Below are 69,380 nucleotides of genomic sequence, written 5' to 3'. Positions count from 1 at the left end.
CATTGTTTCCAAAGGGAACGGTCCGTCCGCTATGAGCTGGATGTGAAACTGTCCCTAAGCTGCCTACTGGGTGGGTGCCCGGGGGCTTCTCTGAGATTTTTCTCCGTCATCCAAACAGAATCAAACTAGGGCCCAGTTAGAGGTGGGTCAGCAAGCACCTTCACACACTTTCCATCCACAAGACCCTGGGCAGAGAGTCAGTGGGGCGAACAGTGGAAGCTTCTATTTTCATTCCTTAACCAACTGGCCATTTGGGACCCTAAAGAGCTGCCCGGGCTGGTGTCCCTGGTGGGAAGCGCGCTAGCGAGCAGGCTTCCAGCTGTGTGCACGTGTCTCGTGAAGACAAACCATGCTGACATGGGAGTGGGTGTCACCACGAGAACCCCGCCCTACCTGTGGGTGCTCACGACCCAAGTGCCCTGTCATCCTCCCACATGCCGTGGTGATGGTGGACGCAACTGGGAGGCCTTCGCTCAAACCAACAGTGGACGGAGCTGACCGTGCCGGTGTGGACAGGGCCACCACTGACACACTGGAGAGGAAAACAAACCCAACCAATATTTGTCACTCTTTTTTGCTCTGAATACCCTAGGCTCAGTGTCCCAGAATGTCCCTCCCCCGTCTCTCCTAGGAAGAGAGACCCTGTGCCTGCTCTGGCTCGAAGTTCGCCCTGGCCCGGGGCTGGGGCGTCCTCTCCCTGCCTTGGCGAGCGCACAGCCTCGCCTGCCCCCGCAGAGCCGCACAGACCCATTGAGTCAGTCCACTTGATTGATGCATCGTGTTTAAGTCAGTTCTCTCTGATGAGAGCCCAGAGTGGAGGTGGAGGCAGCTCTCTGGAAGCAGAGGCTGGCCCACACCGGCCCAGGTATTTTCTGTTAACCCCTCTTGCAAGGGTCCATGACACAAGCTCGGCCACTGGGCAGAGGTGGCTGGGCGGTGAGGCCACGACAGACTGGTGCTGGTCCATCCCGGTCTTGCCGTCCAGCCTGGTCGGGAAGTCTGAAGAGAGGACCTCATGCCCACTGTCCCCTCCACAGCCGGTGTGAGCTGCCCCCTGTGTTTATGAACAGGGCACCAGACGCGGGACCAGACGGGTCATTCGGAGAGTCCTCTCCTCCGCTGAAGTCCAGGCTGCTGGCTTGGCATTCATGTCTCTCCAGATCAACTACTTTGCAGAAGCCCTGCCCAACCCCTCACCCCGCCACCTGTGGTCAGCCCGCCAGGACAGCCACCCTCCCACCCCCACGTTTGCTGCCCCTCTGGGAAGCGATGGGTACCTGCCCAAGACCTCTTATAGGCTCGGCCACTGTGAGCACCACCGGCCTCCGACATTGGCTGCTAAGGGCTCACGGCCATCTCCTTGTCCAGAGGGCTGTGTGAGAGCCACTGTCCCAGGACGTCACACAGCGGCCACCCGGTCTGGGAGGGCCATAGCCGGTGCGGCTGACCCAGGGGTACAAGAGGCCTCCCGTGACTCAAGGTGGGAACAGCTCTGTGGTACAGTGGAGACACCAGAGCTCCCTGTAGGATCAGGCTGAGGCCAGTGCTCGGGTGAGACCCCGGCTTTGCTGAGCGTCCCCTGAGAGCCTGCTCGCGTCCATCACATGAACCAGAACCCTCACCTGGGGCTGGACAGCCCAGGAACCTGACCCTGGACCTTGCCTTTTCTACCTGGGGTGTTGCTGCCTCCGCTTCCTCAGCGCACAGACCTCCTTCTCTCTTGTCGTGGGCTGAACTGTGTTCTCAAATATTCGTGCGCTGACGTCCTAATCCCCGTGCCTCAACGTGACTGTATTTGGAGACATGGTCAATAAAGAGGTTATTAAGATGAAATGAGGCCATGAGGGTGGGCTTTAATCCCATACGACTGGGGTTCTTATTCAAAGGAGAAATTAAGACAGACCAGCACAGAGAAGACCATGTGAGGACCAAGCAGAGACCTCAGGAACCAGCCCCACCAACACCTCGACCCCAAACTTCCTGCCTCCAGGACTGTGGGCTAACATACACCCGCGGCTTAAGCCCGCGGTCTGGGGGACTTTGTGAGGGCAGCTCCAGCAGAGTCACATGACCCTCTTCTCACAGACGCTGAGTGTATCCTTCTGAGTCCAGCTAGACTATCACCTAGACAGAGTAAGTCACTTAGCAGAACATTCTCATGTCTTTCTTTATACTTATATATATACATTATATATATATAATCAGCATCACTTGTCTTATGTGAATCACACACATTCCTGTCCCTCCCAGGGAAGATGCTGTTTTCTGACGTAGCCATCCTGGCATGCCACACGGGACTCCAGCGAAGTCTCCGTCTGTCCAGTTCAGAGCAGGCTTGGGTTGACCCGCTCTGCTCCCCGGGGCAGGCCGCCCTCCTCTCCCCTAGCGGAAGGAATCCCGCAGTGGCCCAGATGCCATCGCAAACGGGCACTGCACAGAACGAGTGCCTCCAACCCGGGCTCCTTCCGGATGGCCCTGGGGACAGAGACTGGGGACTTGATACTTCTTTCCGCCACGCTGAAGGCTTCCTAGGAAGTCGCTGACTGAACACGCCTCACCCCAAAAGATGACGGACAAGACCCAGCCCCAGCGCAGGCGCCTCCTCATAGAGCAGGGTGGGCAGCGCTGGCGTGTCCTGCGCTAGCTAACCTCCCTCACTACCTAACCAGTCAGGCGCCCCATCACACCGGACCGGATCTATCTGCTTGCCCGACAATGTATCCATGTGTCGGAATCGGCAACCATCCTCCGAGATGCTAGTGTTTTTGTGGGGGGTTTTTCCTTCCTCGTTGAAATGGATCTTTGGAAAGTCTGTCGAGAGGAAGGAATGTGTGAGGATGGCATGCGTGCGTTGGGGTGCCGCGGGGAACGAACCCTGGGTTACGGAGAACATGGCGAGCGAACCAGTACGCGCTGGCCGCATGCCCACCCCCACCCCCACCCCCGCCCCCCGCGGTTCCCTGCCCATCTCACGGTCGGTCAGCCGGGGAAACTACCCATTTGTTTTCCCGGGGAAGGGGGCAGAAACCTCCAGAGCGCTGCGCAGTCTGTGCCTACACCGCAGCGTTCTCCATTGTCAAGCGCACTTTTCTTTTTTGTTGTTGTTGAAGCGAGCGAGAAAGTGCCGGCGGCCTCCCCGCCCCCACCCCCTAAGAATACCGGCAGAGCTGCTTTGCATAAGCTGCCTGGTGGGCAGAAGGGGAGTGAATGCAAATATTATATTATAGGATGGATTATGATCCCCCGGCCCTTGCCTGATGGACAATAGACTTCTCGCCAGACCCAACATTAGCCACAGCCAGCCAGGTTGCAGCTCTTTTTAAAGGACTTTTGTGCATTTCCACCCCCACCCCCACTACACACACTCTCTCTCTCTCTCTCTCTCTCTCTCTCTTCAGACTTAGGAGTCTCTGAAAAGACATCAAAAGTGTTTGGTGTGGGACATTCAGAAGAAACGAGACCTTTTTTAAAAATTTTTTCCCAGTGTGGTTGCCTTTGTAATAACAAGTCTTCTTATGTGCTGGATACTTATGTAACCTAAGATGAAAAGACATTTTATAGCCTCCTGGCAGAATGACGGGAAATTAGCAGCGTACCTGGGGGCCTCCCCCACCGCCCTGTGCCTGGGAGGGAAGGGGGCCGGGTGGAGGGGTCCGCTTCAGGCCATGGGAAAGGGGCACTTTTGTACGGCTCTTTGGGACCAAACTCCTGCTTTTGGATATTTTCATATGACAACTTTTCCTAAAGGCATGTAAAAAATACCTTGGTTGACTGTGATGGGAGAAAGTGATAGCACCGTGGTCACACAGACCCATTGAGGGTCTGCCCAAGAATTCGTTAAGTGACTGATTCCCGGGTGCCAGCCGTTGAAACACTCACAGTCCCTCTAGCTGACTTGGAGACATTGTAACAAACCGGGCAAGCTGGAGCTGGAAACAGGAAAGCCCGAAGGAACCAAAGACTCTAAACAAGTCCGCTCATCTTAATGAGCCTCTGATGACCCGGCTAAGAAATGGGTCTAATTATACCCGCTGCATCAGACCGTTTTTGAAGTTTAATTAATGCTTGAAAATGTTTTCAGACCCTCGGGTGACGATCAGAGACCACAAACACAAGAGGGTGATCATGGGGTCCAATCGGATGCCAGCCTTTCTGCCGTCAAACCGCCGTGGCCTCCTCTGAACTTTGCCCCTTCCAGCGATGGGGATTCCCCTGGGGTCCCTCTGCCCGCTACACCTGCTTGCAGACACACCTAACTTCCTTTGATGTCTGTGGGCCACGCACGCCCGGGGTCAGTAGGTCGTTGGGAGGCCGTGGGCTCGCTGTCTTGTATTTATTTACTCTTTCCTCTCACACTCACGTCTTAGGACTGATTCCAGCTCCTCGGAGGTGCTCGAACTTTGGTGTTGACTTTTGATGCGCCATCTTTGAGACCTGTTTTGTTTGGTTTTGGTTTGGTTTGGTTTTGCCTAGATCATGTCCACCAGGCAAGGACAGTGGACAGCGGATCGCGGGTGGTCCCTCGGAAGCTGCCAGGGTCACCGAGGACCGGCAGTTGCTGTGTCATGCCGCTAAGCCATTTTCTCGGGGGTATGATGTGACATTGAATCATTTTTTTTTTTTTTTTTTAATTTCTGAACACTGAGCAGGGCTGGAAGGAAAGTGCGGTTCATTCACCTCCCTCACGTGGTCTCTGGCTATCTCCTCTGCCCAGGACACTGTGGTCCTGGTGGACACTGGGTTCCCTCCTCTGTCTCACGCAGAGCCCCACACAGAAGCCTCCCGCTAACGCCAGCTGCTGCCCCCGCCTCTCCCCACTGTCCCTCTCCACCTCTCACCTGGTTTATCCTGGTCCGTGACAGTTATCTGTCTTCCAGCCCAGAGTGCAGTGCCCGGGGTAGGGGACAGGGCGAGACTGTCTGTTGAACTCGCTGCTGAGTCGCCAGCCTTGTGACACGACCTCGCACTTAGTGAGAATGGGAAATAGTGTTAGAGGCATGGCCTCGGCTCCCCATGGCTCAAGGTCCCCAGACAGAAGCCAACGCTCAAGCACAAGTCCCTCATGGAGGTGGGTGACCCCGCAGCAGGGAGAGAGCAGGACAGAGAAGGAGAGAGAGGCTGCAAGGATGCGGTCTGGGGGGTGCGGTTGCTATGGTCGCCGGGTGCTCCAGGGCGTTTCCAAGGAGCCGTGTGAAAGGCCTTCCAGGACCTTCCCCCGGAGAGGCGGAAGCATCAGTCCTCCCTCTGTCTGTCTGTCTGTCAGCTGCCACCCTCCGTAGGACAGAGCCAGCCCACAAAACGCTGACTGCTCAGCGCTTCCAGGTCGTGGCGCAGCAGTGCCAAGCGCGTGCGCACCGCGGGCCTCCGAGAAGCGGGGCGTCGGTAAGCCAGAGGCCGGTGTAGCGCGCACCTCCCGCAGTGGCGAGGTGCACAGGTGGGCGTGATGACGATAGAGCTGCCACTTTTACTTCCCGCCTTTGCTCTTCAATCCATGCGTCCCAACCCTTAGGGACACAGCACCACGGAACGGCCCTTCCTTGGACGCCTTCACCACACAGAGTGAATGGGAGGAAGACGGGGTCCCCAGTTCCGCCGGGCGTTGCCCCTGAGTTGAGTCTTCAGGAGGACGCGCCCGCATCCTTCAGGCTGGCCGCTCAGGATCGGTGTTTGGTGGTGCGGCTCCCCCCCCCCCCCCCCCCCCCGGGCTGCAAGACGAATTCTGGGTCCAAGGCGTATGGCCATCTCCTGGCAATCACGTCTGTGAGCACGGAGCCCTTTGATCAGCACGGAGCCCTGTCAGCAGAGAAGGCGAACCCATACCTGGGGCAGCGTCCGCTCCAGGAAAAGACAGATTGCTAGCCCCTCCAGACTAGAAGGGGCCCAAGGTGACCGATGTGTCACCCAGTGTTAGCTGGCGCCCCCAAGGAACGGGGCCTCATGAAGGTTCATCATCTCTATCCGCTGCTGAGAGGTTGGACGCCCAGCGTGAGGATTGCAGGGGGGGCCGGAGGAAGACTGGCTGTCATCCCAGGACAAGCTGTCCTACCCACCTGGTCACTGAGAGCCTGCTCTGGGGGGCAGGCCCCCTGGCGGGCATCAAAGACCCACACACATGTAGCCCTCCCCCACTGGCCCATCTGCACACTTTTTCTCCAGACTAACCTGGCCCTGACCTTCTCATTCTGTCCCTTCCAGACTCCCTGAGAAGGTTCTCGGCTTACTGCTTGAGGGGTGTGCTCCCCCAGGTGAACTGAGAAGAGGAGCCAGCCCAGGCTGGGAGCTGGCTGCCTATCGCAGGGTCAAGGCCCCTCCCTGCCCCCAACAGGACTGCCTGCCTCCACCCCGGTCCATCCCATAAGAAATCTGCCTGACCCAAGAATCTTGGGCATCCCTTGAGTGTCTCTGAAATCAATCCCAAGTGCCCTAGGCTGTGCCCAGCCTTGTCTACTCTGACCCCGCCCTCTCCTGGAAGTCCCCTCCCCACCTTCCCCTCCTACCCTCCACGCCCACCCTGCCCTGGCAAACTCTTACCCTCCTGTAGGTTCCAACTGCATTGGAGGGGACATCCCTGCACCCCAATATCTGACCGTCCTCTCCTCTATCTCTTGATCACTTTCCATTGTTTTGTGATGATTTGATAGAAGTCAAGGCCTCGCCTGGCTGGATGCTCCAGGCGGAACGAAGGAGGCTGTTCCCCCACCATCACGGCGCAGAATGCCAGCAGCGGCAGGAAGTAGCCGTCAGGGGAGTGCCTGACCCAGATGGCTGGCAGTTGTGGCCCGGGGCCACAGAGAGATGGGAGAGGCCTGCGGACACCCCTGTCCCCACCCCACCTCGCCCCTCTGAGGTCTCAGGCTCCCATGGAGGGGCTCCCAAGCATGGACCTGCCTCCCTACTTGAAACCTTCAAAGCCATAAGATACGGCAGAAACAAAGCCTGGAATGCCCGTGCTCTCCTCTCCACCACACACCCCCTCCACCGATTACAAACAGAAGGCCGAGTCTGCCCTCCCGGAGGGCAGGGTGAAGGCCTAGGCAGGCCTGGCAGGCGGCGAGTGGAAACTTCGCCAGGGCGGCAATGAATGCTGTGGTCTGCTGACCAAACCCAGCTCGTTCACAAATTGGCATGTGGAATTTGCTCGGTGAAGATAAAAGGCTTGATTTGGGAGTTTGAAACGGTTGTTTAGATGTTTTTATTGAGTGCAAAAACAAGAGGGGGGGGGTGTTTAAATAATGAAGTTAATAAAAATTTTACTGAATTAAGTTAGGAACAATGGGAGTATTTGAAAGTAACCGCTTCCACGGAGGTTTTTACAACAGACGTGACAAGCTGTTTTCCTTTCCGTTTTTTCCTTTTCTGTTTTAAACCTTGCTCAGTGAGGAGCCTTCTAATTGCCGTTAACACATAATTGTTCAATTCCTGAGCCATGATTTTCCCTGCACCGGGGTGAGGGGGGTGTCCTGTTTACAGCCGGGCCAGCCAGCTTCCCGAAGGGGCCCTCTGCAAGGCGGCGTTGGGCTTCATCACTGCGAGTCTGCAGAAGCCGTTCAGGGGTAACCAAACCCCTGAGGGGGGCAGGGGGCCCGGGGTGCTGTTAGTCCTTCCAATTCAGGGGTCCCCAAACTTTTTACACAGGGGCCCAGTTCACTGTCCCTCAGACTGTTGGAGGGCCGGACTATAAAAAAAACTATGAGCAAATCCCTATGCACACTGCACATATCTTATTTTAAAGTAAAAAAAAACAAAACGGGAACAAATAGAATATTTAAAATAAAGAACAAGTAAATGTAAATCAACAAACTGACCAGTATTTCAATGGGAACTATGGGCCTGCTTTTGGCTAATGAGATGGTCAATGTCCGGTTCCATATTTGTCACCGCTAGCCGTAACGAGTGATACGACGCGCTTCTGGAGCCGTGTCACGTGCGTCCTGCGTCACCGGAAGTAGTACTGTCCTCTCACTGACCACCAATGAAAGAGGTGCCCCTTCCGGAAGTGCAGCCGGGATAAATGGCCTCAGGGGGCTGCATGCAGCCCATGGGCCGTAGTTTGGGGCCCTCTGTTCTAATTACTTAGTGACCCGTCTCCTGTCTCTCCGCCACCCTTAACCCAACACTGTGGAGGTGGGCTGAGGAAGATCCCCCGGTGGCAATGGGACGTTTGAGGCTGAAACGCAGTCTATGGACTGAATGTTTGTGTACCCCCCCCCCAAAGTCAAATGTTGAAACCTAGCCCCCAAGGCGATGGTGTTCGCAGGTGGGGCCTTGGGGAAGTGACTAGTTCGTGAGGATGGGGCCCCCTTGAATGGGATCAGACAGACAGAACGGGCAGGTCCTGCGGAGTGGGAGTGTGCAGACACCCTTGGAAGGTTAAGTTGGAAGGACTTGCTGTGCGTGATCCTAGGGCCGGAGAGGACAGCCCCAGGCAAGGGTGACGGCCAGGGGCGGGGCCGAACAACTGGGGAAAGGGGCTTCCACCCACCAGGTGGGAGGGCAGGGGCGGGGCCCGAACAACTGGGGAAAGGGGCTTCCACCCACCAGGTGGGAGGGTGACGGCCAGGGGTGGGGCCCGAACAACTGGGGAAAGGGGCTTCCACCCACCAGGTGGGAGGGTGACGGCCAGGGGCGGGGCCCGAACAACTGGGGAAAGGGGCTCCACCCACCAGGTGGGAGGGTGACGGCCAGGGGTGGGGCCCGAACAACTGGGGAAAGGGGCTTCACCCACCAGGTGGGAGGGCAGGGGTGGGGCCCGAACAACTGGGGAAAGGGGCTTCCACCCACCAGGTGGGAGGGTGACGGCCAGGGGCGGGGCCTGAACAACTGGGGAAAGGGGCTCCACCCACCAGGTGGGAGGGCAGGGGCGGGGCCTGAACAACTGGGGAAAGGGGCTCCACCCACCAGGTGGGAGGGTGACGGCCAGGGGCGGCCGAACAACTGGGGAAAGGGGCTCCACCCACCAGGTGGGAGGGCAGGGGTGTGGCCGGAACAACTGGGGAAAGGGGCTCCACCCACCAGGTGGGAGGGTGACGGCCAGGGGTGGGGCCCGAACAACTGGGGAAAGGGGCTCCACCCACCAGGTGGGAGGGTGACGGCCAGGGGTGGGGCCCGAACTGGGGAAAGGGGCTTCCACCCACCAGGTGGGAGGGCAGGGGCGGAGGGCAGGCACTGAGGGCCCCTTTGAGATGCTTTGGAAATGTTAAATCCAGACCACCTGCTGGTGGCCAGGCGGATGCCAGACAGCAGCCCTGTGAAAGAACGTGGGGACCGGGCAGGTGTCCTGGCTGGACAGGCCCACCTCGGGGCGGTCAGCGTCAAGCCAGCGTTGACAGCCCTGAGGTGGGACGTGCCTCGACAGAAGGAAGACTGGGTTCCTGGACTATCGGGGAAATGCCGGGAACATCACCCGAGTCACACGAGAGAGAGATGTGGGGAGGTTTACACGATTCTGGGGTGGGAGAGAGGCCGCCTGTCTCTGGTCCATCCAAGTCACCAGTGAGCTGCCTTCACCGGTCACTTGGAAGCAGAGGTTCCTCCTGCCACGCCAGGGATAACACAGGGACCCTTTGCCACGAGTCCCACCACAAACTCCCCTCCTCCGTCCCCCACCCTGGCCATCAGATGCCCCCCCATCAGAGGGTGCCGTGAGGGCACAAGGCACAGTCTGTCCTACCCCTCTCAAAGCGCCTTCCATTCAAGCAAAGTCTCCGTTTGCTGAGGAGGTCCAGCCCCTGAAGCAAACCTGACCCTCCCCTGTCCCTGAAGCCATGTCATCACTTTTCTGAAATCAGAGCGAGTTATCCCTCCCCTGGGGGTGGGGGTTGGGGTTGGGGTTGGGGTGGGGAGGGGGTCCTGGAAGCCAGTCCTGTCCCAAGGGCTTGGCTGGATTTGCCCGCCCTCGGAAAGGATAGGCAGGGACTGACATCTCATTCCTTCGGGCTCTTGGAGACCCCTGAGAACACAGACGATCGTCCAGCTAACCTCTCCCCACACAAACACGTGTCCGTCCTCCCAAACCGTGGGTGATCCCGGATCCTTCAAGGAAGGATCAATAATGCTTCCATTTAATAGATGATGATGAAATTTCTAAGTAGGGGGTACACGGGAGACTTTTGAATCAAACTGGAAAGAAGAGTGAAATCACATTGGTTAGCCTCACGGGTAGACCTAGAGAGCCAGAAACCCAAGCACAGGGCAGAAAAGTAGCCAAACCCCACGAAGCCTGTGGTTCAGTCAACCGCCGCGTCCTGTCTGGGTGTCTTACCTTCCTGGCATCGAGGAGCTAGCCGTGGTTATGCAAGATGTTAACGGTGGGTGCGGGGAGTCTTCTGGAGGAGCGTGGGGACTCTCCCCACTGGTCAAAAGTTAGTCCTCAACCAAATGTTTATTTTAAAACTCTAAATATTATATAAGCAGAGACTCTCAACACTTAAAAAAAAATGGGGGACGTGTCTACAGCAACTAAATAGGGTTTATCCCCAAAATAAGTTGTTGGCAATAAGTAGGGAACTGATCTCTCACATGAGCATGAGACATAGTACAAGCTCATTTCATTGTCTCAGTAGGTGTTAAAGGGACATTGGAAACAATTCACTATTTAAACATTCAGAAGGCAGGTTTTCTGCTAAACATAATGAAAATTGGGGCTGTAAACCCCAAAGCTATCATCCTAATTAATCCAATGAAAAAATAAATAACCCCCAAACAAACAAACAATAACCCCCAAAGTGGCCAGTGTTACTTCAGTGATGCGTCATTAGCATTAAACATCAGTTTGCCCTGTGGTGTGCCCTGTCCAGGGAGCACTCCTGTTTCGATACAAAACTAGAAATATGGGTGGACATTATCTAATAAGGAAAAGAAATAGCACGAATGAAGGACGAGAACGCATGAAAAAATCAGTTTCGTTTCGGTCATGAGTCTCAGCCTGGAGAAGCCACCACGACCGTGAGTAAATTCATTCGGGAGGACAGAGGATGGGGGGGAGGGGGGGGGAGGAAGTTTATCAACGGCATCTTACGTAAAGATCACGCACGTAGAAAAACACATGTAAAATAAGTCCTTTTAGTAGCATTTGAAAAATCAAGTAATTGAGTATCCATTTACTTGGGATTGCAAAACACTAATTCTAAAGCCACAATAAGACCCTAATAAGAGAGAGGAAAAAAAGAAGGCAAAAATCAGATCTTTCCTTGACCCTCTCAGGAAGAAGAAACACAATAAAGGTGTCTAACTGGCCCTGGCTGGTGGACAAGAGCAAACGACAGTCAAGTATCTCAAAAACCTGAAACTGGCCACGTGGGAGTGTTCACACCACAGAAAAATCAGCATAAGCTGAGAACTGGGACCTTTCTGTCCTAGAGCAGTGGTCCCCAACCCCCAGGCCGCAGACTGGTACCAGTCCATGGGCCATTTGGTACCGGTCCACAGAGAAAGAAGAAATAACTTTATTTATATTTAAGTCTGAATGATGCTTTATTTTTAAAAAATGACCAGATTCCCTCTGTTACATCCGTCTAAGACTCACTCTTGACGCTTGTCTCGGTCACGTGATACATTTATCCGTCCGTGAAAATATTTTCTGACATTAAACCAGTCCGTGGCCCAAAAAAGGTTGGGGACCATTGTCCTAGAGTGTATCTACACACTGTTACGTTTAGTAAAGGCAAAAGATTTTACTGGTACATTTAGGAATGTGACCAGTTGTGAAATACCAGTGTTCCTATTGGAGGATGTGTGTCAGCTTGTGGACCTGCGTGCGCCTGTGCGCAAACACGCATCCACGTCTGTGAATGCATGGGTGTGCACAACTTAAAAATCAAAGTTAAAAGGCTTTTTAAAAAAATTTGCATAGAAACGTGGAGAAAAGCTTTGAAAACCTCTACAGAAAACAGGACCAGTGCTACTTAGATGGGGCTATTGCAGAATTCCTTTTTCTCTTGTTTTAGATCATTTTTATTTCCATGTAAACTGTATCACGTGCATGAAGAGGAAACACACGTTTTATTTATTTGTTTGTTTATTATTCACTTATTTATTTTAAGCTCATTGGAGACAAAACAGAGGGGGTTTGAGTATGCAGAAAAAAATTACATAATCATATATGTGATCAAGTAAAGAGAGGATGACAGCCTTGGGCCAATGTGTAATAGACATAAATAAAAGTCTAACCTCCCTGTGTATGAAGGATTGCTATAAAGTTTACAAGATCAATGTCCAAGCTACCTACAAAATAATGAGACTAGACCACCAACTTACACCATTCACAAAAATAAACTCAAAATGGATAAAAGATTTAAATGTAAGTCATGAAACCATAAGCATCCTAGAGGAAAACATAGGCAGTAAGCTGTCCGACATCTCTCGTAGTGATATATTTGCTAACTTATCTCCACGTGCAAGTGAAATAAAAGACAGGATAAACAAATGGGACTATATCAAACTAAAAAGCTTTTGCACAGCTAAAGACAATATGAACAAAATATAAAAAGGCAAACCACACAATGGGAGAACATATTCGACAATACGTCTGGTAAGGGGTTAATAACCAAAATTTATAAAAAACTTGTAAAACTTAACATCAGGAAGATAAAGAGTCCAATCAAAAAATGGGCAGAAGAAATGAATTTTATTAACACTTCTCCAAAGAGGACATACAGATGGCTAATAGGCATATGAAAAAATGCACAACATCACTAATCATTAGAGAAATGCAAATTTAAACCACAATGAGATATCACCTCACACCAGTCAGAATGGCGCTCATCAACAAAACAACACAGAATAAGTGCCGGCGAGGATGTGGAGAAAAGGGAACCCTCCTGCATTGCTGGTGGGAATGCAGACTAGCACAGCCACTGTGGAAAACAGTGTGGAGATTCCTCGAAAATTTAAAAATCAAACTGCCTTTTGACCCAGTCATCCTACTTTTGGGAATATATCCCAAGAACAACACCACATCAACGATTCAAAAGGAGAAATGCACCCCCTTGTATATGGCAGCATTGTTTACAATACCCAAGATCTGGAAACAGCCCAAGTGTCCGTCATTGGACGAGTGGATTAAAAAGCTTTGGTACTTATACACAATGGAATACTATGGGGCCATGAAAAAGAAGGAAATATTATTTTTGTGACGACACGGATGGACCTGGAAACTATTATGTTAAGTGAAATAAGCCAGGCAGAGAAAGAAAAATATCATATGACCTCACTCATCTGAGGAATCCGACAAACAATAGGAACTGAGGAGCGGAATAGAGACAGAGGCGAGATCAAAGGATCCAGAAGGAAAGCAGGCAGAGGGAAAGGGGATGATAGGGTGATGGGATGGGAGGAGAGCAGAAAAGCAAATCCTGGAGGGAAGGGGGAGGGCGTTACGGGGAGAGGGACAGGGGGGATGTACTGGGAAACACGGGGGAGGGGAGGATATATTTGGGGGGACACTAGAATCTATGTAAACACAATAAATTTTTTAAAAAAGAAATATAGAAAAATATGGAAGATATATAAAAATAATTAGAATATAATATTAAAAGCAATTAAGAAAATTAAATAAAGTTATGCTGTCTGGATAGGAATTAATATAGTGTGTACAGATATGGTCAACAGACTCTGCCTTTTGCACGGGGTTCAATTAGTGTGTGTGTGAAGTTACATTATAGATAAGAAATGGCTTGATGTCATAACTCTGTGGGTTGACATAGACAGGATGCTCCCCTAGGAACATCTTAAAAGTGGCTTGATGTAAAATTTCATATATATATATATATATATAAATAAAATATAAAAAGGGCTCCCTGCGAGGAACTCCCAAAAAGGTGGTTTGGGATGATAATCCTGTAGATTGACACCTGTTAGAAGGTGTTGGCCAGAAAAGGTACTAAAGCTGAGGGCCCCCCCTGCTGCGGTAGTCACCCAGACTCCAACGTGAACGTGGACTGTGGACTGTCTCCACACCGCTCTGACCAAGGACAGCCGAGAGGAGCACGCCCACGGCCGGCCTGTAAGCTGTGCCCAGGCACGCCGTAGGTTCTATGAGTAATAAACTGCCTGTGTGATTCTTGCAACCAAAAAAAAAAAAAAAAAAAAAGATCAATGTGCAGTTTCACACACACGTAAATCCTGCTGAAAGAAACAATAAGACCCTGTGTGTAGGGGGAAATGAAATAAACAAAACAAAAATTTTTTTTTTAAAGTTACCTTTCCCAAGTGGCTGGAGAAACTGCCACACCTAATAGTCCTTTTACGTCTTCTTGAGGGGAGAAAAGACAAGCTATTTACACTTTCTTCAAAAAACTATCTGATTAAGGAAATATGTGGAGGCAGTGTTTTTCAAGGTAGTCACGTTTCGGGAACCCTGAGCGCAGATGTGGATTAGCTGTGCCCGAGAAAAGCATCCCGCCCACCGGCCTGCGTGGCGTCTCCGCCGCAGGACTCCCCCGCATCTCCACCGCAGGACTCCCCCGCGCCTTTGCAAAGGTGTCCGCTGGATCTCCCCGCGCTGCAGGATGGACCCAATTAATTTGACCTTAAAATACATATATATTTTTTAATGGTGACATTTTTAACATCTCCCAGAGCACCAGGCTGCTGGGTCTCCAGGCTTGTATGAAGTTGTTATTCATAAAAGCGGAAACGGGCATGACCCGCATGTCCCCCACCCCCTGGGAGAACTTATCCAATCAGCTGGATTGAGCGAACATCCTTTCAGGGTCGGCCCGCCCTTTACATACATGGGCAGGCCGCCGGGACTTTCTGACCGAAGTCCCAGTGCAGAACCCCACCTGAGCCCCACTGCCGCGGTGGCCACGGCTCAGGGTCCCCTGTCTAATTGAGAAAACCAACCCGAACTGCTTTATCAGCTCGCCCAGAGATGTTATCTGAAGTCACATGTCCCGCTGAAGTCACACCGGAAAGCGGACTCGGGGGACTCCATGCTGAGTATCTGTCTTAACCTTCAGGACGGGAAGGAACCGGAGCCCGCTTCCCAGCTGATGGTGTCAGCTGGCCCAACGGACCCCCGATTAGATCTTCGCGTGGGTTGGGATCAGAAACGAACGCAGGGTGAGCTCCTCTGGGTCTTCGTCAGCCTCAGACTCGACTCCGCGGACCTTGTTAGCCTCAGGCTTCCTGGGGGAGCGTTCCTGTCTGAGAACCCCCAGCCTTCTCCCGGCCAAAGGAAGAGGGGCAGGGATGCGCCCCAACCTTAGCTGCACGAGGGAGGAAAGTGGGGCCAAAGAAAGGGAAGTAAAACCGGGGCGTTGAAGGCGACACAGAGAAGGTCCTAGGTTCACAAGGGCGGAGGTGGTGAATGCAGGCCCAGGGGACCTGCAGGGGCACAGAGAGAGAGGGAGCACGTGGCTGTGTGTATTGTGTGTATTGGTTCTCCCTCCTCACCCCACCCCCACCCCACCCATCACTCCCACCGCTCCCTCACCCCACCCCCACCCCACCCATCACTCCCACCCCCACCCCACCCATCACTCCCACCGCTCCCTCACCCCATTTAACCTCTGCTATGCCGTCCTCCCAATTTTCCCACCACACACACACACACACACACACACACACACACGGACGTAGCGTTTGTCTTCTCAGTAGCCTGATCCCCGTATTTAGGAAGCAAGAGAAATATGTCAAGCAGACACTAGCCATAAAGAACCTCTGTGTTCCTGGCACCGTTCGCCTGTGTATGACCCTGGCCATCGGGAGGGCCTCTTGGGACAAACGGCCGACCTGGAATGCTCTTCGAGCCAAAAACACGTCTTCCAACCCTGCATGCCGTTTCACGCGTTCGTTCCGTGGCCCAGCACGTCTGTGCAAAGCCCCTACTGTGTGCCAGGCCTGCGGGCGGGGCAGGGGTGCTTCCCAGCCTGCCTCGCGGAGCTCACAGTCTCGGACACCGATGTCTAACAGAGGTGACTCGTTATCCACGTGCGGTTACAACCAGACGGCAGACAAGGACCAAGGGTCTGCGTTTCCGAGTGAACACAGCCAGCCGCGAAAGGGCTCGTCTCCACGGCCCCGGGAAAGACAGCCTCCCTGGCTGGTCCTCCTGCCTCAGGAGTGGGGCGTCTGCAGTGCCCACTTTGGCGGCTGCCTGTGGCGGCCGTCCTCAACGTCTGGTCACAAGCGGAGGTTTGTTTAACTTTATCACATTAACTGTGCTTGATCCCTAAATCCAAATTACAGGCCAAAGCCGCAAAATTGTCTCCCAATCAGAGGCCTCTTACCGACGCCCCCACAAACACCAATTCCCCTTAATCAGGGCCGAGGGGAGGGGCCGGCACACTCCACCCCCGGGGCAGGCTGTGCTCATTTTTCCAATTTTGCAAATTCCCTCAGCAGTGTCTCTCTCGCTTTCCTGTCCGCCTTATTTTCAGAAGGTTCTCTGCACTTGCAAGTCCGAGTTCTACGGCACACAGAACAACAGCAATGACAACAGCCCAAGCCTCCACCTCACAAGGTCCCCGCGAGTCTGGGGCCCCTTCTCAGGAGGAGCTTTAAGGCCAGCATCCTGTGTGTCTCCATGGTTTCCAGAAAGCTGCCTTTGCAGACAAACCCACCCCGCCCCCTACCGCCCTGCACCCCAGCTCTGCATTGGGTCTCAGGGCAAGTTTTCCGAACTCCAAAGACTTTCCAAGAGAAGCTTTCCTTGGGATCTCTCCCATCCGTGAGCTTCTGGGAAGACCAGGATGGTGGTGGGAGCGAACGCCGTGGTCCCGCTCGAGGAAACAACTCACATGTAAAGCAATGTGTGTGGCCCAGGGCGGGTGACAGGCTGGTGCACACAGAGGAGCAGAACAGGCTTGGCCAAGGATTTGGGACTGCATTTGGATCTTGCATGGAAGGCCAAGGTGTGATGCCCTGAAGGGCAGAGGCCATTATTGCAAAAGGGCAGCTGCATGCCAGGGGGGCGGGCAGAAATACGGGGTGAGGGTGTGTGCAAAGAGACGAGAGGGAGTTTTCCAGGGAGGAATGGAGAGAAAGGAAGGGAAGTTGATCTGGACAAAGAAGGTCTTGAAATGCCAGGTTAGTGATTTCAGAATGTCTTTCAGGAAGCCCTGGGGTGTCGCTGAGGGTCCCTGAGCGTGGAGTGGCATCATGAGGTAGATAGACCCTCAGGTGGGGCAGGCCGGGCGGGTGGGAAAGGAGAGAGCTACAAACAGAGCAGTATAATAGTCCTGCTGCTACGGTGGTCATTGGGTGGTGGTTATAATAACAGCTGACAGCGTATTCCCAATGGTGGCTCTACTCTGCAGTGTAGCTTCACAGTAAACCTTGAAGATGGGTAAGGTCCTGCCTCCGACTTTGCTCTTCTCCTCCAATATTTGCATTGGCTGTTCTGGGTCTTTGGCCTCTCCATGTAACTTTAGAATTGGTTTATCAATAGTCACAAAAGAATTTGCTGGGATTTTGATCAGGGCTGCTCTGAACCTCCAGATCAAGTTGGAAAGAACTGAAACCTTCACAGTGTTGAGTCTTCCTGTCCATGAACATGGGATAGCTCTCCATTCATTTAGTTCTCTGATTTTGTTCATCAGGGTTTTTTAGTTTGCATCATATAGGTCTTGTACTTATTTTGTACTTAGACCTATACCTAAGTGTTTTGTATTTGGGGTATGCTAATGTAAATGGTATTGTATTTTTTAATTTCAAATTCCACTTGTTTGTTGCTGGTATAAGGAAAGGGATTGACTTTGGTATATTCACTTTGTATCCAACAACTTTGTTCTGTGGCCCAGCCTTTTAATGCCTCAACCCAGAAGTTTCACTCATCACGTCCACTCATAGCCCATTGGCTAGGACTTAGTCCCACAACCACACCCAGCTGCCAGTGAGGCGGGGAAATGTAGTCTTTACCTGAGTTGGAAGTGCCCAGTTGAACATTCTGTTTCTGTCGGAGAAGGGGACTGGTTATCAGAGACACCGAGCGATAGCTGCTGTGCCATGTCTTCCCCCCATATCTCTCCCCACGTGATTCAGTCTACACAACGCCCCTGCGAGGAGTCCAGGATGGGAGGCTCAGGTCTAGCCTGCTTCGAGGTGTCTGTCTGTGTTTGTCCCGGTGGACAGCATCAGCCAGCTAACTAAGCATGCACAGTTTATCAAGGACTACACAAATTCTCAGAGATAATGTAGTCAAAGTGCATATTAAGGGAAATACAGCTGCCCCTCTCACTGCTGAGGAAGAGAGAGAGAGAGAGAGAGATCAACCTGTTGTTTCAGTTACCCATACATTCATCGGTTGAGTCATACATGTGCCCTGACTAGGGATCGAACCCACAACCTTGAAAAGTCAGGCCGATGTTCTAACGAACTGAACTACCCGGCCAGGGCACCCTCCACCGCTTCTCCCTCAGCACCAGCCCAGCTAGTCACAGGGGAGAGAGCATTTTACATTTTAAGCTGCATCTGTCGGTTCCTCTGCACATTTCTGCCAGCTCCCAGCCCGTGCCCCACACCTTAGGGGCCAGAGTCTGGGCCCCCTCTGCCCCCTGAGTGGTCACCACTCTTTGAAGTGAAGACCTGGCTTTGCCTTTACAAGTAGCATCTGCCCTGGGCTGCTTAAATTCTACCTGAAACACCAGCTCTCTACTTCTGTCTGCGGGAAGGGAGGTCGTTGTGAGAATTTGGGGTCCTCCAGGGCTGGTAACTGGGGTGGGGACTGGGCTGCTCCCCACGACAGAGACAATCCCACGTGGCCACTGCCTGATGAACCGCAGGGTCTGGGTCAGGTGCTCCAAGGACAGCCACGGGGTCTGGGGGCCTGGAACACACCTGGGTATGTTTGGACATATTTCTGGTTGGATTCTTTATCCTGGCTATAAAATATTCTTTCATAAGAGAAAGCAGTATATGAAAAGCACATTCTAGAATACAGATGGAAGAAAATGAATGATTCCCATCACCCTCCAAAGTGTCTCCCTCCTTCATCTTGTCGCCTGTCCTTTGGACCAGCTGCCTGTCTTACAGTTGAGCTAACGGTGATTGTCTACACCTGTACGTCGTTGCTTCCTTCACAGATGCTCTTCCGTCCTCCAGACGGACCACAATCCACTGTCCCCCCCCGTTGTTGGACGTGAGACTGTTTCCAGGGCGATTCCTGTGAATCTAGCACTTGGCGGTGATATACTAGCTCTTGATTCAAGTTCCCAATGTGCTCAGCCCTGGTGCCCTCCTCGTCCTAGATTTGGTTGCAAGAAATAAAACCCAGCATTGGTGGATTTTAGCAGGAAGGGAAAGGAGGCGGGACAAGGGAAGGAAGGCAGTGTGAACCGCAACCGAATCACACCTGTGCCCCCACCGCCAGGCCCTGCCCTGGCCCGACGCTGTCCCAAAACTCTGTGACCTCCGCCATGGAGGCCTTGAACCTGAGCATTCCACCAGCCCTCCACCGGTAGGGATTTCTTATCGTGTCTGATTCTGTTCAAGACTGGCTCCCAATTCAAAATCCTGAGTTAAAAAAAAAAAAAAAAAAGGAGGAAATTTATAAATGATACTATTTATAATGCCATCAAAAAATCAAATATTTAGGAAGAATTTTAATGAACGATGCACAAGACACACACACATGCACACAATTAAATTAAAGAAGACCTAAGTACTGTAAAGGGACACATCCTGCTCATGGATTGAGTGACTTGATTTGCAAAGATGTCAGCTTTCATCATATGGATCTATAGATTCAATGCAAGCACAATCCCAGCAGCATGTGTGCGTATGTGTGTGTGCGAATTGATCGTGACATATATACGGATATGCAAAGGACCAAGAACAGCCGAGGCCATCATAAAGAAGAAAAGGGAACTTAGACACTATATGTCAAGAGTTAGTGTAGCCCTGGCTGGGTGGCTAAGTGGATAGAGCCTCATTCCAGCACAGTGGTCCTTCTGGGATGCTAAAGGTGCAGGTTTATTGGGTGAAAGTCAGAGCTGATGCATCTAGATGCCCGTGCCAAGGTCCCTGGGAATGCCCACACACGCCTTGATTTTCACAGCATGTGGACCTATGAAGGCTAATTAGGATAGTATGTCCGTCCTATCGAGGCCCTTATTGTCACAGCAAAAAACAAAAAACAAAAAAAAAAACAACTTTCTTACGCGTAATTGCATATGGCTCCAGACTTACCACAACCTCCCTCTCTGTGGAAGGATTAGCAGAAAAGATGAAAAAGAGAAAAAGAGAGCGGCAGGAGGAAGAGGAAAGGACGGCAAGCAGGAGTTGCGACTCGGGCTGAGAAGCTGAGACGTCCTCACGGAAAATGTCCAGTTCTGTCCTGGGTCTGGGTCCCAGAGAACAAACCGCACAAGATCGTCCCCCGGCTGGAGCACCTACTAGAGATGAACCTGCATTATTCTAATAGCCAGGACATGGGCACAGCCCTGATCTCCACCATCCGACGGACGGACAGATGAATGAAACGTGCTGCATCCACGTGGTGGAATATGACTCAGCCATGAAAAAGGAATAGCGTACTGAGCTGTGCTACAGAACAGCTGAACCTTGAAAACATTCTGCTAAGTGAAAGAAACCAGACACAAAGGACACCCCCCCCCCCGCTCTATTGTAGGATTGCATTTAAATGAAGTGCCCAGAGTAGGTCAACCCACAGAGACAGAAAGTACCGGTTGATTCGACCTCTAATAGGGACAGCGTTTCCTTGGCGGGGTGACAAAATGTTCTAAAATTTATTGTGGTGATAGCTGCACAATTCGATGAATGTACAATACTTGTTGGTCAAATAAGTTTTTAAATATGACATGTATGTTTGCTCGCTCTGGGTGTGAGAGACAGGCTGTAAGCTGGCAAAGTCATTATAGCCTGAGGCTTAGTTTTAAGACTAAGCTTTTCCCCACACCCTTGACTGTTGCATGATAAGGGGTGGTGCACTCTTATGAGGAATCCCATTATGCCTCAGATAAGTGACTTTGTATCAGAGACTTCCTTGTTTGTATATCGGCTTAAAGGTTTTGATTTCTACACTATAAAGTGGGGCAGACCGGGAGCTTGCTCTCTCGGTTCCTGCTATCACCATGGCAGAGGCCTCCCTGACCCCTTGCCCTTCATGGGAAGAGCAGGTTTTCTGCTTTTCCCTTCGCTTCTCTTGTGGCTTGCCTGTCTTGGTGAGACACCAATAAACAGAATGGCCCACCGTCCTCCGACTCCGCCGTTTCTTTACCGTCTGCCTGAATCCAATGAGAACCTGCACGTGAATGGCCACGATGGCGGCCCCTGGCCATACAGTACTGAAAACCTTACACTGAAATGGGTGAACTGTAGGGTGTGTAAATTATATCTCAATAAAGCTGTTTGTTTTGTTTTTTTAAAGGTGAACCCTGCAATGTCTAGGTGCTTCATAAGACGCCTTTTCCCCCTGGGTCGCAGAGCGCGACAGAGCCAGCTCCGTGGGCCACGGTGTCCCCGTCTGTGAAACGGGGGTCAGGTGACCGTCCCCGGGGAAGGGGCGCTGCTGGGATGGATTCGGCACAATCTGCGGAGATGCTGTGCAGGTGGGAGGTCTCCGGAAGCAAGGCCGCTCACTCTCTTCAGTGTTGGGGCCACTCTTCCCCCTGGGGCAGCCTGGGTGGATGGCGAGGGGCAGCTTTCCAAGGTGGGCTCCTATTTCCCTCTCCCTCCTGCCCCCCCCTGCGCATCCCTCCCCCATGACGGCCCCTCCTCCCTCCCCTCCTCCCCTCCACCCTTGCATGGGACTCACACCTTATCTTTCATCTCTTCTTTCCAAACAGCCTCTCTGACCCTGAAACAGCCTGGGAATTCGCTGGTGGGTGGATTCCAAGCTTGGCCTCCTCAGCCAGTAACCAAAAGGGCAGGGGAAGGGGTGGGGGAGGCCCAGGAGGAGGCCTCCCTCTGGAAAAGCCCTGGTCCGTCTGCCCGAGAGCTACTCGGAGCTCCTCCCACAGCTCACGGCCCTGCGGTCGCCCTCAGGGACCCTGGGGGGCTGTCTTCTTGCAGCAGTGGATCCAGTGGGCCAGGGAAGCCCCCACAGGGACTCTGAGCCTCGCGGCTGCCCAGGAAACACGGAGGACCCAGACCGCTCACCTGGGACAGGACTCGAAAGGGAGAGCTCAGCTCTTCCCCCGTTGGCTGGAAGTACAGAAACTCGGCAACGGCAACCAGCTTGGCCCGTGTGGATCTCACTGGCGGTGATACAGCCTTCGATTTTTTTTTGTTTGTTTTTTTAATGGAGAGAGGCGTTGGTGGTGACTTCATGGAGTCTCCGTTTCAGAGTGTGGGATTCACGCTGGGGCTTTGCTGATAAGGCCAGCGCTTCCTCAGTGCCCAGGACTGATCCACCCCGACCTGTTTAGCCTCTGGGAAGACCCAGGGGGCCGACCCTGTCTATCTCCACCTGACAGGTTGGGAAGCGGGGGGCTCCCAGAGCCCAAGGCCACACTAACAGGAGGTGGCAGCGCTGGGCGCCGAGTGTGTCACTCTGGAGACCACGCTCTCCGCCGGCTGGTGCGGCGCTGTGACCCTGGAGAGAGACTTGGAAATCGTTCAGACTCTGCTTTTTACGAGCGCATGCCTCCGGGCCCCCTCCATCTCCACCTGTGGTCTCCAACCCCCCCCACCCCCGTTCTTGGGGGGCGGCCTTTCTCTCCGCCCCTCCATAGAATTCCCGGTGATTGGTGGCAGTATGACTCACTACTTCTGCCTCTGCACAGGAGTGGCTGAGACAGGGACCATGGTGGCCTACAAAGGGCACCTGCCAATGTGACCAGGAACTCTCATTAAAAAAAAAAAAAAATTATTTTCCATGCGTGACTTTTCAGGTCTCCAGAAAGCCCCTAGAGGCCAGAGGCCACAACACAACTCAGTCAAGGGAGGGCCCTGTCCCTCTGCCCCTAAACATCTAACAAGCATGGCCTGACTCCAGCCAAGTCCTTAGCGAATAGGAGGGTTCGATCGCCTATTGGGCGCTACAGAGCATGCCCCTCTGCCTCCCTCTGCCTCCCTCTCCCTCCCTCTGCCTCCCTCTCCCTCCCTCTGCCTCCCTCTCCCTCCCTCTCCCTCCCTCTCCCTCTCTCTCCCTCTCCCTCCCTCTCCCTCCCTCTCCCTCCCTCTCCCTCTCCCTCCCTCCCCCTCCCTCCCCCTCCCTCTCCCTCCCTCTCCCTCTCCCTCCCTCTCCCTCCCTCTCCCTCCCTCTCCCTCCCTCTCCCTCCCTCTGCCTCCCTCTCCCTCCCTCTCATGCAGTGGGTCCCAGTCAGCGTGCCATGGCACACCTGTGCCCCCGCAGGAGTGTGTACAACGTGCAACACTTGACTATTCAGTCCGGGGCCCTGACCTCTTTTCCCTCAGATTGTCACATAAAACAGTAACAATAGCCAACACAATAGCCATCCAGTGTGAGTGAATCAAAATTATACCTTTTTATTTTTATCAGATCGGCAAAATGCCACAGACTTTTAATTACTTTCTGTGTGGCCACAAGATGCAGAAAAGGTTGAACCTCGCTGTGATAGTGAGTTGGACGGTGCCCCCAAACGTGCTCACCTCCTACCCAGCAGAGCCTGCGCACATGGACTTACTTGAAAATAAGGTCTTTGCGGATGGATTCAAGCGGAAGATCTTGAGGTCACCTGGGATTATCCTGGTGGGCCCTAAACCCAATGACAAGTGTCATTCTAAGGGACAGCAGAGGAGAAGACACACTGAGGAAAAGTCCAAAGGAAGACAGAGCAGAAACTGGAGTGACACAGCCATACCCCAGGGGACAGCAGGGGTCCCAGAAGCCCGAGCAGGTGAGGAAGGACCCTCCCCCGAACCTCCAGTGGGAGCGCGGCCCTGAGTTTGGGACTCTGGTCTCCAGGCTGTGAGCGAATCAACGTCTGTCTGTCATTTTAAGCCCGCAGTCTGTGGTCCTTGGTTATGGCTGACTTAGGACTCGCCACCCCGCCCCGCTGAGCTTACAGTGTTAGCCTGCCGGCCTGCTGCCCGCATTAATGCTGCATTTTGCTTGAAAGCTTTTCAGCTGATGTTTCCAGCTGTGTCTTTGGGTTAAAAGGGGACCAGACAACTCAGTCCAAAGGGGCAAAGGACAATGGCTGCCCCGAGTCCTGGGGGTGCAAAGGATGTCTGTCCAGGCTGGTGAGGTCATGGAGCCCTCTCCTCCCAAGAAGCTCCAATGATTCCTAATGTATAAACCAGCCTTCCTGACCCCTCCCCTCCCCAGCCCCCTCTGCAGCAGGACCTCAAGGGCAGGCAGTGTCCCAGCCATGGGCTGACATTGCCTGTGTGTGTGTGTGTGTTTCTGAAGTGAGAAGCAGGGAGGCAGAGAGACACTCTCGCATGTACCCGACTGGGATCCACCCGGCATGCCCACCAGGGGGCGATGCTCTGCTCATCTGGGGCGTTGCTCGTTGTAACTGGAGCCTTTCTAGTGCCTGAGGCTGAGGCCATGGAGCCATCCTCAGTGCCCGGGCCAACTTTGCTCTAGTGGAGCCTTGGCTACAGGAGGGGAAGAGAGAGACAGAGAGAAAGGAGAAGGGGAAGGGTGGAGAAGCACATGGGCACTTCTCCTATGTGCCCTGGCCGGGAATTGAACCGGGGACTTCAACACTCCGGGCCAACGCTCTACTGCTGAGCTAGCTGGCCAGGGCCTGATGGTGCCTTCTTAACAGTGACCCTTCTCTGTTTCCAGCCTTGCCACTGGCCCACACATACCTCTGGCCATTTTCACCTGTAGCAGCCTCCCCTGTTCTGTCTGAGCAGAGAGTGTGACTCCTTTCGTGCAATGTGGTGGCAGACATGGAGCCCCGGCCACCCAGAGACCTTTCCGACCCATTGGAAACCCTCCCTTTTAGATCTGTCCCTCATGCTTGCATAGACACTTTGACCCTTAATTAACACGCTTCCTTTTTAAATCAAGTCTATTACTCCTTTTGCAAGATGAGAAGGTCAGGTGGTTACATTTTTTAAAACTATATTCGAAGTACATTCTACGGTTTAAATCGCACGTCCAGAGAGCTCGGGAGAAGTCAGCGCATAGAAAGAGAGCTTTTAGACTAGGAAGACATTTTTTAAAAATTCTCTTTCTGAGTATAAACTGAAATGTTTAATTCCACGCCCCGCATGCATCACATGGCCTTCGTTCTGCAAGAGAACAAATACATGAATGAATAAACACAACAGGCCTTGACATAGGCCAGGCCCTGTGCTAACTGCTTCACGCGCATTACCTTAATTACTCTTCTCCTTGGCCTTGGGTTGTGCTGGGGCACAACCATGCCCCAGTTTACAGACGGGGACAAAGATTTGTCCGAGGTCGCACAGCTCCTGGCAGATGTAGGTCTATCTGTGTGCGACACTCTAGTGCAGCCTCACAAATATGGCTGCACGCTTCCTGGCAGCTTGAAGAAGAAGTTGCTTGCTTTTTCACATGAGTTCTCGGAACAGCAGCGTATACTCCTGATCAGCTCAGAAGGACCTTGGGAGCTGCTCTGACAGTGCCACGACACAGAGGGCAGGGCAGCCTGGCAGTTCAGGGCATGAGTCTGACCGTCGGGCCCTCACGGTCGCCAAGGCTGTGAACCTGGGCAAGGCAGCTGTGCCTCCGTTTCCTTATCTATTGAGCACACAGGGTGGGGGAGGGTTTGCTGTGAAGATTAAGTGCAAGAACAGGGGTGGGCTTTCTGGAATCAAGGGTGGGGACAAGAGTAAAGGCTCTTTCTCCGATCCCTGCAGGAGTCCGGAACAAAGGGATCTGCTTCCCTCCACCCCCCCACCCCCGCACTGGGCTGAGGGGGCTGTCACAGTGCTGGGCGAGAGAGTGTCTCCAGCAGCCCTGTCCCGGCTCATCCCCATTCCTGCCTCCATGTGATGGTGGCCAGCACAGTCCAAGACAGGATTCCAAGAGGTGGGACCCCAAGAGGTAGCAGCAACAGGAGAGTATTCAGAATGCCTCTCCCCCAGCCAAGGGGGGGGGTGTCACAGGGGCCCCATTAGGCAGAGGCAGGCATCCTGTTGGTTAAGGTCAAGGGCTCACAATGCAGAGACACACTGACTCTCCACCTTGAACTGGCCTCTCAGGAAGAAACCTGCAGGAGTTTTTCATAGTAACAGCCAGCGAGCAAATGTTTTCCTACGCACTAAGCCCTCCCCCCCCCCCTTCTGCTTCCTGAGCAGGCCGGGACTGCACCACAACTGATTTCCTAAACTTACTTTTTATTTTTATTTACTGATTTTAGAGAGAGCGAAATAGGGATGGAGGGAGTTGGATGGGGGCAGGGAGAGAGAGAGAGAAATATCAATGAAACATTAATCTGTTCCTGTGTGTGTTCCCGTCCGGTGATAAAATAGGCAACCTTTGCGTATCCCGGGCAATGGTCCCCAACCTTTTTTGGGCCATGGGCCGGTTTAATGTCAGAAAATATTTTCAGGGACCGGCCTTTAGGGTGGGATGGATAAATGTATCACGTGACCGAGACAAGCGTCAAGAGTGAGTCTTGGACAAATGTAACAGAGATGACCAGATGTAAAAATCTGGTCATTTTTTAAAAATAAAACATCGTTCAGACTTAAATATAAATAAAACGGAAATAATGTAAGTTATTATTCTTTCTCTGGGGACTGGTACCAAACGGCCCACGGACCGGTACCGGTCCACAGCCCGGGGGGTTGTGGACCAACCAACCAAGCTATCTAGCCAGGGCTGATTTTGATTAATAAAGAAAAGAGAATAAAACTACTGGACAGCCGCAGCTCTTCTGTGCTGTCACTGCTGGGAAGTCATAATGGCCACGGGTCTGGTTCAGTCACGTTCCTCAGATGGGCAGTCACCTTATTATGGATTAACAGTGGGGCTGGAGCACCTTTCCGGCCTTTGTAAAGAAATGTCATTGCATCGACAGTACTACTCCTTATTACGTAAAGAAAAGCAACTCCTATCTCTACTTCGGAAGACGGCTGGAGGGGCACCGTGGCTGAGCCTTGCGCCCGCGGTCCGCATCCTGGGAGGTCCCTACGTGCTCCAGCGCAGCGAGTGCGCGCCTTCTCCAAGCCTTACGGTAAGCGCGGCGCGCAGAGCGACCACGTGGCGGCAGAGCCGAGGCCGGGCGGGAATGCGTGGAATGCACTGCGCGGCCCCGCGCGGCTCGGGAGCCAAGGCCCGGGTTCCCGCAGCGCGCGCTCCCGCCTCCCTCTCTTCCCAGACCGGACGCACCCCAGCCCTAGGCCCCGTCGCTTAAGATCGCAGGGGCAGGCCGAGCCCAGCAAGAGCACCCTGGCGAGTCTCGGGGACTTTGAGCGGCCTATTCGACCACTCGAACCCCACGCGCCCAGAACCCCCCAGGAGGTCCAAACTCGTGTCCCGCCGCCAGGCCCGACGGGCAGGGGTGCAGGGTGTTAGGTATGCCACCCCTGCTCTTTCACCTGAAAAAAGTCCCTCCGCCACCCCGCCTGGCAAGTGTCCGGAGTCCTAGAACTCCGAGGATCCCCATAACCAAGACCTCCCCTTCCCGCCCCGGACATCTGTCCCTCCATCCATCCAACCACAGGGCTATGGCGAAGGATAGAAACTCGGGCGTTTCGAGGGCAGAACGAAGCTGACTGGAAGGCAAGAGAACGACGCGGGGTCCTCCCCGCAGTCTCTGAGAAAGGGCGAGGATGGGGCCGAGTGACAGGTTCTAGAGGCGAAGGGGCCCCAAGTCCTTCCTGGGCAGGGTGGGGACGCCGCGGAAATCGAAGAGGGTCTTAGAACACGTCATTCTGCAGGAAGGTCCGTTTCCCGCGAGCCGCCGCCGCAGGTTTCCGAGACCCCCGTGGGTCTCTGCAGCGGCACCCTCGTCCAGGGGAGGGGGCAGTGTCTCCTCATCGTCGAGTGGGCCGCAGCCCTGCTTGCTTGATTTGCCAGGGAAGACGTGGCCTCCTAGGTCATTACCCCCACCCGCCTCCGGATTTGCCTCAGTTGGAGGGGGTATCTTCTCAATCTGGGCACCCACTCCGCGACACTTGGTCGGCGACAGGCCAAGGGCCTGAACCAAGAGGCCAGGAAATTCCTAGTGGACTTGGAGTTTTAGGTGCATCCGGCGATGCATTTGGGGGGGCGAGGTCAGAAAGTTAGAATCTTTACCTCAAAAGCGAACCCTTTCCCTCAGATCCCGGAGGCAGAGGGAGCCAGCCCCCTCCCATGCCTGTTAGGGTTTTCTTTTTAATTCCCACTCACACCTCGTCCGAGGCCTTCGTGGGCAAAGGATGTCCCTACCCCGCATTCTGCTGGGTCAACGACTGGGGTTCAGAGAAAGTGGGTAGTCTGTGTGTGGCGGAAATTAATCAATCAGAGACATCTGTCGGAGACTTGGGACGGTGGGAGGTGCTGCGGCTGCCCCTGTGCTCAGCTTGTGACTGTCCTGGGTGTGCTTCTGGGCCAGTGACCACAGCTTTGGGGCACCGGGGATCCTCACTGCGTAGCCCGGGCGGAGCTACCGCAGCACGCGGACCGCCCTGCGCGCCCCCAGAACGAGCTGACGGTCTGGGGGAAGGGGAGCCCGGGCGTTCCCGGAACCCACAGCCCCCTCATTCGGAAGCGCTTTTCCAGGGCGATTTAAGGGTTTAACAATGGAAAGCTTGCGGAGCTGGAGCCAAGACCTTTAAAGTCGCCGCCAGGTATACGGCTGCAGGTGACCCCACCTGGGTGCGCCCGCCTCCCACCCCACAGCCTTGTCCTCTCGGGGAAGGTGAGTGCGGGAGGTCGACACTCGTGGAGGATCTCTATTGGGCCCTGCACCCCTTCGCCAGAGCCCCCCGCAGGACGGTGCGCAGCCGCGACATATCCCTGGTATGCGCCGCGGCGCGCCGGTTCCTGAATGAACGCGCTCCCTTCCCCCGCCCTGAATGGAGGTTCCCACCGCCAGGGACGGTGGCAAACGCGCCAGCCGCGGAATTCGCCCTCACCGGGCCGACGAGCCGCCCGAGCCGCGGTCACCCCCGTGGGGGGCCAGGGACCGAAGAAAGCGGGAAGGTGATTTAAGTTACTTTGGGATTTTCTTTCGAACTAACGTGCTTTCACTACCGATTGGGTCGCCGGCCCTTTGTTTATCTCCAAATGGTCACCCAGAAATAAGCGCAGAGCACTTTAAATGAGCCCAGAACTCGAAGTTCCTGCTTCGTGGTGTGTTTTTTTTTTCAAGGCAGTGCAAAATTAAAACTGCAATAGAAAAGTTTTCAATAGTTACTTTTCTTAGAATTATAAAATCAAAATGCATCCTCTGCACTCCTAGAAGGAAGGAGCAACCTCCAAGGGCCCAAGGCTGTTGGCCCCCTCGGGGGCTCTGGGTAATGAAGAACTGGGCTTCCTAGTGGGGGCTGGGCGGCCAGCGCTCCCCGGCGGGCCCCAAATTCCAGCGTCTCCCCCGCGGGTTCCTGGACGGCTCTTCACGCTCACTGGCCAGGCTTGCACTTTTGCGCCCGTCCCTGAGCGGGGAAATCAACGAAGTTCCTCGTTGAGATCTGCCGGGTCCGCCTAGTAACAGCGCCGCGCCCCCATTGGCTCATGCTAATTTCAATTTCCTCTGCCTTTCTCCCGGGTTGGGGGGAAGCTCCCTCCCGGACCCAGAGCCCGTTTTGCCGGAGTGGGCGAGCCTCTTTATGCCCTGCTGCCCCTCGCCATCGCACGCACGCCTAGGGCCTGGCAGGGGCTCCCATGGGGCTTCGGCCCCCTAACCCCCCGGGACGGGAGCTGCTGGGTGATAAGCACGAAGCCCCATAAATCACCCGGGCGGCCGCCGGGTCGGAATTTATGAATGAAAAAGCAACCCTTCCGCCCTCGTGCGCAGGCTGGTGCTGCGAGGCTCCCGCGTGCCCCCGGCCGACGCGAGCGTGGGCGCCGGGGGAGGGGGACACGCGGTGGGGGCTCCCCGCTCCGGCCACCCACGACTTCCGAGGCGTGAGCCGGGGGTAATGACCCCCCCCCGGACCCAGAATATTTGTAACCCTAATTCCCGGGGGTGTCTTGCCTTGGTGCGTGCGACCTTGCAAAGGGAAGGGGACTTTTTGTCCGTTTTCTTTGAGCCTTTACTGTTAGGGGACACGGTGGGTTTATGACAGTAAACTGTATTCAGAGGAAAGTAAATGAACAGTTTACTTAATTAGGGGCAGGTAGTGTAAAACTTTTTAAAAAGGTGTTAAGATTGGGTGAAATGTCCTTTTTAAAAATTAAAAAGATGGAATATACTAATAAAATATATGTATTCTTTTATGCCACTAAGTTTGCTATAATATTGGGGACCCTCTCGTATAGTCACGAACATATATAGATTTTTCTTTAAAATCATCAGATCAATACACCCATTTCTTTAACTTACAATTGTTCAGATTTTTGTCAGTCCCTGCCATCCCCCCCCCAGGCTCAGGACCGCAGCCCCGGGCAGATTATTAAGGTGGAAAGAGGTCCACACCCGCAACCGAACCAATTAGGGAGTTTCTGGTGGTCTCGTCCCAGGCAGAAGGGCAAATAATATTTCCAGCGATTTATTTTAATTTTTAATTTAAAAATGAGACAAGACAGGGACCACTGTTTTTGCTGCCTTCTGGCAGTTAAGTTGCCGGGAGGGGTGGGTTGAGAGTTGGGGACCCCCTCAAGGATGGACGGCTCCGGCAGAACGACAGCGCGAGATACCCTCGGCGCGGAGGACAGGGTGAAGGAAATGCTGGCCACCATCTTGGGCTGCTGCTGGAATTTTCGGGCATTTATTTTATTTTATTTTTTGAGCGAGCGCATGCTAAGCTGAAATCTCTGAAACGCTCAGGGTTACCCCCCCTGGACATTTCTAACGACCCCCCTGTGCACCGGAATGGAGCGTCCTGCAGGGTCGTGGGCTCTGCCGGGTGTCTCTGTATGTTAAGTGATTCCTGAAATTTACACGTGTTAATGAAAATGGAAGGAGATGTAGACACCGAGGTTCCTTGGCCGCCTCTCCGCCCGTGGGTGCCCTCGTGGCGTTCTCGGAAATGCGCCCATTCTCCCGGCTCGGATATAGGGTGTCGCCAAGTCCCATAGTCCCCACTCCATGCGGTCTTTCCCCCCACCCCACCCCACCCGGCTGCGTGTGGCCTGCCCCCCCTTCCAGTTGTCCCCCTCTGCGGAGCCACCTCCACTCCACCCCTCAAATCCCAGGGGACCCACTCCGGGAGAAAACCCCCCTGCACCCCTCTTCCCGGCCGGGAGAAAGGCTGCCTCGGGCGATTTGCATTTCTATGAAAAGCGGGCTTCGGGGGCAACTCGGCGGCGGGACTGTAGCCCTCGCCGCTCCCCGCGCTCCGCGCCCCCTCCCCCTCAGCCCGCCCCCGCCCCCTCCCATTCTCTGCCCGGCTTTGATCTCTGCAGAACAACAGTAACGTCACACGGACGGACTACAGGGGAGTTTTGTTGGAAGTTGCAAAGTCCTGGAGCCTCCAGAGGGCTGTCGGCGCAGTAGCAGCGAGCAGCAGCGTCCGCGCGCTCCGGCAAGGGGCAGACGAGCTCAAGGGAGCGCGGGGCGCAGGAGCGAGAGCGGAGCGCGCACCAAAGCCCGGACCCACCGCCAGCCCCAAGCCGCCGGCAGAGCCCCAGCCATGGCACACCAGCTTCTGTGCTGCGAGATGGAGACCATCCGCCGTGCGTACCCCGATGCCAACCTCCTCAACGACCGGGTGCTCCGAGCCATGCTCAAGGCGGAGGAGACCTGCGCGCCGTCCGTGTCCTACTTCAAGTGCGTGCAGAAGGAGATCCTGCCGTCCATGCGGAAGATCGTGGCCACCTGGATGCTGGAGGTGCGGCGCCGCGGGCGGCTCACTCACACTTGCCTGCAAACTGTAGCCCCAACTCCCATTTATTTGCCACCATCTCCCCTCTTCTCCCACCCTAACTCTGAAGTTTGCCGGGGTTCTTGCTAGGAATCTCATTTTCAAAATAGATAGATATTATGGGGTTTTTGAACGAGGAGGGGGTTGGGGGCGTTAGAAATTCCCTTTCCTGGGGAGGAGGGGAGCGGCCGGGGAGGGGTCCCTTTGGGGAAAACCAGTGCCTGACGCCCCCCAGTTAGCTCGAGGGTGCGGCTGGCGGGCTAGGCGACCTCTGTGGCCCCGACTGCGCCCGAAGCGCCGCCGCGCCTCCTCTCCCGTGGCCGAGCCGCCAGCTCCAAGGGGAGGGGGCATATATTTGATTTTTAAATTAATATCCATGGACACGTATGCAAGGACTGCTCGTGCCAGTATTATGCGCCATCTTTGTTCTTTTATTGCAAAGCAAAAGTGTTTATTAATAATTGGGGGCAGGGTGGGGGCGGGGAGCGATCGGCAAAGCGCTGGGGCCGCTGCTAGGGGCCGCGCGGATGCCGGGAACCGGCGGGAGGGGCGTGGGGACCGAGCGCGGGCACTTTGGGGGGGGACCCCACTCGGGGAGGGGGGGTCCTTTGTTCAAGCAGCGACTCCCGGGGCGCCCTGCACGGCCAGGCTGGGCCGGAGTGCACGCCGGGCTGCAAGGTCGCGTGGCCCCCAAGACGCTGGGGATTGACCCTCGTCTGCAGGGGGTCTAAGCTTGGGAGACCTGTGTGAGAGAGCCGGGAGCTCGGGTCACATTTTCAAACTTTCAGGGGGCGCCTGGGGGGCCCGCAAGTATTTTTAAATAATTTTTGAAAGTGCGGCGTGGTGCCCTTGCGAGAGGGAAACGGCTCCCGGCCCTGGGGGAAGGGAGGCCCCTGAGTTTGAATTCCTGGGGGTCTCCCCGGAGCCTGTAACGAGCTCCCGACCCTCGGCTCGTGTAAAGGGACGCCCGGCGGTCATTTTCATTATTTTTTTATGTTCCCAGTTATTTTTTAAATATTTTTAAATATTTTTTGAAAAGATGACGTCTGGGGAAATGCGGCGCGGCGGCCTGGGACGCCACCTTTGTGTCTCGCAGGCGCTGCGAGCGTGGCGCCCGGCCCCGCACCCCGTTGGGTGCGTCCTGGTCCGGGCGGGCCCCTGGGCACCCACCCGGGCCGGCAGCCCCCGCACAGCGCACGCTGCCCCGCAGTGCCGCTCCCGCTCCCAGCGCGCCAGCTCCGGGAGACTTTCCCTTTCAGTTTCCGGGTGGGTGGGTGTCGGGGACTCTGGGGAGAGGGCGCATCTCCAGGGGCTCCCGCCGCCCCTGCCCGACCCTCCGCGCGCTCGAAGAGCCCGGGCCGGGCGCGAGCGGGTGAGGGGCGCCGGGTCCGCGGCGGGGGCCGGGGGCGGCGGTCACGGCCCCGGTGCTCCGGCAGGTCTGCGAGGAGCAGAAATGCGAGGAGGAGGTCTTCCCGCTGGCCATGAACTACCTGGACCGCTTCCTGTCGCTGGAGCCCGTGAAGAAGAGCCGCCTGCAGCTGCTGGGGGCCGCCTGCATGTTCGTGGCCTCGAAGATGAAGGAGACCATCCCCCTGACGGCGGAGAAGTTGTGCATCTACACTGACAACTCCATCCGGCCCGACGAGCTGCTGGTAGGAGCCCATGGCCCACTTGACGCCCCCGTTAGTCCAAGGGCCCCGGCGTAGGGGGATGAAGGGCGGAGGGCCTACTGCCCGGCCCCTCCCGGGGAGCGGGTGGGACCCCACCGACCCCTGTCGCGGCCGCCCCACCTCGTCTTGGCTCCGACTCCCACCGCGTCTGCGCCCCTAGCGTGGCCCAAAAGTGGGCGGCGCGCGCCCTCTAGCGGCAGCGGCGCAGGTGGCGCGCGCTCAAGACCAGGCTTTGCGTGAGTGCGTGCGTGCGTGCGTTCCAGGTGTGGGAGGTCTTTTTCTGTCTCCACGTGTGAATGACCTGCATAACGAGCAGGAGCCTCTTCACGCGGCACCTTCGCTTTTTTTTCCATCCGAGATCACATGTTATGCCTCATACCCTGGACCCCAGCATCCCCACCCCTTCTCTCCAGGCGCTGGTCCCTCTCAGACACCCCCCCACCCCCACGCAGGAGCGCTCTTCACGCTTGTTCACCCATTTCCACAGCAAATGGAGTTGCTGCTGGTGAACAAGCTCAAGTGGAACCTGGCCGCCATGACCCCGCACGATTTCATTGAACACTTCCTCTCCAAAATGCCGGTGGCGGAGGAGAGCAAACTCATCATCCGCAAGCATGCGCAGACCTTCGTCGCCCTCTGTGCCACAGGTAGCGCGTCGGGGTGGGCTGGCCTGGCCTCCCCGGGTGCCCCTGCTGGAGCTGCTTGCCCTCTGCCTCAGTTTCCCCATTTCAGCAGATGGCCCCCAGGCCCCTCGTGTGTTCTCAGAAGCCCTCTTCTTCCCTTGTTCTGTGGAGCAGAGGGCTTGGGCTGTTGGCCCGACAGAGGGAGGCGTCCTCCTCCAGGGTTGGGTGGCTGTCAGCCTGTGTCTAGCGGCCTTGGCTCCAGGCAGGGGCCACTCCATGTTCAAAGGGGTTTACCTTGGCGAACAGGCCGGCCTCTCTCCACCCCTCTCCAGTCCTTTCCTGTGTTCTCAAGGAGCCTGCGCTTTGGGGCCCCCTCCTGGCCTCTCTCAGGCTGGGCCACGTGCCAGGGTTGCCTGCAGGGGCGGGGAGCCCAGGCCGGCAGTGCCTGCACCACGTGCTCCCGGCGGCCCGCTTGGCCCTCTGCGGGGGCGGCCACCGGAGGAGCCTGGCTGCCTGAGGCCCTGCTAGGGGCGCCCTGGCTGAGCCCTGGGCGGGGCTCTGGAGCAGCCTGCTGTGGTTGACGGCAGGGGGCAAGCCTCCCTCCCCCTGGCACCGTTCTGAGTGGTCCCTGGAGGCCTGGCTCTGGCACCGCCCTGGCCTCAGCACCCCTCCCGCAGCCAACCTTGCGCGCGCGCGCGCACACACACACACACACACGCACACGCACACGCACACGCCCCTAGCTTCCCCCAGATCTCTGCTAACTCCCTGTGACCTCTTTCTCCCCTTGCTGGAGAACCTGACCAGACCCATGCTCCCATCCTGGTCAGGCCTCAGCTGTCAATCACACTTGTTAGGGGCTGACTCTGGGCAACCTGAGGACCACGCTTCATCGGAGGTGGGGCTGGCCTCTGGTGTCCTCCACACCCCCCTCCTGAAGGCAGAGCCGCAGCTCGGCCGTCATGGCCCCCTCCTGCTGCCTGGGCGCTCTGGCAGCTGACATTTCTGGGTTAGGCCAGAGCTGGGAAGACTGCTGGCCTCCGCTCCCTTCTCCAAGTCCTTCCAAGTGAGGCGTGGGGGGACAGATGGAGTAGCCAAGGACGTTGTTGGCCTGGGTGGGTCGGAGGGGTGGGGAGCCTCCCACCAGCTGTCCCCTCTGGCTGGGGCCCCTTCAAGGACAGAGGCCTCTGGAGACTTCCAGGCAGCCTTTAGTGGAGCTAAATGTTGTTTGCAGAAACGACAAAGTTTCCTGGAGATCATATGAGAAGTGGTGCTTGCATGCCCTGCCCCCCCCCTCAGGACAGCCGGGGCAGCCTGGAGCTCTCCAGAGACCCCGGGAGAGGGGAGTGTGACCTGTGGGTGCCGGCAGCGAGGGGAGAGGCCTGGCGCACGGGCTGCAGAGACCCCGGGAGAGGGGAGTGTGGCCTGTGGGTCCCAGCAGCGAGGGGAGAGGCCTGGTGCATGGGCTGCAGAGACCCCGGGGGAGGGGAGTGTGACCTGTGGGTGCCGGCAGCGAGGGGAGAGGCCTGGCGCACGGTCTGCAGAGACCCCGGGAGAGGGGAGTGTGGCCTGTGGGTGCCGGCAGTGAGGGGAGCAGGCCTGGCGCACGGGCTGCAGGCTGGCTTGGGTCCAGCTCACAAGCTGCCTTCGTCCGGTCTGGTCTGTGTGCCTGAGCACTGGGCCCAGCAGGATGCCCAGGCCTTCTGCTCAGATATTCCGACCCGCCTGGGGTGACCCAGCTCTTTGCATAGATTAACTCCTGGGTGGGCCCCGGTGGGAGACCTCAGGCCAGACAGAGGGGAGCTGTGCCCCCGGCCAGCTCCCTCAGGAGTGGCTCAGTCTGGTCCCCACCCTGCCTGTGCAGTGTGGGGACAGCAGAAATGCAGCCACGCCCTTGGTCACAGAGGGACCTCCCTCGAGATGACAGCGATGTCATTGAAGCTCAGAGGCAAACAGGTTGTGTGGGGTGGGGGCCTGAGCAAGGGTCCCATTGGAAAGTGCCGTGAGGGGGCTCTGCTCTCTGCCTGCGCCCCCGAGATCAGGCTTGCCGAGTCCCTGCACGTGTGTGCACGTCACCACCGGTGCCGGCCTTTGCTTGTCCTTCCACACGTTGTACATGCACGCTGGACCCTTGTGTTGTGCTGCGGTGGCTGATGAAGATGTCACGCTCAGCGCCTGGCTCCAGACTGAGGGTCCCCAACTCCCCCATTTAAGGCGCTGAAATCAGTAGCCTCTTCCCGCCAATAATTCCTCACCAGATGTGACGATAATGTAGCCCCTGGATGTCACGGTGTCACTCAAGTGTCCTGGGGTTGGCCTCCCACATGGAAGCTGGCAGGTTGTGGCACCCGTGGGGGTACCCCTGTCGTGGACCTGTGAGGCCAGGGTCCCCAGGCAGGTGTGGTCCCTGGGGGCTGGACAGGGCCTCCGGTCTCGGTGCCTGTGCGGGACTTAGAGACAGCACCTCTGCTCTCGCGTGGGTTTCGTTGTTTCTTACTTGTGTGAATAAACGACGCATTCAGAAGGCTCGTGGTGGGGGGTGGGCGCGGGGGGGGGGCCCTCCCACACAGTGCCCCCCCGGGCCTCCGCTGTGGTTGCAGACAGGTGGCACCGAGCAGGGGCTGTTTCAGGACGCTTTGGGAGGAGGCGAAGGGCACGTGCTCCAGCCTCAGGCACACCCAGAGCCCCCAGGGCGGGCCCCTGTGCCCAGGCAGCAACCAGAGATGGTGCTGTTTGCCGGGACAGGCCCTGACATGTGCCCCCATCACGGGGATCCCAAGGAGTGCCCCCGCTCACACAACCCCCTTGCCTCACCCTCTCCCTCCGCCACAGACGTGAAGTTCATTTCCAACCCGCCCTCCATGGTGGCGGCCGGGAGCGTGGTGGCCGCCGTGCAAGGCCTGCACCTGGGAGGTTCCAGCGGCTTCCTGTCCTATCACCGCCTGACCAGAGTCCTCTCCAAAGTGATTAAGTGCGACCCGGTAAGTGGTTGTGCCCCGCGCCCGCCCTGCTGGCTGCGGGGGGCCGGGGTGGGGGCGGCCTGGCCTCAGGGACAGAGGGAGCTGCTGTGTGCGCCTGTGGAATGCTTGGACTGGTGCCCCGCCCCTGGAGGTGAGTGGTTGGGGTCACGCGGGGTGGGGGGTGGGCAGCTCTCTGAGTCGAGAGGCACAGGACCTGTCTGTCTGTCACAGACCGACACTGTGCCAGCTTTGTCCACCTCTCCTGGGAGCTGCTCTGGGAGAAGTACCTCCCGGAACCTCTGGGCAGGCCAGGAAGGGTCCTCGCGGGCTCCTGGCGTCCCCCAGGGCTCATAAAGCCCTCCCGGGCGGGCGAGCCCCCCAGGAAGAGGGGCCCGCAGCCGTCCCCTGTCAATGATCCGTGCCCTAATGCTGTGTGGGGCTGGGGCCCGGGCGAGCTTTGTCTGGGCCACAATGTGGATGGCCAATAAATAGATGCTTGAAAAGGGCTCCTGTGAGGTCCGAGGTCATGACAGTGGGCCCGGTGGGGACAACCTTGTTTTTTATGGCCCCTCTGTGAGGGGCTGTCGGCTGAGAAAGCCAGAGTCGATTGTGTCTTCCTAAAAAATGCCATTGTTTTAGTCCCAATTTCTTGCTTCCTTTTGAAGAATTAAAATAGCAATTTACGAGGGTTTGTGGCATCTACCGAATTAGACCGGAGTGGTTGGTGGGTCAGCTGTCTACCCCTGGGAAGGAGGGACCGACCGCCTTGACCCCAGTCCAGGTCTGGCCTGGGATGCCTTTTGGTGGCCCACCCACCTTGGAACGTTTGGGAGGCTCTGTGGAGCCCACCCAGGTGACACACCTGCCTGTCCTCTGGCCAGTGGCACTCAGCTGCCAGCCTGTGTGTCCCCAAAGGACACGGTCTTGCCCACAGACGTGGACAGTTCCCGGAGGTGACCTCCCCTCTGCCTCGGGGGGTGCTTGCTTCATTCACTCAGGCAGACGCCCGGGTGAGCACGCTCACCAGAAATGCCGCAAACAGAATGCTGTCCACAGCAGTAGGAAGTGGCCGTGTGACCCCTGTTTGAATAGAGGCTGCTGTGATTAGATCTGAAACAAAATGCCTCTCAGCTGATGGCTGGTGGGTGGGGGTGGGGTATCCATTTAGGCTAAAATGTGTCAGTCTGGTTACCCAATGGCAAATGTCCCGCAACTCAGACACGGAAGACCCTCTGTCTGGCTCTCTCTAGAGCTGTCCCTAAGGGGCCAAAGCCAGCTCTGCACGGGGTGGGTCTGCCGGTCTGTGTGGACTGCTGGGAGGAGGAGATGGGGGTCGTGGCGAGGCCCTGCCTGCACCCCTCTGTTCTCTGCCCCAGCACACAGCCCTCGTCCCAAGTTACCGGGGGCAAGCCAACCATCACCCCTAAGACCTGCCTGTCGAGAGCCCCGCCCCAGGGTGGAGGGTGGGGGCCGAGGCTATGACGGGTGCTGGGTGTGCAGAGAGGAGCCTCGGGTGCTGTGGATGTTCAGAGGGCCTGGGGGCACTCACGCCCGCCCTGTCGGGGCCTGGAGCTCTGGGAGTGTGCAAGGTCCCCAGGGACCGCTCAAGCTGTTCGGCCTGGGTCCATCCAGCGTTTCGGGCAACAGAACTATGTCTGGGGCTGGGGCTGAATGAAGCCCATTCTGGTGAAAAGGGCTTGATTCTAGACTCGAAGCCCAAGTGTGGATCCTAGAAATGGGGACAGGCAGCCCTGGTGCCTGGAGCCAGCTTGTCTGCTCAGACCCCGGGAGCCATGAGGCTGCGCAGCTGTGAGGTGCCTCCCAGCTGTTGGGATGATCTGTCCCCAGTGGGACCAGGAGCGGCCCCTGGACACTGAAATTCCTCTTCCCCACTGACAATGCGAGGGTGGTGGCCACAAGAGGCAGCCTGGTGCGGGAGGGCACCGGCAAGGCCGCGTGGGATAGAGGGTCCCAGCCCCCCGCCCGCCCCCCGGGCCACCCAGCATTCCTTCTCAGTCACACACGGTCTAACACTGTTGACGGCCATTCGCCGCGGAAGGCTGGGGTCACAGAGGTGACGTCCGCAGAGCAGGGCTCAGGGGGCCTCGCTGCCCTTGGTCAGAGCGCTGGAATCACCGAGGGCAGTGGTGAGGCAGGAGATCAGAGCCCAGCAGAGGAATTCCAGTGAGAGGCCTGGGCCTTGCTGCTGGGTCACAGACGGGTGGGGGGCGGGGGGCGGGGGGCGGGGGGAGGGGCAGGAGAGGCACGTCTGTCTTCACGGAAGATGGCCAGCGGCCTTGCGGTCCCGAGTGGGGCCGTCGCTGCCTGATCGGCGTGTAGGCTCCTCGGGCTGTGGGGGCAGTAAGCTGGTGGACCGACGGGGGCCCCATGCTGGTCCGTCCTGGGGTTTGGGGCCGCAGCCCCCCAGGACTGGAAGGGAGGGGTGCAGCTTTAGATCCGCCTCACAGCTCACACAGCGGACAGGGGCTGCTGTTTGAGGGCCGGCCCCTCCCTGCGGGCCTCCTTCTGAGGGCCGTCCCCTCGCCCCCTCTCCCCCTCTCCCCACCCAGGACTGCCTCCGGGCCTGCCAGGAGCAGATCGAAGCCCTGCTGGAGTCCAGCCTGCGCCAGGCCCAGCAGCAGAGCCTGGACCCCAAGGCCGCGGAGGAGGAGGAGGAGGAAGAGGAGGTGGACCTGGCCTGCACGCCCACCGACGTGCGGGACGTGAACATTTGAGGGGGGCCGGCAGCAGCGGGGGAGGGGCCGGCCCCAGGGGCTCCCGACAGCCCCCCCCCCCACGGGCTCGGCGGAAGTGACAGCCCCTTCTCCTTGGGTTGCTGTTTCCCTTGCTCTTTCTCCCTTCTGTCTCTGAAAAAATACCCGAAAACTCTCTTTAAAAAAAAAAAAAGTTATTTGCATAACCCTGAGCTGGGGGGCGGGGGGAGGTTGTGCTACAGAAATAGAGAATTTTATACCCATAATCAACTAGTTTTTATAAGAACGTGTTTGTCTCTTGTGTTGTGAGGATAGGCATTAATTAACACAAGGAAGGAGTCCACAGGGAGGCTTAGATTTGATTCTGTTTAAAGCAAGAAAAGAAAAAAAAAAGGCAAAAACATTCCATAAAAAAAATTTTAAAAAAATAGAAAAACCCAGCAAACCATTTTTTAAAAGTAGAAGAGGGTTTTTGGTTTTGTTTTTTGGGTGTTTTTTTTTTAGATAGAAAAACGTACTCTTGTGCTTGTCCTAAGGAGCACAGCTTTAAGGCGGTTTGTAGGCATCCCGTGTCTTGCTTGCGCATGCATGTAGTCACTTTATCAGTCGTTTGTGCGTGTTTATTTTATTATCTCGTAGGTAGGCGTGCAACCTCTCTGCCTTGGCCGCGGCTGACGTAACCCGTCGGGGTAGAGCAGTGTAGTCGGACATCTCTCGAGTGCTAATCCTTCTTTCTCTGCCTGGGCGCCGACCCCCACCCGAGCGGGCGTCGGGCATCCGCCCGGGGTCCACGCCAGCCGGCCAGGGTAGCCGTAGCCCGTTAGTGGTCGCGGGAAAGCCCCCACCTCCGGTGTCCTGAGTCATGGACGCTTTTCAGAGAGAAGCCACGGTCGTGGCGTCGCCCGCCTGCCGGTGGTTTCCTCGGTCACCTCCGTCTTCTCGTAGCTCCCTGCCTTTAGGAGGCGTGCTGGGTTCTCTCCCGCCGGGCCTGCAGCCTGCTCACGTCCAGGTGAAACCCACCCGGGTGGTTTTGTCATTGTTGCTGTTGTTTCCTTCTCTTGTGTTCTGAAACCGTTCCATTTCAAAGCACTTTCAGTCCAGTAGTTGTAGGAAGGGCTCTTGTTCATGTTGTTGTGTGTGGAGAGAGAGAGAGAAAGAGAGAGAGAGAGAGAGAGAGGGAGGGGGGGCAGTTTCTCGATGGGATGGTTTGGGATGTCACCACGTACGCGTGTGCAGACGGGACGGCAAGGCCAGTGCGTGTCCCCACCACGGTGTTTGCGGGAGGGGGTGTTGGGGGAAGGGGAGGTCCCCGGTCTGGAAGGAGGGGAGGGGAGGGGAGGGGAGGTGTGCTTTCTCATGTTGCCAGGGTGATGCCAGGAGGATGGCATTCCTTTTTCTGTAGAGAAGTTGGAAAGCTTCAAGGGACCCTTTGGCGCCAGCTGGTGTGTGTTTGAACGTAGGGGCCCTTAGAGGTGGACCTAGAGAACGTGTAGTGTAAGGGTTAGGGAAGTTCTTAAACACTAAAATAGATAACTTATAGTTGAGGCTAAAGAAGAAGAAGAAAAAGGACTATTTATTGCAGAGGATGATCGTAATGGCCAGTATGATTTGTAAAGTGATGCAGTGTCCCCTTGGTTGAAACACAGGCACGCACACAGCTTGCCGCCGTTCCCCTGGCGAGTTCGATGCAGTTTAGAATCAAGTTAGGTCCTTAATTTATAGGAGAGGGGGGAAAATACCCGAGGTGGGGGCGGGGGAGGGGGGAGGGGGATGCGAACACATGGATTCGGCCAGCTCGGTGTTTCCCAAAGTGATCCAATCTGAGAGGCGTCGGAGTTACAGGAAGGTTAGGGTACCTGGGATCCAGCTCGGATAGGGCTTGCCCCCCCCCACCGTGTCCACACTAAAGCCCCCCCCCCCTTACAAACGTGAGCAACCAGTAGACCGTTCGCCCATCTTGGCTGCGTACCTTTGTGTCATTAGGAAACAGGGCGGGGTGGAAGGAGAGGTGGTAAGAACGCACCACCGGGTTGAGGCTGGGGGGTGGGGAGGGCGTGGGGGGCGGCCGGCGGACCAGGAGGGACAGGCTGCGGCTCCGTTTCTTATTCGCTGCTACGGATGACTTCCCAGCGCGGTTTGGAACCAGATTTACAATGCTTCTCTGTCTTTTCACATCGTTTTGCTGCTATATTGGAGGGTTCAGTTTTTTTTCGTTGTTGTTGGTTTGTCTTTGTTTTACAGTGTCATATACTGCCATGTTCTAGTTTTAATTTTCTCATAGGAAAAAAAAAAATGTATTACGGATGCCCTTTTTTTTTTTTTTTTTTTGGTAGTTATTATTGGGGGGGGGGGGGTTGTGTGTGTATGTGTGATCAATTTTGACTTAATGTGATTACTGCTCTATTCCAAAAAGGTTCCTCTTCCACGATACCTCATGCTTCTCTAGCCTTGTGTATGTAGACCGGCGGCTGGGCTCTGTCCAGCCCGCGGCCTCCTGCTTCGGCAAACAGACACGCGGACCAAGACCCCCGACGGGCCTGGGGGGGGGCGGCCACCCGGTGTCTCCGAGGACCTGCCCTTGTCGTGTCCTTTCCCTGCGCCCGTCATGCTGGACTCTGTCTGACCTGGCGTTGACCACCCTAGTAGTTTTGATGGCTGTATTCTTTGCGTATAGCTACGAAAGTTGCATTATTATTATTATTATTATTGTTATTATTGTAACATGTATGTCTTCACGTGCCGCTGTGGTGCTGTGCCCCACCGAGGGTTCGGTCACTAGCGTCTGGAATTGTTAGGTTTCGGGAGTGATGGATGGGTCTGTTGTTATGTGCTGATCTTGTTTGTCCTGCCCGGGGGCCGCACGACGCTGACCTGACTGGAAGGGGCTGCAGACCTCGCCAAAGCCGGCCCGCCGTGCACCTGAGCTGCCCGAGCCGCACAAAGGGATCTGCGCCTGAGGCAGCCCGGCCCCGCCCCGCGGGGACCCTGCCTCCGCTTACCTCAACCGTTCTGGCTGCAGCAGCTGCGTCTGAACCAAACCGGGTTCTTGAGGGGCAGTCTGTCCTCGTAGGGGGTGAGCGACGCGTGCTCGGAGACTGGTGGCGGGTCAGGAGCGCAGCGGGGTCTGTCCTGTGACCCGCGCACCCATGGGGGTCTCCGGCGGGCGGGGCCCTGGGTCTGTTTCCGGCTGCACGCTGCAGGTTTTCCGGCACAGACATGTACGTGGCACGTTTCCAGCAGAAGACAAGACATAAACATGTAAAACCTAGAAATAAAATTGGTAAAGCCCCAGTGTGGCTCCGGCCTGTTTTCTGGGGCGGACGGGGAGCCAGAGGTGCCAGGGGCCCTGGGCCGGGGAGTGACAGGCGGGCAGGGTGTGGGGATGCTCCCTCGTGGGGAGCCGTCCTGTGCGCGGTGGGGTGTCCAGCTGCAGCCTCCACCTGCACCCAGCAGAGGACAGGACGTTCCTGGCTGTGACAACCATAAATGTCTCTGCGTTGTCCCGGTGGTCCGGGGCACAAGGCTCTCACAGCGCAGGGATGGGTGCACTCGTGCTCGAGGGGACTCAGGGGAAGCGATCGCCGCCTTGTGGCCCAGGTGAGGTGACTGCCATTGATCAGGTGTCCCCTGTCGGTCCTCCCAGGCTGTTTGCAGACAGGAAATAAACAAGGCCAGCTGCACTGGCCCTCCTCCGGTGCAAATGGCTGTTTGCTTTCTGGTGAGGCACGGTCCTGAGGCCCCAGCCCTGTGGGCGGCACGGCACGCGTCCAGGCCGCGTTCTGGTGGCCGTTCGCATGGGCTGGTCACCCAGCAGGCCTGGTGGACACCAGTGACATCTGCCTCTGGGTTTCAGGTGCACGGCACAGGCCTGTTTCCAAGTCCAGCCAGGGAACGCCCTGGGCAGGTGTCCGCAGGCCTTAGTCCCAGCTCCTCAGAGTTTGGGGGAGGGGGCAGTCCACTGTGTGTCCTTGAAGGATGTCACTTGTCAATGCACCGCGACCTTCATGCCCTGCCCAGGACAGTGTTCCTTCCTCCTCGGGGGCCCCCAGTGAGCACTCAGGAGGTGAGCGTGAGGACCAGGGTTTCTGGGAGCAGGTGCGGTAAGCAGTAAGGAGGGGCTTGGACACCCGCTTGGCAGGAGGTCTGGAGAAGGAGCTGGGAAGGCCAGGTCCGGTCCACCCTGAGGTGGTGGCTCAGCCCCGGGGACGAGCTGGGCGTGTCAGCACGAGGAACGCAGGGGCGTCCGTGGTCTCTCTCTGCAGACCACGTGTGTGTAGTGGGCTGAGACGTCTGTGTTGAGGAGTGTCCTGGGGAATGGGCAACAACCCATGAATGGGGTTCCAGCAAGACGGGAGAGGAGGGAAGGGCAGGAGCACCCCTGCATGGGGCGGGGGGACACTGGTCACACTCAGCGCCGGGGCAGAGTGGAAGGGAGGGGCGCAGCCTGGGACACAGCCCTGTGCAGGCAGAGGCGAGGGAGGGGAGTGTCCTGTGTCCATGATGCCCCGGGCGCTGGTCTCTCGAGCCACCCACAGACCCTTGGGCATCTGCATACCCTTATGCAACAATGAAGGCCCTGAGCCTATGGCCAAAACAAAAACTGGCCTGTTAGGGGGCTTCTGAGACAGAGCCCCATGCTCCCGCCCGGGCCTGCCCAGCGTCCTCCCTGCAGTGCCCGCCACCCTCTGCCAAACCCTCCTGGGGTGGCTCCGTCCAAGGCCTGGGGACCCGACCTGTCTTCCCCTAACCTCCCATCTCACCCCAGCTCCCCCACCCCACCTCTACCTCCCTTCGCCTGACGTCCCTCACCCCAAAGCTCCCACCGGGACTGCAGGGCACGCCCGATGGCCTCCCCCCTGCAGGACACACCCGATGGCCTCCCCCCTGCCCCCTGCAGGCTCACGCCAGACCCCGTGGGCCTCCCCCCCACCTGCCAGGCAGCACTGCCCTGGGGGTGAGCTGTCTGCCCGATTCCAGCCTGGCAAACCCAGTGGGCGCTGAGAAGTGGGTCCCGCAGATCCACTAGGTTGTTTTGTGAGTTACAGACTCCACCTTACAGGGACAGCCTCGCCCGACCCACGCGTGGGCGACAGACTCCACCTTGGGGGGAGTCGGGAGCAGGAGGCTTTGCAGAGGCCCCGTCAGCACCTCCCTGTCCTGGCCAGGGCAGAAAGGCCTCAGGACCCGGCAGGGTGCTAAGGACAGACAGGTCCCTGCTGGGACCACAGAGGGATGGGAGCAGCGGGGGGCCCCCACTCCCCACACTCTTCGAGCCTGTCCCCTCCACCCCCGCCCCCCAGAGCGTCCTGGAAGCCGGGCTGCCTGTCCGCGTACCTTCGGTGGGGCACGGTGGTCACACCACCAGGCCAGTCCCAGTTGGTGGGCGCAGAGGGCAGCCTGTGCAGGGCGGTGTGTGTGGGGGGGCCTCCCGCATGCTGGGCGGCCTGAGAGCACACAGGCCTCTGTCATCCCAGGAATGTCTTTGATCAGGGCTTTACGCGGAGGGGAAGCAAGCCGGGGCCTCTAATCCGTTCCCACAGCCCCAGCACTGGCCCCCGCCCTGAGCCACACCAGGGCCCTGCAGACAATAGCCAGGGGACGGCGGGCGGGCAGCGTGGGGCTGTGACCTGAGGCCCACATCCGGGGGCACTGTCCCCGCCACTCACCAGGAGGACGGGCCGAGGACGCGGCAGCCCTGTTGGCCGCGGCCAGCCTTGGGCCTACCCAAGACGGCGGCGCCCAGTGATCCCCTCAGCTGGCAGCCTGCACAGCCGGGGTGAGCCTGTCCACCAGGCTCCGGGGAGCACAGTGGTCTGGCCTGCAGATCCCCACATCCTGGGCCCCGGGCCGTGCCTTCGCGGGAGGGTGACGTTCACTGAGCACGGGCTGGGTACCAGGCGTGTGTCAAACATACAGTTCCTCCCTCACTCTTGGCACAACCCTCCCAGGGACGGTGGCTGGCAGCGGGCGCGCAGGCCCTCCGGGGCACTCCCACTGACCTGGTTCTCCCCACCGTCCGGGTCCAAGGCTGGAGGTCCTTCCCCACGAGGGCCTGGAGGGCCTTGCTGGCCGGGCAGTCTCCATCCCACTTCCTCCGCTGAGCGAAAGCACCACGGACAATGGCAAACGCGTGAGCATGGCTGTGCCCCCCGAGCCCTACCCGGCTAACAGGCAGCAGGCTGGGCACGGGCTGAGGGTGGTGGCTCTGCAGCCGCTGCTGGAGGGGAGGTGCCTGAGCCAGGGCCACGGAGCCGGGAGCTGCGGCTGGGTCTGCCTCGGGGGTCTGCCTCGGGGGTCTGCAGCCCCGGCGGTCGGCTTGGCTGCCTTGCAGAGAAGGGCACGGCCTCCAGAAGGGGGCCTGCAGAAAATGCACGAAGCCGTCGGTGACACTTTACCCAGTGGCCAAGGCACACTGAGTCCTGGCTGGCCAGGAGGCCCAGGAGCGAGGCCAGGTCCGCCCATGGCCCAGGCTTCATTCACGTCAGCGGCCCCTGGGGAGAGCCAGCAGGGACCCCGGAAGGCGGCCGAGCCCAGGGAGCCCTGTTGGGGATGCGCCTGCGTGTCTGGGCAGGCGGGGTCTGGGCTGCAGGTGGCCAGGGCCCTCACTGTGCAGACTGGCCAGCTACCGCCCAGACAGACGGAGAAAGAGGCCTGTCTCGGTGTCCTGGGGCTGCCGTAGCCAAGGGCCGCAAACGGGCGGCTGGGGTGAAGGAGCTTCCCGGCCAGCTCTCCAGGCTGGAAGCCCGACCCCGGGGGGTCAGCAGGGCTGCACACGCTCTCCAGCCCCTGGTGGCTGCTGGCGCGCCCGCGGCCCTCGGCCTGCGGCTGCCTCACTCAGGTCCCCAGGGCCGTTCCTCCTCTGTGTGCTGGTCTTCACGCGGCCTTCTCCCCTCTTCCTGTTTGCTCCTCAGGGACAGACATGCCGTGTGGGACGAAGGGCCCACCCACTCGACACTCAGGTCATGCGTGAACTCCTGCAAAGACCCTCTTTCCAAACAAGGTCACACTGACAGGTCTCCGGGGCTGGAATGTCAGCCCGTCTTTTGAGGAGGGACACAGTTCAACCCACAGCAGTTGTGTATGGGCTTCCACCGCTAGGGAGCGGGTTTAATGAGCACCTGCTATTTCGGGGGCCCTAGCAGGTGTTTAAACAATCCGTGCTGATCGGTGCAGACAGCCCTCACTAAGGCTGCGGACCAGCGAACACCATTGCTGGTCCACCACGGTGTCCCCCACACAGGACTGCCAGCCTGGTGGCCAGGGCCCGGCTGACCTGGTGAAGGGCACCAGGGAGACAGGTCCAACCTGCGGTGCCTATGGGGGCCCTGGGGACAGAGCGGGGGCGGGGGGGGGGGTCTCCATGCCTGGCGAGTTTCATCAGCCACAAAGAAAGAGGTATAGAAAAGCTCACAAGCGAGGAGCAACCTCCCTTCCTAGGAAGTTAACCTTTGCAAAGCCCCGGCTGAGCCACTCAGTCATGTTGGCTGGGACAAGCCACAGCGGTCGGGGCCTGGTCCCTCAAGGGCAGGGCCTCTCGTGTCCTGTGATAACTGAACGCAGTACCCACTTGACTCTGACCGATCGCACTAGCTCAGGGACTCGTCTCTCTGGTCGTAGAGCAGTTCCTCACTTCCTTCATTAACGGTCTGAATGGCTGATGTCTTTGCCTGTTAATCACAGTGTTTGATATCTCTAAATTACACTGTCCTCAGGTAGGATCGTCAAGGCCACATGAACACTCACAAAGCCAGTAGTACGAAGGTCGCCTCCTCCAGGAAGCCACCCTGCTCTCCTTCCCATTCCCTAATTTCCCTGACAGAGCTGGACACCCCTACCCCAGCTCTGGATGCCCCAGTGTCCTGTGCGTTCCTCAGTGAGCCCCGCTTGCAAGGTCTGGGTCAGCTGGTGGCTCTGTCCCTGCTAATCCTACAGCAGCCTTTCCCATAAACCCACCGTCTTTGCCTCAGTCCACTTAGACGCGGCACCGGTGACAGAGACAGGACCCAGACGACCAGGAAAGCGAGGCTCCCTCAAGCCCCGCTGTGCGTGTTCGGGCCCGAGGGCAGCCACTTGCTGCGGCCACTGGGACTGACCACCGGGACGTCACTCCACTCAACTGGGCGCCATGCCTCCCTCCCTCCATCCGGACACTGGACAGTTCAGTGGCATGAGGACGGAGGGAAGGGTTGGCCGCCTGCAGCCCCTCAGTGACTCTGGGCCCTTCCTCAAACCTCTTCACTCTCTCTCCCCGCACTGGGCGAGGAAAACAGAGGGGTGGATACGAGGTCAATGAAAAGCAACACGCGGCCTTCTTCCGGGACGGCGGCGCGGCCCGCAGTGGGGGCAGGGCCTCGGAGCGCGCCGTTCCAGAGGGCTGTTGGTCTGCCCGCTCCCAGTTACTAACATTCTAGACTGAAATAAAATGGAGCAACTTCAACTTGTAAGTGGGATGGCTTTCTTCCCTCCCAAGTCCTAAGGGAACAGCCCGTCGGGGCGGGCGGCCGGGCGTGGCGGCTGCGATGGGCTCAACTGTGTCCCCCAAACTCCTGTGTTGGGAGCCCTGACCCCCGGCACCTCAGGATGTGACTGCAGTTGGAGACGGGGTGAGGTGCAGCCTGAAGAGATAATCGAGGTACAAAGAGGTCACGTGGGAGAGGCTGTAATCCTCTAGGGCGGGTGCCCTTAAAGAGATCAGACAGGCACATGCAGAGGGACGGCCGTGTGGGGACACGGGGAGGGTGGCTGTCTGCCTGCCTGGGACAGAGGCCCCCGGAGGAACCAGCCCGGCTGACATCCGGAGCTCGGGCCCCGGCCTCCGGGACAGGGCCCACTGCTGCGGTGCCCGCGCTGGCTGCCCGGGCTCACGAGTGACGTGGCACAGAATACACCAGGGGCTCCGCCAGCAAGGAGGAGGCAGGGAAAGGCCCTAGGAAAACCGTGAACCCACTGGAAAGGGACGGAATCCAACCCAAAGAGCTCCCGAACTCAAGGCCCAACTGGACAGAGGTTCCTCTCCCAGGGAAGTGGGTGCACAGAACGGGGTCTGATGGGACAGGGGGCGAGGGCAAGCAGGAGGCCCCGGCCCACAAACAAGGGGAACCGGACCCGAGTGGCCCTGAATGACTAGGACATCACCGGCTCGCCACGCGAAGTCACACACCAGGCGCTCGATGATGTCCTCAGGGCCAAGTTCTCCTTCGCTCGCTGCTCTGCCACACGGGGGGGGGGGGGGGGGGGGGGGCACATCTGTAGCTGGGTTGCAAGTTGCCTTAGTAATTGCAGGTGTCACATTCCCAAGGGACAAATTCCAAAAGAGATACCATCTCTCCCGGGAGCAATGATCCCTTTTCCGGAAGCCCCCAGGAACGAGCCCCCCACCGCAGTCTCCTCAGCCAGCAGGGGAGGCAGGCTCACTCCTGACCTGCGGCCGGCACCCTGGGGCGGAGTGGAAGGGACCTCACTCCTGACCTGCGGCAGGCACCCTGGGGCGGAGTGGAGGGCACGCTCACTCCTGACCTGCGGCCGGCACCCTGGGGCAGGGTGGAAGGGACCTCACTCCTGACCTGCGGGCACCCTGGGGCGGAGTGGAAGGGACCTCACTCCTGACCTGCGGCCGGCACCCTGGGGCGGAGTGGAAGGGACCTCACCCCTGACCTGCGGCCGGCACCCTGGGGCGGGTGGAAGGGACCTCACTCCTGACCTGCGGCCGGCACCCTGGGGCGGAGTGGAAGGGACCTCACCCCTGACCTGCGGCCGGCACCCTGGGGCGGAGTGGAGGGGACCTCACCCCTGACCTGCGGGCACCCTGGGGCAGAGTGGAGGGGACCTCACTCCTGACCTGCGGGCACCCTGGGGCAGAGTGGAGGGGACCTCACCCCTGACCTGCGGGCACCCTGGGGCAGAGTGGAGGGGACCTCACCCCTGACCTGCGGGCACCCTGGGGCGGAGTGGAGGGGACCTCACTCCTGACCTGCGGGCACCCTGGGGCGGAGTGGAGGGGACCTCACTCCTGACCTGCGGGCACCCTGGGGCGGAGTGGAGGGGACCTCACCCCTGACCTGTGGCCGGCACCCTGGGGCAGGGTGGAGGGGACCTCACTCCTGACCTGCGGCCGGCACCCTGGGGCAGGGTGGAGGGGACCTCACCCCTGACCTGCGGCCGGCACCCTGGGGCAGGGTGGAGGGGACCTCACTCCTGACCTGCGGCCGGCACCCTGGGGCGGGGTGGAGGGGACCTCACCCCTGACCTGCGGGCACCCTGGGGCGGGGTGGAGGGGACCTCACTCCTGACCTGCGGCCGGCACCCTGGGGCAGGGTGGAAGGGACCTCACTCCTGACCTGCGGCCGGCACCCTGGGGCGGAGTGGAAGGGACCTCACCCCTGACCTGCGGCGGGCACCCTGGGGCGGGGTGGAGGGGACCTCACTCCTGACCTGCGGCCGGCACCCTGGGGCGGGGTGGAAGGGACCTCACTCCTGACCTGCGGCCGGCACCCTGGGGCGGAGTGGAAGGGACCTCACTCCTGACCTGCGGCCGGCACCCTGGGGCGGAGTGGAGGGGACCTCACCCCTGACCTGCGGCCGGCACCCTGGGGCGGGGTGGAAGGGACCTCACTCCTGACCTGCGGCCGGCACCCTGGGGCGGAGTGGAAGAGACCGGCGAGGGGGGCTCTGCTTGTACCAGAATCGAGGTCTGTCTGGGGCGACCAAGGGTTCCTGCGGACTGGTCTAGTTCTCCAAGAAGGAACCAGGTGGGCACAAGTTGAGTCCAGTGTCTGGAGACCCTGAAGGTCAGTGCGGCAGCCCAGCCCCGTGCGCCAGGGAACGGCAGAGGAAGTGGCTGCCCACACTCATACCACACCTGGCACAGGGACATCTGTGGTAGGAGGGGCTATAGTAACTGCTGACGGGCGGCTAGGCCAGGTGGGCAGGACCCGATCCTGCCTGCCCATCAGGGGTGGGCACGGGTCTTTCTCAGTAACGTCCCTGCTCGTGCGGATGACCCATGGGCAGAAGGCTGCATGCTGTATGCCTTGCTCTGCACTCAGATCCCTCGCATCAGCAGGGAGGCATGAGCTGGATGTCGCATTACGAATGGTCCCAGACGGCCTTTTGCTTTAAAACATGCTATTTATTTATTTTTTCTCCAATTACAAAAATAACACATTATAAAAGCAGATAGGAGAAGACACAAAAACCCACCAGAGGAGACGGTAGAAGCCGGACTCCGCCGCCCAGAGAGCCCCGGTGAGGCCTGTGCTCCAGGGCCCGGCGGGAGAAGGCGGCGCCCAGGGCAGGCGCCCAGACTGCGTGCAGGTGAGGACGCACACCTTGTGCGGCAGGATGAGGGCCGAGCCCCGGCCTTCGGCACTGCACGCGCTCTCAGCACCGGCGGCCGATAGAGTGCGGGAAGAGAAGGCCCCTCGGGCCCCAGGTCTCCGTGACTATGGCATGCCGCACGGGTCACAGGCCCAGGAGGACGGTTCAGCGAGACATTTGGAATGACTGTGAAAACTGGAGTGGCCCAAGTCACCTCCTTATCCACTCACTCCCCACTTTCAGAGACGCTCCCAACAGGAGTGGAGGCGACGGCAGGCCAGTGGCCTGGAGCCCTGAGGGGACGTGTGAAACCCGAGCTCAGGGAGGACTGGCCCGGGGACAGCCTGCTCCACTGCCCGGTGCCGGGCCTGTGCGTACGGTGCCCTCGGAGCGGGGCAGACGCAAAGGAGCCCCTCGGAAAGGGCGAGGGCCGTGTCCGCGGTGTCAGGGTGGAGCCGTGGTGGCCCACCGCTCAGTCTTCAGTTTAACATCCCTCCTCAGCCGTTTCCAATGCGGCGAAGCCCTGGCCCCCTGGGCCGGGGAGCACACCCCAGCTCCCGCTCAGCCAGGCACCCCGGTCTCAGCTCCGTCACCTGTACACTGGGCACACGCGCCTGACCGGCTGTGGACGGGGTCAGACAGCACAGGGCGCACGGCCCCAGCTCAGGCCTCCATACACACCCCGCGCTCACCACTACCTCCCGTCCCTCCCGCTGTCTGTGAAGCCATCCTCTGAGTGCCGAGTCCACGCTCGAGGGACCCTACCCAGAGCCAGCCCCGCCCGGCTGGACAGGACCCACGGGGCCAGGGACTCCAGGCCAGCGTGAGAGCCCGGTAGGGCTGTGCCAGGGCCGCGCGCAGCTGCAGAGGGAACGGGTGCCACAAAGCCCGGGCCTGTGCGGGGCCGTGGGGCACTGGGCGATGCGGGCAGGCTCGGGGAAGGAGGCTCTTTCACTGGGACCTGGGACCCTCCCTCTAGGACAATGAATGCCCCGGTCATTGTTTTCCTTTAATCAGTTTTAAACACTTAACATACGGACATCTGCTCCTTCATGTCTCGTCTCTGTTCATCTGTCATCCTCAAAATGAAAGTCCAGAACCTTCCGCATTAATTTTAAAGTCTGGCTGAACGTTTAGTAATGAACAAAGCTAAAAAACACAAAAGAAAAAAGATTTTTTTTTTTACAGCCTTGTGCATTTGACTCACAGACTAGAGCACAGCTACCTCCAGCTGCAGCTCCTGTCTGCGCCCGACCCTCAGCTGGCCGAGCGCCTGCTCTCTGCACTGCCCCGGTCGTGGTGGCTGACCGCTCGCGTGGCCTGTGCAGCCCCACGCCACTGGCCAGTGAGCCCCAGGGCCTGCGCCGCCCCGGCCCCCGCCCCAAAGAAACACGCAGCGGACCAACCTGTTTGAATTTTCCTCTAATTCTGTCTAAGTCTTCGTGAAGTTGGGCATAAGTAGGGTCATCATAAGGGAACTTCTGAATCATCCCAATCAATGATTCTAAGACCTTCATCTTTTTGCTGAAAAGTACAGAAATAAGACTCAGTCCTTTGCACACAACAGGCTCGGCTTACGTAACAACTACAGCAATCTCTTGCTTAAAAGCAACGGACGTGCTAATGGGTTGAGTTCAGAGGCTGGATGATTCATTTTTTTTATTACACTAAATAATATTTATTTACCTAGCAACGTGCTCTCCCACACCCGCGCCTCCACCGCAAGTCGGAACGAAGCGGACAGAGGTGCTTCCATCCCAGCTGCGGGGCTGGGGGGCTGAGGCAACCCCCACAAGCACGCTGACTGCTGCTTCCCCAGGTCAGACTCAGGAGCAGACAAACCCAGACGGGACAGGGTGCCGGGCACGATCGAGCCCGCTCTAGACCTGACCTGGGGGTTGTCCAGGACGCAGACCCTCTGCTCCCGGAGTCCAGCGGCAGGTGAGCCAGTCCGGCTCCTCCCTGCAGAGGGCAGAGACCGGGGCTCTGGTGTGTGCGTCCAGCTCCCTGCCCCAGGAAGACAAAGAGCTCTGCGGGGCGGCCACGTGGTTCTACAGGAAGAGCCGCCCTAACACTGGTGCCCCAAGGGGCTCGGTTAGTTCACCTCTCTGCCTCGCATCCTCATCTGTAAAATGGGAGCAACAGTGACCTCACAGGCTTCAAGACCAGGTGATCTGCGGGAAGCGGGCACCTGGTACAGAGCAGGTGCTCAATACACGTAGGCTCCCAGCTTCCGACGGTCCTGGGGCCCAGGCTCTCACCTGGACGGGCGGGGGGTGGACAGTCACATAGGAGCACACCGGGTAATGTGCTACAAGGGACCCAGATGGGCACCCTCCCCTGCACCACGTTTGATCATCTGAGTGTTAGTATTTGATTAATGGCAATTTCAGGGACTCATCCTTAAAGGTGAATCAATAGCGAGTCAAAGCAGCCGAGACTCCCTGAGAACCTGCTGTGGCCGCTGGCTTTGACACGAGTGGGTGGGCCTGCCACGGCAAATCGCTGTACCAGATCTATGGCGGCTACCTTTCTGCGAAAGTGCAGAATGGTGAGAGGTCAGAGCAAGCGAATTAAAGCAATAAAGCCCTCGGTTTCCAGGGAGATCTCAGGCAGAGGCCAACATGCAGAAAATGGCTGTCTTCTAACGTGATACACAGAACACCACCTGTTTCCAACTTTGCAAGTAGCGACTCTTCCTTCCCCGGTCAGTGGATCCACTCCAGACACACCCAGCAAAGCCAGTGCACGTCAGGAGGGCGTGAGCCGCTCAGGGCCGGGGGATGGACCCGAGGCTTCACCTGGCTGCTCCCAGGGGCAGAGCAGCTCGGAGCCTGCCGAACCACTGTGGCTGCCGGGAGTAAGGGCCACCCTCCTGTCTGAGACACTGCTGTCTGCGGTCCCTCTCCGCAGACAGCCCGGCTGCGCTGAGTGATGATGCAGATGGCAGGTGTTTCTCTCCTAACAGCCTTACTCAGGACACAAAGCAGCAGAAGATCCTCTATCAGCTTTTGACCATTTTTTCAAAACTGTACTGAGCCATAAAAGCCAAAATCTGCAAGCCAGTGCTCTAAGGAAGCGGCTTGTGGGTCCCCAAAGGGACCCTCGGGTGTGCTGGCGGGCTGCGGGCTCCCATCTGCCTGTGCCAGACTGCAGTTCCTGCGCTCTGGCAGACAGACTGGGCGCAGGGAGCCCTGCTCTGGGGCAAGGGCTGGAGCCCCCAAGTGTGGGACCCCAGGGGAGCACGCCTCCACGAGCCAGCAAGCCTGGCCCTGGGGAGCCTCATGGAGAAGTCCAGGAGTGCGTCTCCCCTCGTCTGTCCGTGGACCGGAGAGCAGGGCCAGGCAGAGCTCTGACCGCCACCCAGGGGTGCCACAGGCTGAGCCAGGCAGAGCTCTGACCGCCACCCAGGGGTGCCACAGGCTGCCCGCCGCTACTCCAACTGGATCACCGCCATCCTGAGCTCCTGCTGGGTCCTCAGAGGAAAACTCCACCCAAGGATGCAAGAACCTGGTCAGTTCCCAGCTGCCCATGCAAACGGAGCGGCCCAGTGACCCGGACCAGCCGGAGAGCAGGCCACCTCGGAGCCACGCACGCAGCCACAAGTGTCCTTGTTTTTCCTTCTGTGCATCAGGGTGGCCCGAGCCCTAGAAACTCAAAATACTTCAAATAAGACGAGTCACGTAGACGAGGACGCCACCTCCCGGGTGGGCACGGCCACCAGGCATCAGAAGGATGCGGGGCATCCTGGGTTTCGGTTCCACGAGCAGCAGGATGGCCAGGCCACAGCTGCCTCTTACTTAGGGGTCATTTCCAGCTTCAGAATGTAGACAAGTGCGACAGGGTCAGGGGGCTTTGGGGGGTGTGAGGCAGGACAGGAAGACGTTAGGAGAACTCCCTGGCGAGTGGAATAAGGGAAGCTAAGACAAGACAGTTAAACAAGGCCGAGCAATTAACAGCCCACTAATCTTTATTATATGCGGCTTAAGTGTCTGTTTGTCGCCGATAGCTTATTGGTTGCTTGCGTAACTGTACTAGCCAATGGGGTGAAGTTGCCACGGCATTCAAATAGTCCCGCCTTCTGGCATGCCACCTCACAAATTGAGGTTAAAGATTGGAGCAATTATTATGCTGTTAAGAAATCTTAACACCAGAAGGGGTCTTTGCAATGGTACAAGACTAGAGGTTCTCCAACTGAAAAATAATGTCATAATAGCTAAGTCTTTGACTGGCTCCTCTAAAGGTGAAATACATGTCATTCCAAGAATTGATTTGGCTCCATCTCAAACAGGGTTGCCGTTTCAATTGAGACGTAGACAATTTCCTGTAAAACTTGCCTTTGCTATGACCATCAATAAGTCTCAGGGCCAAATGCTTAAGCGTGTTGGCATTTTTTTACCTGAGCCTGCATTTGGACACGGTCAACTTTATGTTGCCTGTTCAAGAGTTCGTGAAAGAACGGATGTAAAATTAAAAATAATTGATGGTCCTCTGCAAGGCGAGCTTAAAAATGATGGAAAGATCTACACAAGAAAGGTTATGTACAAAGAGATCTTTGACATGTGAATTAACATTTTATTATTTAAATCACCTTTATTTATTGAGCTAGTGGTGGCTCTTAAGAAATGTACCGCCAGTAGTTTCCTTCATTGCACTCTACTTTAAGCAATTAAGCAAGTAGAAGGAGGAAACCCCGTGGGGCAGTAAGCAAAGGGGCGTCCTCGCCGCCTGCCCTGGGTAACTCAGTTTGAATTAGCAGACACCTTTGCACAAATCATTCGAATTACAATTTATAATATCTACAACAGCGGTCATTTTGTATGACCGCTGGGCTTTCTAATAAATCAGAAGACCCTAGCTTCCCTAACCAGGGCACTTGGAAGGAGGTGGCTTACACCTCTCCTCCCCAGCCAGAGTGAGTAACTTAAATCACCCTGGTCAGGGAGAGAGAGGACAGAGACCCAGCTGGTGCCCTCAGTGCCAGCCAAACCCCAGCACGGATGAAGTCAGGGAAATAACAAAAACCAGACTAGAGCCAGAAAGACTCAAGATACAAGTAAAGCAGCAAAGTGACCAGAGAATGGTCCCAAACGCCCCTAGACACTTCTTTTCATGCATCAGCATCTTGGAGAGCTACGAAATAGCCCATAGAGGCCCTCCCCCGAGACCTCCCCAACCCACCCCACCTTTAGAAAACAGATAAAAAACTTTAAGACAAAGAACCCAGTGTGCGCCCGCGAGCCCTCTTTCCTCGGGCGTGTACTTCTGCGCCTTCTCCTAAGCTCCGAGGGTCCTGAGACTTGCAGCCAGGGAGCGGTGGGCAGCAGCGGTCGTCCTGGGCGAGCCCCGTCTCTGAGGACTCTGAGGACCCTCCTTCTGCCGCTGTAACTTGTTTCCTGAGTCCACACAGCTCAGCCTGGCTCACTCCCATTACGGTGACTTCCCTTCCTGGGCCCAGGCAGCCCGGACTGGGCTCACTCCCGTTACTGTGACTTCCCTTCCTGGGCCCAGGCAGCCCGGACTGGGCTCGCTCCCGTTACTGTGACTTCCCTTCCTGGGCCCAGGCAGCCCGGACTGGGCTCGCTCCCGTTACTGTGACTTCCCTTCCTGGGCCCAGGCAGCCCGGACTGGGCTCGCTCCCGATACTGTGACTTCCCTTCCTGGGCCCAGGCAGCCCGGACTGGGCTCGCTCCCGTTACTGTGACTTCCCTTCCTGGGCCCAGGCAGCCCAGACTGGGCTCGCTCCCGTTACTGTGACTTCCCTTCCTGGGCCCAGGCAGCCCGGACTGGGCTCGCTCCCGTTACTGTGACTTCCCTTCCTGGGCCCAGGCAGCCCGGACTGGGCTCGCTCCCGTTACTGTGACTTCCCTTCCTGGGCCCAGGCAGCCCGGACTGGGCTCGCTCCCGTTACTGTGACTTCCCTTCCTGGGCCCAGGCAGCCCGGACTGGGCTCGCTCCCGTTACTGTGACTTCCCTTCCTGGGCCCAGGCAGCCCGGACTGGGCTCGCTCCCGTTACTGTGACTTCCCTTCCTGGGCCCAGGCAGCCCGGACTGGGCTCGCTCCCGATACTGTGACTTCCCTTCCTGGGCCCAGGCAGCCCGGACTGGGCTCGCTCCCGTTACTGTGACTTCCCTTCCTGGGCCCAGGCAGCCCGGACTGGGCTCGCTCCCGTTACTGTGACTTCCCTTCCTGGGCCCAGGCAGCCCGGACTGGGCTCGCTCCCGTTACTGTGACTTCCCTTCCTAGGCCCAGGCAGCCCGGACTGGGCTCGCTCCCGTTACTGTGACTTCCCTTCCTAGGCCCAGGCAGCCCGGACTGGGTTCGCTCCCGTTACGGTGACTTCCCTTCCTGAGCCCAGGCAGCCCAGACTGGGCTCGCTCCCGTTACGGTGACTTCCCTTCCTGGGCCCAGGCAGCCCAGACTGGGCTCCCTCCCGTTACTGTGACTTCCCTTCCTGGGCCCAGGCAGCCCAGACTGGGCTCGCTCCCGTTACTGTGACTTCCCTTCCTGGGCCCAGGCAGCCCGGACTGGGCTCGCTCCCGTTACTGTGACTTCCCTTCCTGGGCCCAGGCAGCCCAGACTGGGCTCACTCCCGTTACTGTGACTTCCCTTCCTGGGCCCAGGCAGCCCAGACTGGGCTCACTCCCGTTACTGTGACTTCCCTTCCTGGGCCCAGGCAGCCCGGACTGGGCTCACTACCGTTACTGTGACTTCCCTTCCTGGGCCCAGGCAGCCCGGACTGGGCTCGCTCCCGTTACTGTGACTTCCCTTCCTGGGCCCAGGCAGCCCGGACTGGGCTCGCTCCCAATACTGTGACTTCCCTTCCTGGGCCCAGGCAGCCCAGACTGGGCTCGCTCCTCTGGCTGGGACCTTGCCTCTTCTGTCGTAAGCCCTTCCTTTGTTTCACTGTCCCCAGCTTTAATAAACATCCTCTCAAAATCACCTGGACCCGTGTCATGGAATCTTTCCTGCACAAAGCCAAGAACCCACACGTCCATCTAGACCAGGCTGGGGCAGACCGTCCATCCTGACCCTTTCTGGTGACAGGTACACACAGTGAGAAGTTTTAAATCCTACAATAGCCAACAGGTACTCAGTGCTTGCAAGGACGAGAGACGTGCTAAACACATTACATGTGTTATCTCATTAACAGTCCCAGTTGGCTACATTAAAGAGAAATGGAGACGATGACCATTTCCGAGCCCTAGTCACAGCGAGACAATCGGACTCAGCTGCTCAGATATTTAGGGTACAGACGAAGGAGCAGATATAATTGATTTCAACATTATTTTATGGGCAGGGTACCCAAAGGCCACCTGCTGCTCTAACACTGCCGGCGCAAAGCTAGGGGAGCGTGAGAACCCCTGAGAAGTAATAACAACCAGAGTTCGTCCACCACTGAAAGTGTGCCCAGGACTTGGTGTATTTATGGCGCTCCCCATCACCCACAGGGCATGCACTCACAGACCCCCAGGGGGTGCCTGAAACCGCAGACAGACCGAACCCTGCATACACGGTTTCTTCACATGTACAGACACGCCCCTCTCCCGAAAAGGAAGCACTTCCGGCTTCTCTGTGGCATATCCAAACGGCCAGCATCACCTCTCCTGTGCTTTGGAGACGTCATTAAGTAAAATAAAGGTGACTTGAACACAAGCCCCGTGATACCAGGACAGTCGAACTAATCACCGAAACGGCTGCCATGTGACTCACAGGCATGGACTGTCTACAGCGTGGGTCAGCAGGACACAGCAATGACCCATGTCCCGGGTGGAACGGAGCAGGACAGCGTGAGATTTCATCACACGACTACTCACGACGGTGCACAATTTAAGATACGAATTGCTTATTTCTGGAGTTTGCCATTTAATATTTTCAAACTAGTTGACTGAAACCGCAGCGGGAAGAAACCACCGTACTATTTCCCGTTAATCTCATGACAATGTCCCAGTTCGGCCCGCTTATTTTCTCCACTTTACAGAAGAGGAACCAGCACTCCTGGTCACACACTGAAAAGAGAAGTCTCAAACCTTACCTGTCCTTCTCGGTCGCACAGCTGTGCAGCAGACATCTCCAAGCAGAAGCAAAACCTTGGTAGCACCCGATCTGTGAATTCACAAAACACGTCAAGCGGAATAAGGAAGGCACTCGCTACTGCTGATCTCATTACCAAGCTCTCTAAACAAGGGGCGGGGAGCGGTGCTCCCATTGCCGATCCAGAGGTTTGTGCTGGGCATCGAGCAATGGAAGTTAAGAGGTCAAGTCCTCGGTGGGGCAGCCAGCCTTCAAGCTGGGTCCCACAGATGCCCCTCCCCACCCTGACCGCACCAGGGCGGCCAGCCTCGCCAGCAGAACACACAGGAAGAGGCATCATGTGAGTCTGAGGCTGGACATCATGATGTCGCCTCTGCCTTGTGTCTTGGGTCACTCACTGAAGTGCCGTGCGGACGCTGCAGCAGCCCCACGGACAGGCCCACAGGCAAGAACAGCTGTATGAGCCATCGTACAAGCGGCTCTTCCGGCCCCAGTTGAGCCCTGGTTGCCCCGACGCTGTGGTCAGGAGGGCCTGAGCCATAACCACCCGGGGGCAGCTGCTCCGGGACTCCTGATCGTCAGAAGGGGCTGAAAGTCACCATGTGCCGACTTAAGCCCACATGTTTTGTGGTGACTCGTTCTGCAGCAGCAGATGTCCACACAGTCATGACAGCCTCGACTTTGCACGGAGTAGGGCCAGCTGTCCGTAAGTGGGGGCCAATGTGGGACAGAGGGTAGAAGAGGAGGAAAACTGTGGAATTTCGGCCTCAGTGAAAATGGAGTGTTTTCACAAGACACAGAATACCCATTCTTTGGGCGAGGTAAAGACACGGGGCCGCACCGTGGCAGGCTGGCGCAACCACGGTGACAAAGGGCTGGCCTTCCCACAACCCCGCGCACAACGCACTCTCTGCGACACCAGTATGCGCTGTCCGTTCTGCGCTGACGCCGTTTCTCCATGAACGCTCTGCCTCCTCCACGGCCTGGCGTTCTGGCTCCACCACACGGATCATGGAAGGAAGTGATCAGCTGTACCCGGAAAGGACTCAGGCGGAAACGGGTGCTCCCACTCACCTCGGACCCGATTTTAGCTCCCTGCAAAGTGCCGTACTGTCTTCCTTCCATCATCCCCAGGCTACTGCCTTCTTCGTAGCCTTCCCGATATCCTTCCCCGTGGAACCTGTGGCGGAGAAGACGTGCGCTTGGCCCCACAGACAGGAGAAAAAGCTTTTCTCTCCCGTATTACCCAGACCCAACGCAGAACAGTAGAAAAAGTACAGGATTTTAAGTCGGAAAACTTGGGTTCCAATCCTGGCTGCACCCCTTCCTGAGTCTGTCCTCTGGCCAGTACTGTAACTCCTGACGACCAAGTTGCCTCTTCTGCCAGGAGGTGCGTGGGCTCATTAGTGATTCCCAAGCTGGGCGGCATGCCAGACACCCGCAGGGAATCTTCAAAGGTACAAATGCCTCAACCCAATACTCAGTAGGTCTGCCGTACCAACCTAGCAATCTTAACTTTTTGAAACCTCCTGGGTGGCTTTAGGGCAGGGGTCTCAAACTCGTGGCCCGCCGAACAATTTTGTGCGGCCCGCAGACTAATCCACGAAGTTCAAAATATTTTGGATAAAATTAAGTAAGCCTAGGGGCCTACTTGTATTTTTCATTTCTCTAGCATCCCAGCTAGATATTAGCTTAGTTAACAGCAGTTGTGATGCGAACTACAGTTTCTGGTCGTTTTGTGACACTGAGTGAACTGCATGTATGATTGTGCTTGTTGTACTGATTTTTTTTTGTTTTCAACTGCAGTGAGAAAAGTGTTGCGTAACAGTTGCCTTTTGTAGACCTAGTGCGGCCCGCCGAACGGCTGTGATCTTGCTCTGCGGCTCACATGCTGAGTTGAGTTTAAGACCCCTGCTTTAGGGTGAGGCCAAAGGCCTGGGAGCGTGTAAGATACATGACTCAAGCTGTTTGCTCCAAAAAAACCCAAAAAACAACAACAAAAAAAAAAACCTCTGCAATACGTACAGGGCAGAGAACACTGCCATCAGACCACCACGAAATGTACAGTGACCGTGGGTGCCAGGCGTATGATAGGGGCTCTGACTTTGCGGGCTCAACGGGAGAACATGGCTCCATCTTAACCTGCCGTCACCAAAGAGGAGAGGCGTTTGCTGGATGGAGCCCCCTAACAAGGCAGAGTACACGGTGTCGGTGCCCGTCTATCGGTGGTGTGACCCTAGACAGTGACCCTGCCTCCTCTGTAAAGCAGGGTGACTCACAGGGTCAACTGAAATGGATAACACTCAAGTCAGTGTCTCATTCACAATAAGCTCTAAATAAGTCAGCGACTGGCTGGCATCTATTGCTGCCTCACAGGGGCACAAAGACTCTCAACAGCTCTCCCCCTCCCCCCGTCACAGCCCCAGGCGTTCCCCGGGGGCTCTTGGAGGGACAGGGACGACGTCTGACACATTTATCAGCATGTCCATGAATGCTGCCGTATGTCCTACCACGAAGGGACAAGGAAAAGGGGCAGTGCCCAGATGGCAAAGATCTGTCCCAGCCGAGGACGGGGCGTCCCTGGAGGAAGGCAGTCATCAGACCGAGCAGATGCTTGGGGCCGCCGCAGACCGGGACGGGGACCGGGGACGAGGAGGCGGGGACGGGGACCGGGAGGCGGGTCCAGAGGAGCAGCTGGGCACGTGGCGCCCGCCCCAGAGGCCGGGGAGTGAAGATGGGTCGATAGCCTTCTCCGCCCCACACGTGTCCTCTGCTTTCAGAGGAAACGGAGCGCTCCTGCAAGGCCCACGCCCGCGGGACACAAGACTCGAGCGGCCACCGCCGCCCAGCAGCTGGGAGCAGACCTGACTTGGGGGGGGAGGGACTCACCTGTCATCCGCCATCACGATGCTGTCGAACAAGTCCTGATTCTCGGCCATGGTGGCAGCCCCGCCCGCCCCTGCCCTCGGGCTGCGCCACCGGGTGCTGCCGTCACCAACCCGCGTGGCTCAGGCACAGACTCACCGCCTCCGAGGAGGCGAAACTCACTTCCGGGAACGGCTGCGCGGGGCAGGCCGGGTAAGGACGGCACGCGGGAGGGTCCAGCCGGCGCCAGCGCGGAGCCAGGACGCGTGCGCGGGGGAGGTGCTGGGCGGGGACAGAGTCCCGCCCCCGGCTCCCGCAGCCACGCCCCCCCGAAGGTCCCAGCTGGGAGCGTCCACCTGGCCTCCGGGTGGGGGTGTGGCCCGCGTTTTTGGTTTTTACAAGACCGAGCAGATGGAACCGAGTTGCCTAAAGCAGCTCGGAAAGAACCAGAGAAGTTGGGAAAGCGAGGCTCGGGACCAGGCGGCTCTGCTTGGGGGGGATTTGAGGGTGAAAAGTTCCAGGAAGGGCCATTCCCCGGGTGCCGACAGGACCCAGCCCCACGCACTCAGTGACCCCGACCCACAGCCGGGCATACAGTCCAGCAAGACGCTGGACTTCAGACTCCAGGCTGAAATGCCATCAAGTCCACGTTAACAGTAACCCAGGGTCTGAGGGCCTTGGTTCAAGAAACGCAGGCTGACCTGATGCCAGGAAGGTAATCCATGTTGGCGTCCACTCTTGAAATTTCAAGTTACTTGAAAACTGGAAATAGAAACGGTTTTGTGTTTTTTTGTACTATTTTTTATTGCCTTTTTTTTTTTTTTAAGCAAAAGCAGAGGAATTCATAATTCGTGCAGAGTCCAGAATCCCCTGGTCCAGGAGGGGCGTGAGTTAGGGCAGCCTGCGGCCGTACTCCAGCAGAGGGATCCTCCCCTCCCCCCACTGCCTTTTAGTAGAGGCAAAGTATCTAGTTTTACTTCTCCCAGTCATCTTTTCTATGAAAGATACTTTCTAAACACGATTTTAAAAATGGTGCATCAGACAATCAGCGGCAGTGGAACACAGACGTGCGTCCTCAGAAGCGTTCTCATTAAACCAAGACTGAAACGGGTATGCCTGTATCGCGTGCCCATTGAACATTTGCTACAGGGCCTAACCGAGGCAACAAAACAGGGAACGGAGGTCAGAAGTCTAAGTACCAGAAAGAAGACACCAAAGTACTGTTATTTATAGGTGTGATGGCCTATCTAGAAACCCCAATATAAGCATTTAAGGCACTCTCAGAATTGGTAGTAGAGTTGGGGGGGGAAGCACTTATTTTCTGTTCTTCTAACAATTAGTAGTAGTAGCTGAGCAGGGAAGGTGGGGAAGTACACTTTATGATAATCACAATAAATTACTCAGAAACGACTGGAATAGGATCTATCTGAAGAAAACAACCCTGGACAGGAACAAAGGCAACCAAAATTCCACATGACCTGTGTCAAAATTCTAAATTTCATCTGGATGAATAATTGCTAAGAATAACTAAGATTGTGTGTGTGTGTGTGTGTGTGTGTGTGTGTGTGTGTGTATTTTTCTGAAGTTGGAAACGGAGAGGCAGACAGACTCCCGCATGCACCCGACCAGGATCCACCTGGCACACCCACCAGGGGGCGATGCTCTGCCCATCTAGGGCTTCACTCTGTTGCAACCAGAGCCATTCTAGCGCCTGAGGCAGAGGCCACAGAGCCATCCTCAGCACCCGGGCCAACTTTGCTCCAATGGAGCCTCGCTGCGGGAGGGGAAGAGAGAGACAGAGAGGAAGGAGGGGGGGAGGGGTGGAGAAGCAGATGGGCGCTTCTCCTGTGTGCCCTGGCCGGGAATCGAACCCGGGACTCCCGCACACCAGGCCGACGCTCTACCACTGAGCCAACCGGTCAGGGCCAAGAATAACTAAGATTTGAACAAAGAATGATAGGGAAAACTTATACCCGGTATGAAAATACAAAGTCGCGGCCCTGGCCGGTTGGCTCAGCGGTAGAGCGTCTGCCTGGTGTGCGGGGGACCCGGGTTTGATTCCCGGCCAGGGCACATAGGAGAAGTGCCCATTTGCTTCTCCACCCCCCCCTCCTTCCTCTCTGTCTCTCTCTTCCCCTCCCGCAGCGAGGCTCCATTGGAGCAAAGATGGCCCGGGCGTTGGAGATGGCTCCTTGGCCTCTGCCCCAGGCGCTAGAGTGGCTCTGGTCGCAACAGAGCGATGCCCCGGAGGGACAGAGCATCGCCCCCTGGTGGGCAGAGCGTCGCCCCTGGTGGGCGTGCCGGGTGGATCCCGGTCGGGTACATGCGGGGGTCTGTCTGACTGTCTCTCCGCGTTTCCAGCTTCAGAAAAAAAAAAAAAAGAAAGAAAATACAAAGTCACAATGAAAACATGGTAATATGTGGGTGCAGGAGGAGAGAGGAATGAAATAGAGAAGAATGGTCCAGAAAGGGACTCTAGGAGGTGTAAACCTTCTCATATGATAAAAAAAAAAAAAAAAAACACAAAAAAGGAGCTCAAATGAAGGGGGAAAGGAATCTTAATCATTCACTGTAATGGAGAAAAAGGGCTGTTTGGGAAAAGTTAAGTTCCATTTCTATTTCATGGCATTCATTAAAATAGTTCCAGACATACACCTGGAACTGGCATGATTTTATTAACCAATGCTGCCCCAATAAAAAGAGAAAAAGAAAACAGCTCCAGACAAATTAAAGACAACTTTTATTTAAAAATGGATGTTAATAATCTAGACGGCACGTTCAGGTGAGTATGGAGATGCATTTTTATTTTATTTTATTATTTACTCATTTTAGAGAGGAGAGACAGAGAGAGAGAAGGGGAGAGGAGCTGGAAGCATCAACTCCCATATGTGCCTTGACCAGGCAAGCCCAGGGTTTCGAACTGGTGACCTCAGCATTTCCAGGTCGACGCTTTATCCACTGCGCCACCACAGGTCAGGCCTGGAGATGCATTTTTAATACGTGAAAAGCCATGGAGATGCAAACTTCTGCATTCCAGAAGTGGTAATGAAATTGGAAATCAAAGTCTGACCAGTGGTGGCGCAGTGGATACAGTGTCGACCTGGAGCACTGAGGTCATCTGTTCAAAACCCTGGGCTTGCCCGGTCAAGGCACATATGGGAGTTGATGCTTCCGGCTCCTCCCCTCTACTCTCCCTCTCTCTCCCTTCTAAGATGAATAAGGTCTTTAAAAAAATTAGAAACCAAAGAGTAAACTGGGGATATACTTGTCATAAGTATGATAGCTAAAGGGATAATACACTGCTCACAAAAATTAGGGGATCAGGGCATGTGCAGACACTCCAGTGCTTTCAGCCTTTTGTGTGCTGCATTGTCACCAATGACATAAAAGTTGGTTTTGCATCTCATTTGCATAATTAAACAACTTTATTTTACCTGTCGTTTGCTTTTCTGATGTTCTTGTTTAATAAAAAAAAAAAAAATCAGGCCCTGGCCGGTTGGCTCAGCGGTAGAGCGTCGGCCTAGCGTGCGGAGGACCCGGGTTCGATTCCCGACCAGGGCACACAGGAGAAGCGCCCATTTGCTTCTCCACCCCTCCGCCGCGCTTTCCTCTCTGTCTCTCTCTTCCCCTCCCGCAGCCAAGGCTCTATTGGAGCAAAGATGGCCCGGGCGCTGGGGATGGCTCTGTGGCCTCTGCCCCAGGCGCTAGAGTGGCTCTGGTCGCAACATGGCGACGCCCAGGATGGGCAGAGCATCGCCCCCTGGTGGGCAGAGCGTCGCCCCATGGTGGGCGTGCCGGGTGGATCCCAGTCGGGCGCATGCGGGAGTCTGTCTGACTGTCTCTCCCTGTTTCCAGCTTTGGAGAAATAAAAAAAAAAAAAAAAATCAAATGCTTCTTTTTTTTTAATCGCTTCATATTCATTTTGAAATATCCCCTAATTTTTGTGAGCAGTATATTTCTGGTTTATAAAGAACTTGTTCAAATGGATAGGAAATAAATGCATCCTAACAGGAGAAAAAAAATGGGCCAAGAACTGTAGAACAGAATTCCCAGAAAACAACAAGGGCTGCGGGCCAACCCCGCTAAAGCGGAGACGGTCTGGGGGCAATCGAAGCAGGTGCTCATCGGCAGAAAAATGTGGTGCAGTTTTTATCTTCTACCGGCCTTCCTTTTTAGAATGGACAGATACTATGCAGAAATTGAAGCCACCTTTGTAAGGCTGAGTGGAAAGATAGGAACCACGTTTTAAATGTTTTTCAACTTTTGACCTAGTCATCTCACTTCTAAGACTCTGTCTCTATGAAATAATCAGAAAAAGTGACCTTGTATCAAACCCAGACCACAGCCCGGTGCATGTCCCTAGGTCTGTAGTTGAAGAAGTGGAAACAAAGCAGGCAATAAGTGAATGAATGAATGAATGAATGGCCCAGGCCCCGCTGGCCTTCCTCCCTGGTTACTTCAGAGGAGGGAATCCAGCTCCGCCCCTTTCCCAGCCCTTTCCCTCTCTCCGGGGGAAGGGGGACGAGTGTAGGACTCATGACTCCCTTGCAGAGATTGAAAAGGGTCCCCACACGAGGGGACACCCCTTCCTTCCTTCAGGGGCTTCACCTCGGGTCCTCCAGGGTCTGCCTTCCCGAGGCTGTGGCGTCCTCTGGCCTGGACCCCTCTCAAGACTTCCCCTCCCACCTCAGGACACCCCCACTCCGCCCCAGCCAGGAGGAGCTCCCTCCTCTCCCGTGCCGGGTTCCTTCCCGGGAGCTAGGGGACCTGTGCAGCCGACTTTGCCACTTCCTCCTCCTGCCCTGAATAGCCCCTCCCCGGCTGGAGAGAGACATCCGGAAGGCCCGCTGGGGTTCCCGCTAATCCCAGGCCGAAGCCCTGTGTGTTCCGCGGCTGTGAGGTCTGGGCAGTACCGCCTCCGCTCTGCGTTCCTTCCCGCGCCCGCTGCGGGGAGGTGCTAGTCCAACGGACCGGCTTCTCCGGCTCCTGAGATGCTGTGGGCTCACCGCGTGGGCATGGGCGGGATTCCCCTCGTGCCTCGGTTTGCCCATCTGTAAAACGGGAGGATGAGTATCCCGGCACGCGGGAAACAGAATAAAGAGAAGAATAAATACTATAAATACAGGAAACTCTTGATCCATTTTCATGCCGGGCTGCAGAGAGATGGAGCGAGCCTTCCTCCCACTTCGCACTCCCCCAGGGTCCAGTACCCGAGGTTCTTTCGCCTCCCGGGGGACCTGTCTGTCAAAGTGGGTGCGTGGGAGGCAGCTGATCAACGATCCCAGGACCCAGCGCATACCGGGCCAAGTGGGTGCAGAACAGCTTCCTTCTCCCGGTAGGGGGCCAGCGCGTAAAGGCGCGGCGGGGGAACAGCGTCCCAGGGCCGCCTCCGGCCCGAGCAAGGCGGCTCGCGCACCGGCCACCGGGAGGCGCCATTGCGCTTCGGAGCGGCTCCTGCCCAACTCGCGCTGATTCCGTCGGGTCTCTGCGTCCGGCCACCTTGCAGCAAGTGCTCAGGCACCCCGGTCCTTGCTGCCCTTCCATGGATGCTAGAACATTCTTCTCCCGAAGCTTCATTTCCCCACTCAGGCCATAATAATTAATGATGATAAGGACTCACTGTGAGTCAGACGCTTTTCTTAGGTTACCACTTGTAACTAAAAGACACGGCTTGGAGGTGTATTTCACCATTACTCACTGAGACCCCCCGGCTGGCTACCTGATCCCAAAGGGCAATTGTCAAAAACTGGTCCTGGGACTGACCACCGCCGGCTGCTCCACCCCCACGTTTGAGCCGTCCAGCCTCTGCCCACCCAGCCCTCATCATGGGCTGATCAGGAGGCCCTGGGCCACAGCCCTGTCGGGGCTCAGAGCCCTCAGATATCACAGGTGGGCGGAAGGGAACGTGGGCCCTGTGACGAGTTACCCGGTTCCGACAGGAGCAGCGACGTGCTGGAGCCCTGACCCCTTAGGTCCCAGGGAGAGAGCGCTCAGTCCTGGAGCTTTGCCCTTCAGCCTGCTGGAGTCTGGGCCCGGCTGCCCACCAAGCTCTCAGTGCATCTAGGGCTGGCGTTGGGGTGCAGACTTCAGCCAGACCTGGGGTCACCCATCTAGCCAGAGTCCAGGTACCACAGGGTTGAGGCAACTACAATAAAGATGGTGGCTCCACCGACCCCCCGACCCCCAGCCATGTCCTGTGAGGCCCCCATCGGTCCTCAGGTGCCTGGAAGACAGGGCTCCCGAGCCAGGGGCTCCCAGCCTGAGCTGGAGTCTGTGGACAGCGACCTCTGGGCCTGGCACCGTCACCCTTCATGCTGTCTTCCCTAAAGTAAGCTGAGTTGCCGTGGTTACGGAGTCTGACTCTGTGCCCAAGCCTGCGGGACTCGCACTGGATCCACTGAGGGGGTGATCGGCAACCTCTGGGAAGAATTTCAGTGTGGTATGCTTTCAACATTGCTGTCCCCCTCATGTCTGTCCCTCTGCCATGGGTTAAAACATTATGTCCAAACCCTAGCTCCCGGAACCTGTGAATGTGGCCTTGGAAAAAGCGTCTTTGCAGAGCTAAGGATCTTGAGATGAGATCATCCTAGATCACCTGTATGGGCCCTAACTCCAGTGACAAGTGCTAACATATAACAGAGAAGAGGAGAAAGCCTTGTGAAAACAGAGACAGGGACTAAGGGACACGGCCGCAAGCCCAGGAGCACCTGGAACCCCAGAAACTGGACAAGGCAGGACGGACTCTCCTCCAGAGCCTTTGGGGGGAGCACGGCCCTGAGACATCTCGATTTCAGACTTTGGCCTCTGTCACCCAGAGAGGGTCAACTTCTCTTGTTCCAAGTCCCCCAAATTCTGGAATTTTTTTTTGTATTTTTCTGAAGTGAGAAGTGGGGAGGCAGAGAGACAGACTCCCACATGTGCCCAACCAGGATCCACCAGGCATGCCCACTAGGGGGCGATGCTCTGCCCATCTGGGGTGTTGCTCCATTGCAACCAGAGCCATTCTAGCATCTGAGGCGAAGGCCATGGAGCTGTCCTCAGCGCCCGGGCCAGCTTTGCTCCCACGGAGTCTTGGCTGTGGGAGGGGAAGAGAGACGGAGAGAAAGGAGAGGGGGAAGGGTGGAGAATCAGATGAATGCTTCTCCTGTGTGCCCTGGCCTGGAATTGAACCCGGGACTTCCACACACTAGGCAGATGCTCTACCACTGAGCCAACTGGCCAGGGCAAATTCTGGAATGTTTTAGTGGCAGCTGTAGGTAACCAATATAGTACCCTAAAGAAATGCTTGCTGATGTGCCCAGGGGTGTGTTCAAGGCTGTTCCTGGAGTGTTGCTGGGCCCCCAGCACCCTGCGTGCTGCTGACAGGCCATGACGTGGTGCGGAGAGCTTGTCCG

The 69,380-nt window shown here is 57.1% G+C and overlaps 2 protein-coding genes across 2 annotated transcripts; one reads left to right on the top strand and one right to left on the bottom strand.

Annotated features, from left to right (window-relative positions):
• Nucleotides 1-31,353: 31,353 nt before the first annotated feature.
• CCND1 (cyclin D1) lies at nucleotides 31,354-40,135 on the top strand. Its single transcript, XM_066383604.1, has 5 exons — nucleotides 31,354-31,770; nucleotides 33,240-33,455; nucleotides 33,961-34,120; nucleotides 36,929-37,077; nucleotides 39,627-40,135. Exons 1-5 carry the CDS (start codon nucleotides 31,573-31,575, stop codon nucleotides 39,789-39,791), a joined length of 888 nt encoding a protein of 295 aa, XP_066239701.1. The 5' UTR covers nucleotides 31,354-31,572; the 3' UTR covers nucleotides 39,792-40,135.
• A 10,804-nt stretch (nucleotides 40,136-50,939) lies between these two features.
• LTO1 (LTO1 maturation factor of ABCE1) lies at nucleotides 50,940-62,207 on the bottom strand. Its single transcript, XM_066383545.1, has 5 exons — nucleotides 62,011-62,207; nucleotides 60,196-60,301; nucleotides 59,123-59,193; nucleotides 52,493-52,610; nucleotides 50,940-52,235 (listed from the first exon to the last, which is right to left on the bottom strand). Exons 1-5 carry the CDS (start codon nucleotides 62,058-62,060, stop codon nucleotides 52,167-52,169), a joined length of 414 nt encoding a protein of 137 aa, XP_066239642.1. The 5' UTR covers nucleotides 62,061-62,207; the 3' UTR covers nucleotides 50,940-52,166.
• Between the last annotated feature and the right edge of the window lie 7,173 nt (nucleotides 62,208-69,380).

Source organism: Saccopteryx leptura, chromosome 1, assembly GCF_036850995.1.
Source record: "Saccopteryx leptura isolate mSacLep1 chromosome 1, mSacLep1_pri_phased_curated, whole genome shotgun sequence".
Lineage (NCBI taxonomy): Eukaryota > Metazoa > Chordata > Mammalia > Chiroptera > Emballonuridae > Saccopteryx > Saccopteryx leptura.
The sequence above is the reverse complement of the archived record's forward strand: the minus strand, read 5'-3'. Positions and strand labels throughout refer to the sequence as shown.

Excerpts from the sequence above, each read along its gene's own strand:
- LTO1 (XM_066383545.1), bottom strand. The coding sequence starts at position 62,060 with ATGGCCGAGAATCAGGACTTGTTCGACAGCATCGTGATGGCGGATGAC. Across the intron at positions 59,194-60,195 it reads GAGCTAAAATCGGGTCCGAG|ATCGGGTGCTACCAAGGTTT; the intron begins GTGAGTGGGAGC and ends GTGAATTCACAG. Across the intron at positions 52,611-59,122 it reads TGTGCGACCGAGAAGGACAG|CAAAAAGATGAAGGTCTTAG; the intron begins GTAAGGTTTGAG and ends TGTACTTTTCAG.
- CCND1 (XM_066383604.1), top strand. The coding sequence starts at position 31,573 with ATGGCACACCAGCTTCTGTGCTGCGAGATGGAGACCATCCGCCGTGCG. Across the intron at positions 31,771-33,239 it reads TGGCCACCTGGATGCTGGAG|GTCTGCGAGGAGCAGAAATG; the intron begins GTGCGGCGCCGC and ends GTGCTCCGGCAG. Across the intron at positions 34,121-36,928 it reads CGTCGCCCTCTGTGCCACAG|ACGTGAAGTTCATTTCCAAC; the intron begins GTAGCGCGTCGG and ends CCTCCGCCACAG.